Genomic DNA, 72,089 nt, shown 5'->3' with positions numbered 1-72,089 from the left:
ATTATCTCTGAGAACTTGTGAGGGATGGTGAGGTCCCAGAAGACTGGAGAATGGCAAACATAGTACCTATCTTTAAGAAGGGAAAAAAAGAGGACCCAGGGAATTATAGACCAGTCAACTTACCTTTGATACCTGGAAAATTACTGGAACAAATTATTAAGCAATCAATTTGTAAGCACCTAGAGGATAACAGGGTTATAAGCAATAGCCAACATAGATTTGTAAAGAAGAAATTGTGCGAAAGCAACCTAATTTCCTTCTTTGACATGTTTACTGGCCTAGTGGATGGGGACGGGGGTTGTTTACATCAGTGGTTCTCAAATCCGGTCCACTGCTTGTTCAGGGTAAGCCCCCGGCGGGCCGGGCCAGTTTGTTTACCTACTACGTCTGCAGGTTCAGCCAATTGCAGTTCCCATTGGCCGCGGTTCGCTGCTCCAGGCCAATGCGGGCTACAGGAAGCAGCGCGGGCCAAGGGATATGCTGGCCGCTGCTTCCCACCACCCCCATTGACCTGGAGCAGCGAACTGCAGCCAGTGGGAGCTGCGATTGGCCGAACCTGTGAACGCAGCAGGTAAACACACCGGCCTGGCCTGCCAGGGGCTTTCCCTGAACAAGCAGCGGACCGGCTTTGAGAACCACTGGTCTACATGATATATCTTGATTTTAGCAAGGCTTTTGACACAGTACCACATGATATTTTCATAAGCAAACTAGAGAAATGTGGTCTAGATGAAATTATTATAAAGTAGATGCAAAACTGATCCATGCTGAAAGGGTAGTTATAAATGGTTCACTGTCAAACTGCAGGAGGGATGTATCAACTGGTGTCAGGGTTCCCTCCCTACTCTGAACTCTGGGGTACAGATGTGGGGACACACATGAAAGATCCCCTAAGCTTATATTCCACCATCTTAGATTAAAAACTTCCCCAAGGCACAAATTCCTTTCCTTGTCCTTGGACGGTATTGCTGCCACCACCAAGTGATTTAAGCAAACATTCAGGGAGGGCCCACTTGGAGCCCTGTTCCCCCCCAAAATATATCCCCAAGCCCCTTCATCCCTAGCCTGTGCCCGGTCCCTAAATTTTACTAAAAATAACTGTGACAAAATGGGAAGGCACTGCCTGCCGCTCTGCTGCCCATGGTGGGCTGGGAGCTGTGAGGCTGGTGACTCTGAGCTGCAGGGGCTCTCCTGCCACCCACGCCGGCTGGGAGCTCTAAGGCCAGTGGCTTGGAGCTGCAGGGGCCCCACCCATGGGGGCTGGAAGCTGTGGGGGTTCCCTGCTCCGGCTCAGAGCTCCAGAGCCAGCAGCTGGGAGTTGTGGGGAACCCTGCTGCCTGCAGCGGCTTAGAGCTCTGGGACCCCCGCTGGCTGACAGCTCCAGCCCCACGGCCCCAGGGCTGAAGCAGAAAATGTCACAGTGGTCTCTGGAAATCACAGATTCCATGACTTCCATGACATAATCTTAGCCTTAATAATAAGCACTGTACTACATCCAGATAGTAACAAAACATTTATAAGCATTTGATCATGATACTTGCAAACAGGCTACACCCAGGGGTGCTTAGTCCCATATGGGTTGGTTACAACACGGTCAGGCAGATATTAACAATGAACACTTCAAGAGTTTACTTTTTTATACCCTCAACAAACAAGTGATGCCATTGCCAAGTACTGACTTCAGCTAAAAGCCAATTTGACACAGTTCACCCTTATTTCCAGTCTTATTCCAGATAAGGTTTACAGCCTCCTTTCTTCTTGAGCCCTTTCCTCCCATCCCTCTTGCTGTCCAACATTTATTCCATTGCACCTGTATTCACATAGGTATTAACACTGGTATGTGGGTTAAAATGAGCCAACATGGATCTTCCTAAAACAAATTCTCTTTCCGTTATTTAAAAAACATCTGAAATCATCCCTATAGGTCAGAGGCCTGCTTTTTAAAAACTTTCCCTTATCGCCTTAGTTATTCTTTGAACCAGACATCCTCCCTACTTCATTCCTTCTGGCCTTATAACTTATTACTTTCAAGGCCTTCCTTCTATTTGCTAATCAGGTCTTTTCTTTACAACACATATATGCCTCCTGAACCAAACTTAAGCTAACTCTAATTCTTTAATTCCATATTTATTCTATAGTAGAACAAGAAGTAATCAGATTGATCAGCAGCAAGAGAGATTTAGGGTTGAAGATATTAGGAAAACCTTTCTACCTATAAGGATAGTTAAGCACTGGAATAGGCTTTCAAGGGAGGTTGTGGAATCACCATCATTGGATGTGCTTATGAACAGGTTGGACAAACACCTGTCAGAGATCATCTAGGTTTACTTGGTCCTGCCTCAGCACAGGGGGCTGGACTAGATGACCTCTCTTGGTCCCTTCCAGCCCTAAATTTCTATGATTCTATTACAACAGTTGACAGGAAAGAGCTTGCCATTGCACTAGGACAGCTGTACAACTCTCAGACAAGGCTCAATGGAGTCTCCTACTGTCATTTTCAAAAGCTTGACCGATGTACTGTATGGCAATCTGATCAGGCAGAGTAAATCAGTAATTCCATTCTGCAGCAAGGTTAGGGCCAAATGCCTGAGGCATTTTATATTCACTGAAGGAGAGCAGTTTCATATAGAAACTCCAATGTGTCTGAAGAACACAAGAAGCTCATCCAAGGGTCAGTAGCCACAGGGGCTATTGGGTTGAAATGAGCCATCCAATTTCACAGCCAACTTAGAAAATAGTGATGACACTGGGTACCACTATAATGAATTAGGACGAAACAGTGTAAAAGCTGCAAATTCTTATTGTTCTCACAAGAAGACATTGGCCTCTGGAAGACAAACTGCAGCAACATATCAGAGAAGCAATTTTTTAGTTACAAATGTGAAAGCAAATTTCTTGCCAGATTTACCTTGGGTCATTAGCTGAATTATAATACTTCTGCTCTTCACAACTGATTCCCACTTTAATTTGATTTTGAGCACCTGATTAAATTTATCTTCTATGCAGAAACAGACATTTAATTTAGCTCCAGTTCTGTATTGTGCTCACACTGCAATGCCATTTTCATAGAAGTAGCTATAGTTAAAGAGTAATTCTCTCTCCAGCAACAATGTATAGGTTGGCTTGGAAGGATAAGATTTTTATTGGTAAATGTCAGTAAACATCGATTTCATCATACACATACAAACCGACAAAAAATATTTCCATCAATAAATGAAATTTACAGAAAGACTAAGTAAGAAAAATACTGCTTGAGAACTTTTTACAGTTTGATTTAAGGATATTTATTTTGTATATTTTGACATGTGATGTTGACAATTTGTATTTTAATGGTTCTAAGCCTTAACTTTTTGAATCTCAATGTCTACTGTCATTAAATAATTAGTTTCTGACCCCTCTCTTATCTGCCTCTCCATAATTTCCCTCAAACTGTGAAAATTTAAATTAATAAAAATTAAAAAACACCATTAAAAATAAACATCGATATTATCTGTCAAAAATGTAAGAAAAATTAAAAAAAAATCCTGCCACGCTTATATATGTTTGTTATTATAGCCATCTGCTGTTTTGCTCAAGCTCAGAGATTTGTTAAGAGCTGGAGAATAAATAAAGGTACAGTATTAAACATGTAGCAATAAACCATTAAAAATCTCCTGTAGCATTATAAACCAAATGTCCCCAAATAACCAGTGTGAGGGAGTGCTTAGCCCAACTTACCTTCACTGGTTTACACTTTCCACTATGTCTAAACCCACTACAGAATGTTATTCAGCTTCCCCGGCACGCTCTTTGTTCTTGATGTCACAATCCTACTGAGGTTGGATCCAACATCTGAGGGTAAGATACCCCATGTTTTGCTATAATATTGCACCAGGTTTTTTTCCATTTATTTAGGACAGTCTGGGTTGCTGGATCAATTTGTCATTTTGGAAAGCGCATTGCCACCTCTGGGACTCCCATAGGACAATCAGAGCCACTCAGTCTACTGAGGGTATTTCTACACAGGGATAAAAGACACGTAGTACTGCTGTGGCTGGCCCAGGTCAGCTGACCCAGGCTTGTGGGAGTCAGGCTGTGGGGCTAAAAACTGTTGGGTAGACATCCAGGGATCCTCCACCCTTGCAGCCTGAGCCCAAATGTCTACACAGTGATTTTTCAGAGCCTGAGCCTCACAAGCCCAAGTCAGCTGACCTGTGCCCGCTGAATGTATTTTATCCCTATGTAGACATACCCTAAAAATGTCTGGGGTCTTTTGCATCTTCCTCCCTGCTGCAAGTCTCCCAAATTGATCCTTCCATCTCTGTTTTCAGCCACTAGCTGAACAAATTAGATGATAGGTCTTCCTTTTAAATGGATAATGAAAAAGTAATTTGGTTCATCCACTGACTGACACAGATTTTGAACTTAATGACCCATAGTGGTGCTGCCCTTTTAAGATTCTGAGATCAACTCCTAGATTAGGGGTAGCCAAACTTTTTTAGAATCTGGGTATAGAAATTGTGTGGCAGGCCATGAATGCTCACCAAATTAGGGTTGGGGGTTGGGGTGTAGGAGGATGCTCCGGGCTGGGACTGAGGGGGTTGGAGGATGGGAGGGGGATCAGGGCCAGGGCAGGGGGTTGGGGCACCGGTGGGGGGGGTCGTTCAGGGGTGCAGGCTCAGGGCAGCGCTTACCTCAAGCAGCTCCAAGTAGCAACAGCATGTCTCTTCTCCAGCTCCTAGGTGGAGGCGTGGCCAGGTGGCTCTGCTGTGTGATGCCCCCTCCATAGGTGCCACCTCTGCAGCTCCCATTGGCCATGGTTCCCAGCCAATGGGAGCTGCGGGGGCGGCACTTGGGGTGGGGGCAGCATGCGGGGCAGAGTCCCCTGGCTGTCCCTACATGTAGGAGCCAGAGGGGGGACATGCCACTGCTTCCAGAAGCCACGCAGATCAGCCCCCCCCCCCACCCTGCAAGCCCCAGAACTCGCTCCCCAGTGAGAGCTCAAGGGCTCGATTAAAATGGCTTACAGGCCAGATGTGGCCTGTAGGCTGTAGTTTGCCCACTCCTGTCCTAGATACTATGGTGATTGACACTCTATAAATACTTGAGACAGAAGCTGCCTATTATGTTGAACTCTACTATTGCTAAAATTTTCTTTAAATAACTTCAGTGTGATGTACCATCTGGTACTAAGTTACTCTCCGTAAAATTAATTTTGCAAACGTAAGGTCTACCACTTGTCAATTTAACTTACCATTCTGTTAACTGACTCATTCTTTTTAGCCTCAGATTTCTCATTAAATATCTTCCAAAGTCTTAGGGATGCTTAGCTTAAGCGACTTGCTGCCTCAGCTTCTCAGTATAAAATGAAATTCTTAGATGTGTAAAGGCAAAACAAAGAGCCACTAGTAGCTTAAGTAGCACTTTACATATATAAAATCCTATCAGTAAAAGAATTCAATTAGAGAGCTAATTAGAAAACACTCACACTGCCCCAAAACTACCATGCGTAGACAGATCTAGCAGCTGCAGCATAGTATGCACAGAGTTTCACAATACACTATAGACAAAGGGTTGCTTTCCAGGAGCCATCGAACAGTAAGAGAGGGTGTGGGAGTTAATGAGAAAAAAAAGTTCCCAAGTGAGAAACTGAGAAAGAGCCCATATTCTGAGGCCCAGGAGGTCTGTCATTAAAATTTAAGATCCAAGTCCAGCAGTGAGCTCTGTGTATCCATGCACCCATGGAAAGCTCACTGCAGGTTCTGGGCCTAAAAATTTTCTTTCTGTGAATACAGATCATGTGTATTATGTCAATATGAGTTCAACATTCTTTATAAAAGAGCCACAAAGTCCCACTATGGAAAGGGAACAATATTACTTCTCACTTTGTTCACTAAAAAAAATTAACAGTAGAAAGACAAGATCAATTTTTTAAAAAAAACAAAAACTCAAATGCAAAACCACCAATCAGATGCTGTTTTCCATCCTAGCTACATAGCACTTCAAGATTTCATTTCAAATTCAAAGCTTTGGGCCAGATCCTCAGCTAGAGTAAATTCGTGTAAATCGATTGACTTCACTGGAGCTAGGATGAATTCTCAGTTAATTATTTTATCCTTATTTCAAAATTTTACCACATCAACATTTCCTGTCTGTATGTAACACGTCTTGAGCAAACAACGCATACAAGGAGTTGATATTTCACTGCACTCTGGACCAGTGTCAATACTTAGTATTCAGAAAAGAAAAAAAAATCAAATCAATGCTTGGAATGCAATTCCAGCCACATTAGGACAAATACTTACAGGGAGTATAGCGTAGAAGAGTAGTTTTCAGGTAATTAAACACTGATAAACAAGGTAAAGTTTCCAGCTCAGGAGCTCACTAGGCTTCATTATAGCTTTTGTTTTTCACTGTGTTTCATTGCATACCATATTTTAGCAACAGCTGACACCATTCATATTCTGAGACCTGGTATCTGTTCATTTATTTGTCTTTTTCCCCCCTCCATTTTCTTTTTCTTGGCATTTTGATTTAACTTTTCATAGTCCATTGTTACTATAATAATCCCAGTCCTGTATTGAGCCTCTTGAGACATCTGACCAGAAAAGAAACATATGCTAGGTGGAATGGGAAGAATCATTGGTGACTCTTCCTGGTTGTGTTCTGTATATAGCTATGATTCTGTGAAAATGACTGTGGAGCGTGAACGACAACACCAGGGATGATGGGGGCTGGAGGGAGCAGCCTGGGGAATCTGAGAAGGGGCCCTGAAGGAACAAAAGGCAGTCAAAGAAACCCCACGAAGGAGAGTGAGGGGAGCAGAAGGGAGAGGCCGAGCAGTGGGAGCCCAGTGATGCGGGCCCCCCAGTACTGTCCTGAGCCTAGCTGTGCACTGGCTGGCAGACCCCCAGCAGCCCCTGCATCCAGGGAGAAAGCGGCAAGTCCTGCAGCTGGTTCTGCAGAAGCTTTTCCAGTCCAGTCCTGAGGCAAAGACCTCTATGAGCTGGGCACAGCTCAGGTAATGGCAGCCCCACCTCGCAACAGGCAGGGGAGTCCAGAGCTCAGAAGAGGACAGGGGTTTTTTGTGGTCTCTTTTTTTCTCCTTTTCAGTCAACTGTTGAGGGGGAGGGAGGAGTGGGACCATTCCCCCAGTAAGGACTCAGCCAGTGTATTCGCCTGCTTGGGAGCTTGATCTTCTCCATTCACTAAAACCAGCTGGGGAACATCTAATGACCTTTCAAACCACCATCTCCCTTGTAGAGGAAGATTTGGGGGTTGCACAAAAAAAAAGAAAAGGGGGGCAGGTGTGAACACTGCTGTGATAATTTGTGTGGAACTCCGAGTGAAGCTATAACTTGATGGGCGGGGCATTATTCTCCTCACACAGCCCTTCTGGGGCTGTCAAACCAAAGAGACGAGTTTCACCACTCCACAAAAGGGACTATTACCGTTTATAGTGGAGTGGCGGGGGGCTTGTATGTATACATATAGAGTAAATAGCTCAGTTTGCCTTTTCATTTGGGTGTAGGAAGTAGTGTTAGGATTCGTTTAGTCTATTTTAAAACCTTTCAGCTGCTTAGTATATTTTGAAACCTGCTAACAGGTTTTCTCCTGTTTCTGAGAAAGATAAATCTGTTTTACTTGATTTGGTGGTTTGTGTGTGTGCGCCCTTTTTAAGTTTAATTCAAGACAAAGCAAATACGCTGGTAAGGGTATGTTACTTATTTGGAATTTAGTAACTAGGTGGGAGCCCTTCACCTCACAGATGGATCTGACACAGGTCAGAGGAACAAGCATGGAGGAAGTACCATGATGAGAGAGGGCAGTGCAATTTGGAATCTTCCTCACCATATTCTCCAGTGTTCAGGCTCAGCCCTGGGAACTCACAAGCAGCTGTGATGTCCCTCAAGTAGGGTTGCCAGCCCTCCAGGATTGGCCGGGAGTCTCCAGGAATTAAAGATTAATCTTTAATTTAAGATTATGTCATGTGATTAAATCTCCAGGACGACATCCAACCAAAATTGGCAACTCTACCCTCAAGAGGGAAGGTAATTGGCTTGCAGCCTTAAACCCAATCCCAGAGTATTTTGGGGACCCAGTAGGAAAGACCCTGCTGGAGTAGCGTCGGTGTGTCGCTAGACAGATCAGGGGAAAGGAAGTCCTCTGGAGTTACTAATGTCCCACCCCTTCCCATAGGTGGGGAACCATGGCCAGCCTGTTTCTCTGGGTAATGCCTGGGGCAGTGAGAGACGGGTAGCTTCTCGTCCCACTGAGATAACTTAGGGTGAGGTAGGGTGCCATTTTACCATACTCCTCCCCCTAATCCTGTTACATCTCATATGGAGACTTCTGTTGATTTTTGAGGGGGCAGGACGGGAGCCGGGGACTATTTTCCTTAATCTGAAATAAAAGTCATCTAGACAGATGTCTATGCAATGGATTCTCCTGGTGGGGGAAACAAGTGTGTACAGTGCTAGTAGTGACAGAGTTACAGCTACTTCTCTTCCTCGCCTCCTCCCAACAATGAAGACTCAACTGGTCTCATTACAAGGTGCATCCCAACCTACCTCATTCTTAAAGCAATCAATTTCCAGGAGCTCACTGTAATCATATCATCAGCAAAGCCCTCATTGGGGATCAGCGTAGGAGCACTGAGATCAGAATTTGAATGTGTTGAAGAATGCTTGACTGTAATGAGCCACCACTTTAATAAATAATTTGCTAAATATAAACATTCATGTGGTGAGCTGTTCAAATATGTGTACCAAAGTAACAAGTCAGATGGGAACAGTGGGTAATTTGCGATGTACACTATTTCTATTGGCAGGGGAATAAAACCCAATAACTTGAGGTACAGTCAAGCCTGCTTAATGTCAATATCAATTTGCTACATAAATTTGAGATTTTACCTAAGGTTTTCCAATAAGTGAACTGATCTTCCAGATGTTGAAAATGAAATCACTGAAGCAGAGGCATTTTTTAAATAATTTTTAAGCTCAAAAGTGAAATAATTATTCTAGTCTGCTTAGAATGTTGCTGCATATACAAACCACACACCGAAACTGAAAACATGGCATGCCTTTGTCAAGTGGTAGCAGACGAAGAGCACCCTGCATGTGGGTTTACTACTGTGTCAGAAGAGTGATGCAGAGTGAGGGCTTTTTCTTAGTGTAACTTCTTTTACACTGAACAGAGATGGTCAAACACTACACAGGCAATCTCCTCTTTCAGGAATCTCAGCCAAAACACCAATGCCCTATTCCCAGGAAGTAACTCTGCCCCAGGAATTGACTCTAGTTACAGAGGCTAAGGCAGAAAGCAAATTCTTCCACTGTTTGCAATGGGTCCCCCCCAAAAGGAAAAATACCACAAAACTAACACTGCATTTCTCAAAGACTGGACAGCACTCGCAACACTGAGACCAGGTCTACATTAAAGTTAATTTGACGCAGCTATATTGCTCAGGAGTGTGAAAAATCTACCTGTTCAGAGGAAAAAGAAGAAGAGTGCCTTTTGAATTGAGAGAAAGGGCATATGAGAGAGCGTGGATGGGTTGGTTCAAACTGTAATGCTCCTCTATAGCCCAGAAGAAACCTTAGATGGACTATCTGATTCTCCAGGGACTGTGACATTAACCTTGCAATGCTGGTGGAATGGGAGTTGATATGATGTTTATTCAGTATAGATTTTGCAATTGGAAAAATGCACTCTCAAGGCAAACGTTTAATCAAACATGAAAATTGCTTAGTCCACTGATTTGACTGCATGAAGGAAAAGAGAAGCTACAGGTAATGTTTTGTTATTTCTACATTTTTGTGACAATCATGTTCCAGACACCCCAAGAGGGCATCAGGGTCTGGAAACCACAGAATATGCAATTGAATCAACTGGTTGTATACAATATTATTGTGTATAAATATATGTCAGATAAGGTCTCTTATGAAAACTTGGCATGATCTGAACCTGGTGGTCTTTATGAGATAGTGGTGGTAGTCATCACCACCTGTCCTCTCCTTGCATAATTTGTTTCACTATCAGATTTCCTCCAAGCGAGGCTGCACTGAGTTCTAATGCCATAACCAGGTTTTATTATTAAACCAAGCATTCTCTTTTCCCTTTTTACTGAATGTTAGGTTTAGTACCTTTACAAAATAGTAAAATAAAAAAATTAAGCAGGCTGGTGTAGTAAAGTTTAACACTTGCATTAAAAAAATTTAACTTCTTACTTTTTTTAAAAATTACTTACTTATTTTTCATAGTGACACAGTTTTAGCAGATTTCTTTTAGTGGATTTGCTTTTTGCTTTTTATGCACTTATTTTTAGCTACAATTGTTTTTTTTTGGTTGCCCATGGGTTTTATTTTAAAATCGTAATGACATTTAACGTGCTTTCTATTCGCTACCAAGCATTCTTGTACACAAGTATTTAAAATACCTTTTAAATTTTCTTTTAAAATACCTCGTCAGACTGCATGGCAAGTACCTTATATCTCTCTTTGGTTTTTTTAGGCACCCCAATTTTATTTATTTATTTATTTATTTTTAGAGAGAAAAAAATTACTTTTGTTAAACAGGGCTCCTAATGTTCAGGATTAGTTTTTGCAACAAGTTTTTTGCTTCTTTGTTTTGCATTTTTTATTTAGCACTTTTGTTGGAGTTCCTTTTGCACCCAGCCCCAGTCTTTTCTTAATACTTCCCTGAGGAGTCCATAGTGACCTCCTTTAGATCTAGTCACTCCCCAGTGCTCTGGAAACCTTCTCAAGTTTACATTTAGACATTGCTAAACTGCTGTGTTGCGATCCTTGACAGCAAAGCTACACATATAAGAAACTATACATTACCTGCTCCAGATGAATGGACTCTGATCACTACGTTGGGGTTTCCCCAACACCTTTTCCACTTGGTTCCCCAAGAACTCAGTTCGACTCCAGTCTTGTTACTCAAACTCCTTTATTTGGCATACACTAAAGCTACACAGCGTTGATTAGACTCAGATGTACAGGGTTGGTAGAGAGTATACCACACATCCAAAGTTACACTGAATCTCCCTTTCTTTATATACCTTTACACATTACATTACTTTACTTTCACTATATATTGCATTACAGGTTTGAGATTGGCTTGGTTACTTTGTAGGAACCAACCCCTGTACAGCATGCTCTGTCCCTGCACGATCTGTTCATGACTCTCTCTTTACCTCATCTTACGTTCCAGGTTTTATTATCCATTGTTATTTCATCCATTGTAAATGGTTTCCTGGTTCTTAACTTAGTTAGTACAGACATTCTGTTTCCAGCTTGCTGATTCTTTTATCTTCCTAATCTTCCTGTCTCTCCATTCTGCTCCTGAGGGGCTGCCTTACCAACCAGACAATGAGGCTAACTCCAAGTACTTAGCATTGTACAACCCAAGAAAGGACAATTATGGACCATTACAGTTAAAGGGAAAACACTGAAACAACTTGAAACTGAAAAGATGACCCTTGTCATGGAAAACTAAGAATGAAGGAAATTTTCCCAAACCTGAAAAATCAGAAGTCACCATGCCAAGAGGGTTAAAAAACAGGCTTGTCAGCACTTATGAATATTAAATCCTTTCTCTTAAGGAAAACTCCAAAATTTGATGTGGTAGATCCAGCATATCAAAAATTTACTAATTTTGTTATTTCTTTTTGTTCATTTGCTCAATAGCATTAATGGATTATTAATTTGATTATGATATTTACTTTATCATAACTTCCTTTTCCAGGTGCCACAATTGCTGTTTTGGTGTCATCCTTTCAAATTGAAATAAACAGATACTATTTAAAAACTGTGGCAAAAATTATCCAGTTTGCTATGATAAATGAGTTGCCCCTGAGAGAAGATCAAGATATCATAAACTTCAAGGACTTAGACCTTATTCTGAACAATTCATCAGGAAGTTTCATCAACCTACTTAAATTTATTGCAGAACAAGATCCAAAATTCATGGCTGTGCTGAAAACCATTCCAAAAAATGCAAAGTACATTTCTGCTGAAATTCAGAATGAAATAATTGATATTAAGATGGTTATAGAAGATATCGTTGAAGATATTCAGGAAAATGGTGATGTCAAGTGCTTCTGCCTGAGGGTTTGGCTACACTTGCAGCTGTACAGCGCTGAGAGTTAAAGCTGTCTTCGTACACCTGTGTAGGGAAAGCGCTGCAGTGTGGCCACACTGACAGCTACCAGCGCTGCAGTGTGGCCACATTTGCAGCATTTGCAGTGGTGTTGGGAGTGGTGCATTATGGGCAGCTATCCCAGTGTTCAAGTGGCTGCAATGTGCTTTTCAAAAGAGGGAGGTGGGGTGGAGTGTGACAGGGAGCGTGGGGGAGAGAGAGAGAGAGAGAGAGAGAGTGGATTTTTGGAGCCGACACTGTGTCAGCAGCTGCCTTGCAAATTCTGACCACTTCCCCAACCTCTCATTCACTCTTAAATGCAAATAGCCTGCAGACCAGATAAGCAGCTGCTCCGATGGACTCCCTTCCCTGCCTTCCCCCCCGGCTGCCGTGCTGTTTCTCTCCTCAAGCAAACACTAGCTGTGGACATTCATCCCCCTGCCTGCCTCATTCACAGCAAACTTGTTTTTTAGATAAGCAGCTCCGGGAGCCCCAAGTTCACAACAAAACAAATATCAGAGGGGTAGCCATGTTAGTCTGGATCTGTAAAAGCAGCAAAGAATCCTGTGGCACCTTATAGACTAACAGAAGTTTTGCAGCATGAGCTTTCGTGGGTGAATACCCACTTCGTTGGATGCAAGTCATGCAATACCGACGATGTGGGTATTCACCCACGAAAGCTCATGCTGCAAAACGTCTGTTAGTCTATAAGGTGCCACAGGATTCTTTGCAACAAAACAAAGAGAGGCATCATAACAAAACAAAGAGAGTTCTTTAGTTAAAAGCATTATGGAAAATTCTGGAGGTCAGTTACAGCGTAGTAAGATTAATCACTGTTTACACTGGCAGTCCAGCGCTGCAGTCGTTATTCCCCAGGCAGAGGTGGAGTACAGCCAGTGCTGTAGCCAGGGAGATACAGCACTGTATGTGCCTTGCAAGTGTGGACGGTGAGTGAGTTGCAGCGCTGTAAAGCCACCACCAGCGCTGCAACTCTCCAGTGTAGCCAAGCCCTGAGATGTGATACAAGGGATGCTGTCAATGTAGGAAATTTGTCCATTGTTTTACGCTACACTAATAGCAAAAGCCACGGAGAGACTTATTGGAGTAGCCCAATTTCATGGCCTCACAACAAATTTTGAAAGACCTTCATGAACTGGGTCTCCATGAACTCGACTTTACTTTAGGTTCTTACCTTGAGGGAACCAACGTTATGTCAGGGTGCAAAAGAGGTTTACAAATGCATTTACACCAGAATTTACACAAGCAAATACCTTACAAGCAGTGCTTGAATCACCAGTTCCATCTGGTGGTTATTCATGTGTGAGAAGAACTCAGCAATGGCAGATGTTTTCTCAGTTATAAGTCTCTATACAAATTTTTTCGCAGGCATGAAGTGAGTGTGCTGTACAAAGGCCAGCATCTGCAAACACTCAGAGAAACAAGATAAACTGGTCACCTGAAAACCTAGGAAATAATCCTCAATAATTTGGAAGAGATTCAGAGTTATCTGCCAAACTTTGTGACTGGATATGGCAATCTGTTCAATGAATCAAGAGGGCTGTTGGAAGTTGCAAAATCATCTGAATTCTTGTTCTTAGCTGAGGTTATGAGAATTATTTTGAATGTTTTGCTCTTGTGAACAACTATCTTCAAAAGGAAATAATGCACCTTGCTAAAGGAGTTGAATTGATTGCTATGGCCTCTGAAGAACATCAACAAAAGATAGACTTTTGAAGGTTTTTTCTCAGAGATTTTGTCCAGGCACCCTGTTTTGAGAGATGCATGTAATGAAGCATCAACATTAAATTGTTCCACCAAAAGAGCCAAGGTATTTCCCCAAAAGTTTCAAGATTCTAGGTTTCAACTTTCAAGAGTCACAGAGCACTTAGCAGGAATCCAAAGTGCAAATGAGCATAAGCAGTCCCAGATTTATCATGAACAGATTGATGAAACCAGTGGTGAATTGCAAAGGAGATTTTCTGAGAATAACTCCAAGTTATATAAAAGCTTGTCAGCAATCTATTCTAACAGCTCTTCAGACTTCTTGAAACTGGAATCACTGCATGCTTTGATTGACTTGCTTGGATTAGATATGATGAAGGTGAAAGTTGAAACGGCTGAATTTAAGCCACTGATAGATAAGAGACATTGCAAAGAATTTGAAGATGTTCTAAATGCTGCCAAGGAATTAAAGGAGGCTTTCCCGTATATTTTTCCCATATAGTGGTCTTATTATTCAGAGCATCAACTACAGGTGGTAAGAATTCCTTTTCTTGTTTGAAAAGAATATTATCACACTTAAGGATGAGCATGATCCATACAAATAGAGAGAAAGAGAGAGAGAGAAACCTCTAACTCCTGTCATATGAAAGTGATTTGACCTTAAAACAGAAACTGGATGTCTTTGAGGAAGAATTCAGACACTATTATCAGACTTCAGCTTTAGTTGCATGAACAGTCTATACTTTACACAGAACTTTTATGTGAAGAGCTCTACTTTTATATTTCTGAATCTTTGAACGTTTTGAATGCTTGAATATTTGTTATACTGAACAATCACATAAATAGGAATCTTATTTTTTCTTATTTCACAAGAACAAAGTTTTTAAAAAGGCTTCTGACTGAGACTGCGTGTTTCACTCAGTCTATGAACTTCTGAAGGCAACTGCCCCTCTCATCACGCAGGCTGCTCCCCGTGTTGATGTCCTGGCTATGGAACTGGATTTAGCTCTATGCATTCAGGCAGGCCACAATACCACACATAATAGTCTTAAAAATAATATACACTTTTCCCAGTTTATCACAACATGTACATAACGCTGGCTCAAGCTTTATTGGGGGCTGTCGCGTCATGAAAAATATGACCTCCTAATTCACGGTATCCTAAATATAAACAGAACTGTATAAAGGGGGATTCAAAACAGTTCCAGTGAAACCAAGCCTTGGCCTATCAGGGGCCCTTAAAGGATAAGGGCTTTGGGAGGGGGGTGATTGTTTGTTTGGGGAGGTATACTTCTCATTTTTTAGTTCTGTCACAAGGCCCTAGCCTTCTCTATTTAGTGCATCCTGAATGGTGTGTTCAGGGTCCTGTTTAGTGCTTTGTAGATTTCATTGGCATCCACACCAAAACAGGGAAGGGTATTATGGAGGTTGTTTTAGAGAAGTGAAAAAAGATGGCTGATTGCAGAGGACAATGCTATGAGAACAGAACTAACATGGCTGCAGCATGCAGTGATGTTCAAAATTGAATTCAGCAGGTAAATCAGTATGCACCCTTCATCCCAGATGCTATCCACTCACTGAATCTTGTTGGAGAAGCTGCTACAATGGCTGTTCTACTTTTTAAAATTGTTTTAACACTGTATACCCTGTTTTCTGTTTCTACTAGTGTTTGGGATGTGTTGAAAAAACATATTAGCATGACATTAAAATGCTGAAGCACGACAAGATGGTCAGCAAGGGTAGAGGCAATTCATCCACTACAAAATCAGACTGAAGGCATTCTTGATGCTTTAGATGAGATCAAGGTTTCACATTATTTTATGCCAGAAATTAAGTCAAAAGCCAATAGCTTACAAACAAACATTTCAGTTTTCATTTCTTGTTTTGGCCAAGGTGTGGTATATTTTCTTATAAAAAAATTAACACTGTAAACAAAAAATTGCAGAGTTCAGATCCTGACATTCAAATGGCTCATGGTTTAATTGGTGGCCTTCAAGACACTTTGTCAGAATTAGTCTGCAAGGTTCATTGCACATAAGAAGGCTGCTTCTTCACAGGCTGAAATGTTAGGAATATCCACACCATTCAAAGAGAAATGAGTTTGAAGGAGGGAAGTCATGCCAGGCAAACTAATGAAAGGTCATCAGTCCTGAAGAGTTCTTGAATGTGAGTTTTTCAGCCTCATCTTAGGCTCAGTATTAACACAACTGGATAATAGGCTGCATAAGTACAATGGAGTCAGAGAAAGGATTGGTTTTTTGATGGGCAAGAAACTGAAGTCTCATCAGTGAAGGCATGCTCAAAACCTAGGAAGCAGCTACCCTGAGGATTTAAACTCAGAGTTTTGAGAGTAAGACCAAGCTCTTCGCAAGTTTTTACGAGAAAATCTTTAAAGGTGACTTGAACTCAAAGGTGCCTATTGACCTCCTTAACTACATTCACAAAATGTCGTTGGGTGTGAATTTCCCTAACACAGAAACAGCACTGCGTATTTTTTGCTGTCTTGCTGTAATCGTGGCTGTTAATGAGAGACAGCAAACTAAAATTACCTACAAGTGTCTACAGTGAGCTCAGAATCAAGGCAGATAGACTGTGATGAGCTAATTACTTAGTGGTGATTGTCAGGTTTTTTGCAGCACACAAGCAGGGAGGAGGGCAGATTTCAGTCATCAAACTGGGACCAGAACATCCTTGGCATGGGGCTGAATATAAAAAAATAAAATGGGTATTCAAGCAAGCCATGCTGGTTGTGAAAGTCCAGAATTATTCAAACTACAGTGAATTGACTGCATCATTTTCACTGCTGGAGAAAGAGATCTGTACCTCACACTCCCCACTAACAGAGTCCTATGATCCAATGAAAACAGCCCTCCATCTTCAAGACCCTGGGTCATCATAACTCCTACCCCTCTTGCCTAAAGGGCTGGTTAGCACTTAACAGCATGACTCCACAGAGCTATTGTTGAATAACACAAGGCAGTCCCTCCCTCTCTTGAGGGATATAACATTCATTTTCAATTTAAAACCTAGTTTCTGTTGCTCCATTCAAGAACGGATTTTCTTCCCAGTACTTTACAATTCTGATGTCACTAGGAGATTGGTTTCCATGCCAGCTTCCAAAGCACTTAAAAAAAAAAAAAGAGACCATGTTGATTAGTTTGATTTGCATAGTAATATGATTAATGAAATATTGAGACACCTCATGGCATATGACAGCAGCAAAGAGAATACAGAGAGAGTGTCCTTTCCTTCCGACAATGAACTTTATTGGAATTAAGATTATAGCATTATCTCTAAAGCTAAGCAGCGTGCCCCTGCTCCCTTAAAGAGCTTCTGCTTAGAACCTTTGCCAGCCCCTCCAACCTGGCTACCTACTAGAAATTTTTTTAAAAGTATATATATCTTCATATGTGAAAAGGTGCTTCTATCCAAAATAATACCTGCACAATAAGGATAGACCAGGGATCGGCAACCTTTGGCCTGCGGCCCACCAGGGTAAGCCCCCAGCAGGCCAGGCCAGTTTGTTTACCTGCTGCGTCCCCAGGTTTGGCTGATCGCAGCTCCCACTGGCCACAGTTCGCCGCTCCAGGCCAATGGGGGCGGCGGGAAGCAGCAGCCAGCACATCCCTCGCAGGGGCGGCTCTAGACATTTCGCCGCCCCAAGCAGGGCGGCACGCCGCAGGAGGCGCTCTGCCAGTCGCCGCTCCCGCAGCTCCGGTGGACCTCCCGTGACTCCACCGAAGCCGCGCGGGACCAGCGGACCCTCCGCAGGCACGCCTGCGGGAGGTCTACCGGAGCCGCCTGCCGCCCTCCCGGCGACCGGCAGAGCGCCCCCCGCGGCATGCTGCCCCAAGCACGCACTTGGCGTGCTGGGGCCTGGAGCCGCCTCTGATCCCTTGGCCTGCGCTGCTTCCCGCAGCTCCCATTGGCCTGGAATGGCGAACCGTGTCCAGTGGAAGCTGCAATCGGCCAAACCTGCAGACGCGGCAGGTAAACAAACCGGCCCGGCCCACCGGGGGGCTTACCCTGGCGGGCAGCGTGCCAAAGGTTGCCGATCCTGGGATAGACTCACTGCCTTTTAAATAATATTTAGATGAAAATGATAATTTATCCAAGAGTTTGTTCTAGAGGCCCCTGGCATCTAGAGGCTCCAAGGATCAGGGCCCCATGGAGCCAGGCACTATGCACACACAGTCTAAAAATAGCTCAATCTGTTTCATGTAAAATTATAATTGCACACTCTATAATGTAAAGATCCTTAATTCTACAGCATGTACAAAATTGTAGTGTGTGAAGAACATGAGAGATATCTGTAATATTTGTATGATTATTATGTGACGTTCTGTTTGTTTGCAGATTACGGTGTTGCTGGCTAAAGGATATAAAGCAGGAAACAGTCGACAAAGAATTTGGAAACTGTTAAAAGACAGCCCTGATGAAGAGGGGGGGAAAGGCAAGGGTCTGCAAGAAGCTGACAGAAGCCTGGGTCTCCAGGAGATAGGGTACCTGGAATAAGTTGGGCCTGTCTAAGTCCTGAGGAAAATGCTAAGCTGTAGGTAAGTCAATACACATGTACGCCTCTTGCTGTTTTAACTCTTTTCCCTCTGATTGCTATGTTCCCATGGAAAAATAAACTAGTTCTGGTGTCACTGCATTTTCCTGCTGATCACAGCTTCTACAAGGAAGTGTCTGGCAGGCATCAAACCCAGCTGGGCCTGATAAGGAAACACAGGTGGTGAACAGGGCCGGGGTGCTGTAGCCTGGAGCCCCAGTCTAAAGGTGGGATGAATCACAGGATTGCAGTCTGAAAGAAGTGCAGGCGCTGGGCATGTCAAAAAGGGATGCCCATGGAAAGACTGAGGGAGGGGCCAAAAATACAGCAAACCCTGAACCACGACACAGTGTCAAATGAAAACCCTTCTTACACAGTAGAATAAAATCATGTATTTGTCAAAATCTGCTTGAGAGCTGATGTAAGTGGTAGAGGAAGTTGGGGGCAAGATCGAATTGACCAGTACACACATTTTCCTTTGTTGTTGAAGCATTACTCAGAGTGGAGAAAAGGGGAGGAAGGATTTTTGGGACCCCAAAGACTTGAGGAATATGGGCAGACTGACCATTTAGACCCTTGCACAATGGAAGCTCCCATTATAGTTTTACGTGAGACAGATAAGAACCAAGAAAATATGTTCTAGTCTGCACACACATTGCCTAGCCCTATGAGGCCCTAAATGCTACTGTAATACAAATAATTAATAATAAATAATAATTGTAACAAAGTACTGTTTTTCAGACACCTGATACAGATCAGAGACTGAAAATATAAGACCAAACCACTCTTAATCCCTACCTATGTGTCTGAGTGAATTAAAAATACTTTCTCATAGTACCTATTGCCAGCATTTAGCTTTAACACCCAGTTGGACTGAAATTTAATTCACCTAATGCTGATTATTTTTTTAATAAAGAAAGCTTAAGTTTTAATAGTGATAACTAAAAATCTGCCTTTAATCTAAAGATTTCTCAGTGTCACAGCTCTGGAGCCAACAGCCAAATAGTCATGGAAAAATAGTACTAAAAAAACTAGAAGCAAGCTTTTTTTCCCCCCAGTTTATTGTTGCAGATTGGGTATCCAGTATTTTTTCATCTAAGACATTTCTTCTTCCTGTGATACAGCACAGATCCTATGTAATTGGTTCATTTAATAAAGTTAGTTGCAGGGCTGGCTTACCCAACACTTACTTTTCTTACCTGCTGTCTTAAAATCTTTGAAGTTAAACAGTGCTTTTCTTCTATTAAACCAATATAAAAGCAGGATAGATCTAACGCTGGCTCTCACCCAGTACTTATCACAAATTATATACATTTTGGTAAAATGGCAGCAGCCATGAAAAGACTCTGAACTATCAATTTCAATATTAGGATTATAGTATCGCTTAAACTCAGAGAATGCCTTGCAGCATTAATGAGAGTTGTGTGCATACAGCAAGGAAAGAATATACAGATAAAATTTTATTTTCAAATCAATTGCACAGTTGGTACCAGCCAATAAATGTTTTTTACTACATGAACTTTTAGACGGCTGTGCTGAAGAAAATAGCCATAGCATTTTTTTTAAAGGGCTAATGTGATGTATTTAATTTTATTATATACATTAAAGAACAGAGCAGCAGTTGTAGGGAAGTCAGCTCCACTCCATTCCAATAAATATTTGAAAAATGTAAACTACTACTTCTTTATTTTTTTCATTCCTTACAGATAGATAAAATTATAGGATAAGAATGTGAACCCCTTAAATTGTAACTAGGGCAGGACGGCACAGTTTAAGCGTAACATGTTGTATCTTGAAACTGTTATGCTTTTGTTTTGTGTGCTACACCTTTACCTTTTTAAAGAAGTCTACCAGTCTGTAGAGATAGCAACCATTGCTGTTCTTACAACTGCTCTAACACCTTGTTATAGAGGAGATGTGCACAAAGCTCTCAAAGACTTTATTGCTGCTGATTTACTTGAACCTGAAATAAGTCTCTCATATAGGAAGGGTGTGTTTTGTTCTTTATGGAGAGAAATATAAACTGGCCTCTTTTTCAAACGTAGATGAGGGGAAGTAATGATGGATTCCTTTTTGCCTCCCAGAGTAACGTTAGTGGTTGGCTATCGAGTGCTTGGCAATTTCTGTAAGCATGGGATTTAATTCACAAGCTTTTAGGTGATCCTAAGGGATCTCTGGAATCTGTTAGTATGACAATCAAAAAGATTAGTATCTGAACAAAGCACTGAATGTTGAGTTTCCAGTGTAAAAATTTCAGCTTTGAACCATGCAGAGGTTATCTCAGCACTGATAAGGGATAATAAGCAGTTGACCAATAAAAAGAACAGGAGTACTTGTGGCACCTTAAAGACTAACAAATTTATTAGTTATTTTAGCATGAGCTTTCGTGAGCTACAGCTCACTTCTTCGGATGCATAGAATGGAACATACAGACAGGAGATATTTATACATACTGAGAACATGAAAAGGTGGAAGTATGCATAACAACAGGAAAAGTCTAATCAATTGAGATGAGCTATCATTAGCAGGAGGAAAATATCCTGCTAATGATAGCTCATCTCAATTGATTAGATTTTTCCTGTTGTTATGCATACTTCCACCTTTTCATGTTCTCTGTATGTATAAATATCTCCTGTCTGTATGTTCCATTCTATGCATCCGAAGAAGTGAGCTGTAGCTCACGAAAGCTCATGCTAAAATAAATTTGTTAGTCTTTAAGGTGCCACAAGTACTCCTGTTCTTTTTGCGGATACAGACTAACACGGCTGCTACTCTGAAAGTTGACCAATAGACACTTAAGGATAAATGAACCCGCTAGGGTCTGAGTCAAGAGATGTGCCTATGTTTCTTGGGCAATGGTGCCAGATTGATTTGGTTTACAATATCTGGGCTAATCCCCCTGGCCAACAATACTTGCAAAAATTACCACAAGAAGAAAGTTCTAAAACTGTAGCAACAGCACAGGTTGAACTTGAAATCTGTGGCTCTCTAAAATTTTATAGCAACGTATAGAGACATCTGGAGAAGATGAGGATATTAACATTCCACAATGACAAGATCAGCAATTACTCATATTGGAACACACACCCTACTTTTTAAATACAGCACAGTGATTTCTACAACAGTAAAAAAAAGCTATTTTAAGACATAAGAATGAAGGCCATTGTGCGATACACAACCAAGCTATTTCCAGACTAGAGTTGATGGCCTTTTGTTTAAGTCCCCAGAAGAATGGATTAAATTTTGCATTGTTAAAGCAGAAATTAGAAGCCAATATTAATTTCAATTCTCCAGATGGATCATTTTAAGAGGTATCTTTTGTTGTAAATTTCCTTCTCCTTCACCCAGAATTGTATAGCTATCTCCATTTTATTACATCCTTCTTATTGAGGGAATATTTGTGCTATTAAAATAGTCTGCTCAGTCAGAAACATAATGGAGAAGACTTGTTAATGAAAGATTTTATGGGGTTGATTTCATTTACTGTTAGGGAGAATTCTGAGGAATCAGAATAGTCCGTGTTAATGAGTATTTAGTATAGCTGCTTTTCTTCCAGCATATATCTTAGAAAAAATACTTTCTGATATTAAATAATCACTTTTTTTACACCTGATTGTAGGACATTCTCTCATCTGCCATTTTAAAGTGTAAAAATAACAGGATGCTGCCATCTAGTGAGCAATGCAAACAAGAGCTGCACTGAGGAGTCTACATAGTTTTGACCAAAACCGTTTCATCTATTCACACATGTCCAAAACACAGACACATTTAGATAAAGAATAATTCAGTTGTATAATGCTGTATGTAGAAAAATGGTCATATCAGAAAAGGCTTAGCCATTCCAATGGGATTCTAATATGTATCTTTGACTCAGATGTTTTTAATCTGAGTTGACAAATTACAGCCTCTCATGAGGTACAATAATTGCTTGCCAATGCCAGGATACTAGCATTAACATTTGCAGAGGATGTTGTTAGACAATTGTTATTGTTGCCTCTTGGCCCAAGTAGTTATAAATTAGCCAATATTTAGGGCCTTGCTGGGTTACTTCCATGAGGAAGAGAAATTGATTATATGAGACAGGTGTTTCTTTGGTGCAATCCTTTTTATTTAGAAAGAATGTACACAAAGTTCTTTTTCCATTAACACAGGGGGAACAAACAACAGGAGACAGTGTCCTTGCTCACAGTTCCAAACCTGCCTTTCCAGACAGAAATGTGCCCAAAAAAAGCTCGCTCTCTCCTGGCATCCTTCCAGGGCAATGTTCACACTGCTTCCATGGCTTTCTGGTTCCTTTTACACACACTCAGACAGACAGCTGTAACCAAATTCATATCCCAGAACCTCCCATTTGTAACCAGTTTCCTCCCCCCTGCAAGCCCCCCCCCCCCAAAAATGAACAACCCAGGCCACACATCTCAGCTTCTGCTCAGAACTTGCCATGTGGGTCTGTTCTTTGGGTAGTAGCTTCTTTTCAGTTATCATGAAAGAAAGAGGCATTTAATTGCTTCCTCATCTGAATGAAAGGTGGCTAGCACATCCATCAGCTTCAAGTCAGAGCTGTGATTGTTCACAGATCAAAAATAAACTTGCTGACAGCCATTAACACCCTCCAGTACAACACTGTTCTAGCCTGAGGGTATGGCTACACTTACAAATCTGCAGCGCTGGTAGTTGCAGCGCTGGTCATCCAGCTGTGCAGGGCCAGCGCTGGTGTGTGGCCACACTCACAGCTACCAGCGCTGCAGTGTGGCCACATTTGTAGCATTTGCAGCGCTGTTGGGAGTGATGAATTATGGGCAGCTATCCCAGCATTCAAGTGGCAGCAACGTGCTTTTCAAAAGAGGGGGGTGTGGGGCAGTGTGACAGGGACCGGGGGGGAGAGAGAGAGAGTGGATTTTTGGAACCGACACTGTGCAAAATCAGAAAATTTTCCCACCCCCTTACTGTTAACTGCAAACAACCTGCATCCAACATACTCCCCTCTGCCCCCTCCCCCCCGTTTCTCTCAAGCAAAGCAAACACTCAACCCCTGCAGGGGTTATCTCATTTCATTGTTGACAGTAGTTACAGATTAATGACAGCAAACAGGAGCTATAAGCAGCTCCCGGTACGGTGCACGGAGCCCGGAGCTCCGAATTGACAACAAAACAAAGAGAGGCTGCATAACAAAACAAAGGGAATCATTTAGTTAAAAGCATTCTGGGATACTCCTTATACCCTGGAGGCCAATAACAGCGCTGGTGAGTGTCCACACTTGATGACCAGCGCTGCAGAACCAGCGCTGCAACCCTTATACCCCAAGCAGACCTGGGTGTACGGCCAGCGCTGCAGCCAGGGAGTTGCAGCGCTGGTTGTGCCCTGCAAGTGTGGACAGGGTGTAATTGCAGCGCTGGAAAGCCTCTACCAGCGCTGCAACATGTAAGTGTAGCCAAGCCCTGAGAGATTACAGGTGTGGGTTTCTATAGGACTCCATTTATATTCTGTGTCTATGAGGCTACTAGGGGAAGATCATGAGATATTTCATCTGGGATGTCATTGGCAGCTGGATGAAATACATCTCTTGTTTCTGATTGAAGCCAGTTGACGTAGTATCACTATTTTCCCATTAACTGGCTCAGATAGGGACTTGGATAAGTTGGTTGAAGTTCAAGCCAGATAAGGCAGAAGTGATGTTGGGTAGTTGAGGGAAGTGTCAAAGGTAGGCTTGGGTACCACTCATGATACTGACAATGATCTTGAAAGCTCTATATGTCTCCTGTTCTGACTATGTGAGAGATCATCTATTTCCCCATAGGGTACCTCAGCAGTTGAGGTTATTGAAAGTGCTTGTGCTAACAAGTCTCTAGATTTGAGCAGCTCAGAGCTAGAGTCAGTGTGTTGTCGGAGGAGAGACCAAGTTGCTAGCATTCTATTTCCCCTGCCCACTAACCCAATGGAGCCATGGTCTGTTGACCTTCAGGGCATGATGTAATATAATCCATCACTTCACTCAGGCTTTTGTTGCAGCGGAGAGTGTTTATGGGAGTATTTTCAGAGTCTATCAGGCCTTCTCGGACTTCTGTTGAATGCGTCAGTACTCTGACACACCCAGCTGAAGGAAAACCCTTTCAGGCAAGCTACCAATAAGACGGGCTCGGCTTAAAGTGCTGCAACCAAGCAGTTGCCTTCAATGTTTGTTCGTTAGTTTAAAGGTGCAGACAGCCAAATTCTGGGTGTGATATTGTTTAACTGTTTAAAGACTGATCCTAACCTTACAATATTGGCTGCCTTGCTCCAGACCTATAAACTAAGGCTGGGAGTACCTGCAATGCTACATTTGACCAGAAGGGGCATGACAAGGAGAGGGAGTTTTTTTTCGTGTCAGTATGATTAAGGGTTCTCAAAAATTGTTCATATGCCCAGAGAAACCTGAGTTCTTTAATGTAGGTTTTGTTTGTTGTTTGTTTTTGTTTTAATGCCATGTAACTTAGGATACAAAATAAATACACTTTTACCCCTCAGCTAAAATTCAAGTGATGGTTGACACTAGAACAACCGAATTTATTGGGGCAAGCAGATGACATTTATATATCTTGCAGGTCTCCCTTATGCAAGCAGAGAGCTCTCAGAAGTGGAATGTCAAATGTAGAGGGAAGCTTTCACTGTCATGTGAGTGTTGGAAAGCACTTTATGAGTTAACCTAGGACTCTCAAGAGCTAGAAGTATTGATTACTCTTCTGTGTGTGCCAAGTCAACGTAATAAAACACTTATCTCTGTAACAACCACATGGGCCTCTCTGTGCTTCCGATGAACTACAACACATGAGGTCAGAGCTGGCTAAGTCCCACTTGCATACAGAAGAAAGAACAAGAGGAAAAGGAAGAAAGATTAAATGGAACTTCTCTTCAAAAAGAGGAGGTCTGTTTTATTTACTTCCAAGCACTGGAGCAGTCCCCACAACAGGGGGTATTTTAAACTAGGGAATAAGAACAAACATTCTTGTTACACTTCTATACTACCAAAGATGACAGATTTAAGAACAATCCTGTTATATTTAATCAGCCAGTTTACATTGTTTTAGCTTATTATCAGCATTAGCGGTGGTAAAGAGTCAGGGTGAATTTACTGTCAAAACAAAGATCCTGCCTAGTAATAAGAACAGGAGTACTTGTGGCACCTTAGCGACTAACAAATTTATTTGAGCATAAGCTTTCGTGGGCTACAGCTCACTTCATCGGATGCATAGAATGGAACATACAGTACGGAGTTAGATATACACATACAGGGAAGATGAAAAGGTAGGAATTGCCCTACCAACTCTAAGAGGCTAATTAATTAAGATGAGCAATTAGCAGGAGAAAAAAAACTTTTGTAGTGATAATCTAGATGGCCCATTTCAGACAGTTTGACAAGAAGGTGTGAGGATACACTAACATGGGGAAATAGATTCAATGTGTGTAATGGCTCAGCCATTCCCAGTCTCTGTTCAAGCCTAAATTGATGGCATTTAGTTTGCATATTAATTCTAGTTCAGCAGTTTCTCATTGGAGTCTGTTTTTGAAGCTTTTCTGTTGCAAGATTGCCATCTTTAAGTCTGTTATTGAGTGTCCAGGGAGACTGAAGTGTTCTCCTACTAGTTTTTGAATGTTATGATTCCTGATGTCAGATGTGTCCATTTATTCTTTTGCATGGAGACTGTCCAGTTTGGCCAATGTACATGGCAGAGGGGCATTGCTGGTACATGATGGCATATATCACATCCAGTAGGAGAACACTTAACCTCTCTGGTCACTCAGGAACAGACTTAAAGGTGGCAATCTTGCAGCCGAAAAGCTTTAAAAACAGACTACAACGAGAAACTGCTGAACTTGACTACCATCAATTTAGACTCATAGACTTTAAGGTCAGAAGGGACCATTATGATCAACTAGTCTGACCTCCTGCACAGTGCAGGCCACACAATCTCACCCATCCACTTCTATAACAAACCCCTAACCTATGTCTGAGTTATGAAAGTCCTCAAATTGTGGTTTGAAGACCTCAAGCTGCAGACAATCCTCCAGCAAGTGACCCGTGCCCCATGCTGCAGAGGAAGGCGAAAAACCTCCAAGGCCTTTGCCAATCTGCCCCGGAGGAAAATTCCTTCCCGACCCCAAATATGGCAATCAGTTAAATCCTGAGCATGTGGGCAAGACTCACCAGCCAGCACCCAGGAAAGAATTCTCTGTAGTAACTCAGATCCCATCCCATCTAACATCCCATCACAGACCACTGGGCATACTTACCTGCTGATAATCAAAGATCAGTTGCCAAATTAATTGCCAAAATTAGCCTATCCCATCATACCATCCCCTCCATAAACTTATCAAGCTTAGTCTTAAAGCCAGATATGTCTTTTGCCCCCACTACTCCCCTTGGAAGGCTGTACCAGAACTTCACTCCTCTAATGGTTAGAAACCTTCATCTAATTTCAAGTCTAAACTTCCTAGTGTCCAGTTTATATCCATTTGTTCTTGTGTCCACATTGGTACTAAGCTTAAATAATTCCTCTCCCTCCCTAATATTAATCCCTCTGATATATTTATAAAGAGCAATCATATCCCTCCTCAACCTTCTTTTGGTTAGGCTTGAACAGAGACTGGAAATGGCTGAGCCATTACACACATTGAATCTATTTCCCCATGTTAAGTATCCTCACACCTTCTTGTCAAACTATCTGAAATGGGCCACCTTGATTATCACTACAAATGTTTTTTTTTCTCCTGCTGACAATAGCTCATCTTAATTAATTAGCCTCTTAGAGTTGGTAGGGCAACTCCTACCTTTTCATGTTCCCTGCATGTGTATATATATCTCCTCACTATATGTTCCATTCTATGCAGCCGATGAAGTGGGCTGTAGCCCACAAAAGCTTAGGCTCAGATAAATTTGTTAGTCTCTAAGGTGCCACAAGTACTCCTGTTCTTTTTGCGGATACAGACTAACACGGCTGCTACTCTGAAACCTGCCTAGTAATACTTACCTTTACGTATTTTTTCCTGTCTCTATCTGCCCCCCTTCAGAAGCACTTTGCAGTCAGCACACACACGACTGTTCCCATCAGTCTAGCCTTATTAAGAGCCAAAAAGGATATCACCCTTCTAATTGGTAATTTTAATTATAGTCATTCTATTCAGTCCAATAACACTTATGAAACAGCTGTTTTCTATCATCCTCTCTCCAGCAAAGGTTTTCTATCATCCTCTCTCCAGCAAAGGTTTTCTCTCATGCATGACAAGCAATGTCAGATATTTGTTAAAATGCCCTTGTAGACTTATTTACAAGGACAAAACCAGCTGCCGGTTGCAACAAAGTATTATTGAATACCAGGGATCTGTTCCAAGAAATGGTGACAAGCACCTTGCAACAATACACTATGCTAATTTTGTTTACAATATTTTCACATTAGGTAAACTAAAATTAAAAAGGTACTTTACTAGTACATGAAAGTGGCCATAAATTCTATAACCATATTCAAACCACTATAATATCCTACATCTCTGTCTGTTTCAAGGACACCAACCTGGAACTGAGAAAGCAAGGGAAAGTCAAATTTGAATGGCTGAGATATGGTGTTACAAAAGCAAATACTTTCTTAGAACAGATAAGTATATTGGGACAAATATTGCTCTCCTTCCATTACATTCAGCCAACCCTGCTAACATCAGTACAAGAGTAACCAAGGTGAATTTAGTCCATTGTTTCTACCATTACATTTTCCCACCATAAGTTAATTAGAATAGTTTAAAATTCAGTCTGTAATTCAAGGACTTCATCCCCTAGGGAAAGATGGTGTATATGCCCTTTTGTTCATTGGGGAATGAGGGGGAAATCACACATCAAGATCTTGGATTTTATTTACAAAATGGTTAACATTTATTTATCACTTTTAGAAAGAAAATTTTAATAGCTCTACAGTAGCCTAACCAGCTAGTAGCTTTGTCTCAATACCCTTTCCCACATCTCCATTATCTATATATATATACATATACACACACACACACACACACACACACACTACATTACATAGAAGCACATGAACCTTAAAGGAATGCTGTGTAATTTACACAAAATTCTGTAGGCATGAACAGCTTTCGCCCATTGACCTTCAGCTCTCTCGCTACCTACAAGAGGCCTGATTCTCCTCTTTCTACACCAGTTTTACAGCAATTTAACACCACTGATCTAAGTGAAAGGAGAAAAGCTCAATGGACTCCATATCACCAATGTGTTTATGTTCCAAAATTCATCTTTTAGTTGCTGATGTCAATATTGTGCAAAGTACATACATCATAATCCCATCCATTTTTTCTACTTAGAATAGCACAAGTCCATGGCCCTTCAAAACATCAGGAGAAGGGGAGGAAAGCAGCGATGATTTATATACTAGACATCTTGCTAAATGCTACTTCATGGGGGTGAAGAACGGAAAGAGAGAGCACAGCTCTGATGTTCCCTGCAAGCAGAGAGAGATTTCTACACTAACACTTTTGTCGATAAAACTTTGGTTGGTCAGGGGTGGGAAAAACTCACCCCACACCGACAAAAGTACCAGTGTGGACAGCGCTATGTCGGGGGGAGAGCATCTCCCGCTGACATAGCTACTGCAACTCGTTGGGGGTGGTTTAATTATGCTGGCAGGAGAACTCTCCCATCAGCATAGAGAGGCTAAATAGGAAACCTTACAGCGACACAGCTGCAGCCACATGCTGTGCCGCTGTAAGGTCCATAGTGTAGACATAGATTGGGGAAGGGGAGGGGAGTCCTAGTGGTCAATTTCACTATAGGGCTCAGTCTTGCAAGGTACTCAACACTCTGGGTCCCATTCTAGCAAAGTACTTTAGCACATGCTTAACTTTAAAGAGCTCAGTAGTCCATTTGATGTCAATGAGACTCTGCACACCAGAGTGCTTGACACCTTGCAGGATCAAGCCCATCATGGCTAGCTGCAACTTAAACCACCTGTCCTTGAGAAATGAGGGCACTCAAGCTTAAGTAGCAAGACTAAGAAGATCAGCTTCTCCCTACTTGCTAACAAAGGGCTTTTTAAAAGGGATTTATTTAGAGATTTGGCCATTGTCAGCCCACTGTGCAGACCCCTGATATTGGCATACATGGTCTGTTTGGGATACATTATGATTATGATTATGCTAGTGTTAGTGTGAATGACGCTATACAGGCAGAAAAGACCTGTCCCTGTCCTGAAGAGCTCACGTGGAACTTAAAACAAAAATGGCAAGAGGAGGGAATAAAACTTTGTGTTGTGAGAAGTGTAAGGGAATGCAAAGTAGGGGACAACAACAACATCATATAGTAGATTAGATGAGTAATATGCTTGTCCTGAGGGGCTTGTGATTCCTTCCCCCCCCCACCCCTGGGGAATTTTTTTAAACCCCGTCTTTTTTTAAAAGTCTGTGTGCAGGACAATTCTGAAGTAGAAGGGGTAAGAAAGTAGTAGGAATTTGACCAAGTCATGGTGCATAATGATGGGTGCATTTGTATGCTACCCTTCTTCCTCTACCACCCTGTGCAATTTCTTTGGGTCTATTTAGTTTTTACAGATACTTTTGTTCTTTATAATTTAGTACAAGAGGTAAATAGTACAGGTAGAACATATTTCCTTCATTTAAACCATGAATAATTCATTTCATGTTTTCAGACAGCCACTGTGAGCATCTGTGACCTTGTGATGGAAAAAGCAACCCTTATGGCTGTCTAAGTACTTCTTTATGAGCTAAATTCATTTGCCCAGTCAATCTTTATTTTTCTTTAGTTTATATATCTAAGCTAGAAGAGTGTATTTAGATAAGAAAGGCTTTCTTCTTTTTTTATGGATTTTTAGCAAAGGAAAGTGTTAACGAGCCACTCCATCTTGAATGGCCCCTTGAAATATGTGTTAACTACTTATGCTAACCAATCTGTTCCACCTTGTATTTAGCAGTGTTGCTGAGGCTACATCTATATACTACAGCACTTGCAGCAGCATAGCTGCACCGATGCAGCTTCACTGCTGTAGGGCTTGTGGCGGAGATGCTCTAAGCCAACAGGAAAGCTCTCCCGTCAGTTTAATTACTCCACCTCCCACGTTTGGTGGTAGCTACTGTATGTCAGCAGGAGAAGCTCTCCCGCCAACATAGTGCTGTCCACACTGGGGCTTAGGTCAGTATAACTTATGTCACTCAGGGAGTGTGAATTATTCACATCCCCTGAGCCACATAAGTAGACAAGGGGTATGGCTACACTTGCAGGTGTGCAGCGCTGGGAGTTACAGCTGTCTTCGTACAGCTGTGTAGGGAAAGCGCTGGTGTGTGGCCACACTCACAGCTACCAGCGCTGCAGTGTGGCCACATTTGCAGCATTTGCAGCACTGTTGGGAGTGATGCATTATGGGCAGCTATCCCAGCGTTCAAGTGGCAGCAACGTGCTTTTCAAAAGAGGGGGATGGAGTGGAGTGTGACAGGGAGCGGGGGAGAGAGAGAGTGGATTTTTGGAGCCGACACTGTGTATCAGCTCCCTGCCTTGCAAAATCTGAAAAATTCCCCGACCCCTCATTTACTCTTAACTGCAAACAGCCTGCAGACCAGATAAGCAGCTGCTCCAAGGGACTCCCTTTCTCTGCCCCGCCCCCGCTGTTTCTCTCCTCAAGCAAACACTCATCCCTCTGCCTGCCTCATTCACAGCAAGGTAGTGGGTTATCTCAATTGATTGTTCACAGTCAGTTACAGATTGATCACAGCAAACAGGAGCTGTGTTTGTTTTTTAGATAAGCAGCTCCCGGAGCCCCGAGTTCACAACAAAACAAAGAGAGGCATCATAAAACAAAGAGAGTAATTTAGTTAAAAGCATTCTGGGATATCTCCTAATACCCTGGAGGCCAATAACAGCGCTGGTGTGTGGCCACACCCGACGAGCAGCGCTGCAGCACCAGCGCTGCAATCGTTATACCCCAAGCAGACCCAGGTGTACAGCCAGCACTGCAGCCAGGGAGTTGCAGCGCTAGATGTGCCCTGCAGGTGTGGACAGTTACTAATTGCAGCACTGGAAAGCCTCCACCAGCGCTGCAACTCTCAAGTGTAGCCATACCCAAGGTCTGAGTTAGTTTCCCTGACCTGAAGAAGAGCTCTGTGTAAGCTCAAAGGCTTGTCTCTCCCCAACAGAATTTGGTCCAATAAAAGATATTATCCACCTTGTCTATCTAATAACAGCAGCTATAGCCAAGCGTTATGTAATAAGGCCCTATATGTTAGTGATCCTTATGCAATCAGCTGCCTCAAAATCTTTCCAGTAAATCATGACTTACAACATCCTTGCTTCTGCCTTTACTGGGTGGTCTGACAGCCATGATGAATTATGATATAGTTTTCTCATGATGGGAAAGTCTGCTCAGCATCAGACAAAATCATTTTCATGTGTGACTTAAGCCAAACTTGAACCAGGATATCCAGAATAAAAAGGTAACGTACCTGTTAGCCTCAATTCCGTTTAGCCACCTTTTTCTTTTTCTGCTGCCTGCACTGGGTGGAACTCCACTGTGGGCTGTCATATGCACAGCCAAGAGTTTGGATCCCCTAACCACATATCAAATACTGTTGTTTAATGTTTGTAATCTGTTAGCATCGAGAGGTGTCAATACAGGTCCCATTGTGGTAGCCACTGTACAAGCACATAGTAAGAGACAGCTGCAGACCTAAAGAATTTACAATCTCAAACAAAAGATAGATAAAGGGCCTGCCTTAAGCCATTTTTCTGTACACTTATACCCTTATGCACTGGCTATTTTTGGAGTAAAAGTACATCATTTGCCATTGCATATGAAGACTAAGACAGACAGTGCATGAGGTTAGAAATCCATTAGTTAGGGCTATGGTTCACTGCCTTCTGAATTTAGGGAGCTAATCCATTGTGTTACAGCTATCAGTGGTGCAAGACAGGGAGTCTTAGATGAGAAGGGTTGCTACTTGGTAAATGAACACTAGAGCTGCCAGCACATGGCTGGAAGTGGAGAGAGTGGCAGTTAGGACAGCGGTACAAGAGAAAAAACTGGAATGCAATTGAAGAGGGTTTGATAAAGAGAGAAGGAGCAAATATGCTAATCGTAGGGCTGTCAAGTGAGTAAAAAAATTAATCATGATTAATCACATTGTTAAACAATAATGGAATACCATTTATTTAAATATTTTTGGATTTTTTCTACATTTTTAAATATATTGATTTCAGTTATAACACAGAATACAAAGTGTACAGTGCTCAGTTTCTATTTATTTTTAATACAAATATTTGCACTGTAAGAAACAAAAGAAACAGTATTTTTCAATTCACCTAATACAAATACTGTAGTGCAATCTCTTTATCATGAAAGTTGAACTTACGAATGTCAAATTATGTACAAAAAATAACTGCATTCAAAAATAAAACAATGTAAAACTTTAGAGCCTACAAGTCCACTGAGTCCTACTTCAGCCAAAAGAACGAGGAGTACTTGTGGCACCTTAAAAGACTAAAACTCTGAAACCTACTTCAGCCAGTCGCTCAGACAAACAAGTTTGGTTATATTTGCAGGAGATAATGGTGCCTGCTTCTTGTTTACAATGTCACCTGAAAGTGAGAACAGGCGTTTGCGTGGCACTGTTGTAACTGGTAAAGATATTTACGTGCCTGATGTGCTAAAGATTCATAAGTCCCTTCATGCTTCAACCACCCTTCCAGAGGATATGCAACCATGCTGATGATGGGTTCTGCTCGATAACAATCCAAAGCAGAACGGACCAATGCATGTTCATTTTCATCATCTGAGTCAGATGCCACCAGCAGAAGGTTGCTTTTTTTTTTTGTTTGGTGGTTCAGGTTCTGTAATTTCCGCATCAGAGTCTTGCTCTTTTAAGACTTCTGAAAGCATGCGCCACACCTCGTCCCTCTCAAATTTTGGATGGCACTTCATATTCTTAAACCTTGGGTCGAGTGCTGTAGCTATTTTTAGAAATCTCACATTAGTACCTTCTTTGTGTTTTGTCAAATCTGCAGTGACCGTGTTCATAAATCAAACAAGATGTGCTGGGTCATCATCCGAGACTGCTATAACATGAAATATATGGCAGAATGCGTGTAAAATAGAGCAGGGAACATACAATTCTCCCCCAAGGAGTTCAGTCACAACTTTAATTAACAGACTATTTTTTTAACCAACATCATTAGTATGGAAGTATGTCCTCCAGAATGGTGGCTGAAGCATGAAGGGGCACACAAATGTTTAGAATATCTGGCATGTAAGTACCTTGCAACACCGTCTACAAACGTGCCATGGGAACGCCTGTTCTCACTTTCAGATGACATTGTAAATAAGAAGTATGCAGCAATATCTCTGGTAAACATAAACAAACTTGTTTGTCTTAGCGATTGGCTGAATGAGAAGAAGGACTGAGCTGACTTGTAGGAGCCAAAGTTTTACAATATTTTGTTTTTGAGTGCAGTTATGTAACAAAAAAAAACTACATTTGTAAATTACACTTTCATGATAGAGATTGCACTACAGTATTTGTATGAGTGAATTGAAAAATATGATTTCTTTTATCATTTTTACAGTGCAAATATTTGTAATAAAAAATAATATAAAGTGAGCACTGTACACTTTGTATTCTGTGTTGTAATAGAAATCAATATGTTTGAAAATGTAGAAAAACATCCAAAAAATTAATAAATTTCAATTGGTATTCTATTGTTTAACAATGCAATTAATCACGATTAATTTTTTTAATCACAGTTAATTTTTTTTAGTTAATCACGTGAGTTAACTGCGATTAAATCAACAGCCCTAGCTAATGGGAAGTAAAGAAGTATGGGGGAAAAGATAACGGCAGAAAAAAACAAATGGAAGTAATTATTTAAAGGGCCAGACTTTGGAAGCTAGGATCCAGAGGTAATTGTGAAATATTAATAACTGTGTGCACTTATATGAGCCTTCCATCAGAGGGTCTTAAGTGCTTCAAACGTTAATCCTCACCTCACTCCATGTGACTGGTAGGTAGGCGGGAGTGAGGGAAAGGGGAGAGAGAAAACTATGCAAGATTCCTCTGTACTGAAGAGTTTTATGGGTTTTTTTTTCTTATTTACAGTAGTCAATTGTACCGCTTTGACTACGTCAGTTTTAGTTAGATTGCTGAAGTCCCCTTGTGTGACACTCTTATTTTGGTTTCAGAATACCTTGCCTCAGTTTACCTTAACTGGTTTAACTAAATGAGTTTCTAAACTCATTTAATTACAGCACTACAATTTTCTCCCGTAGATACAGCCTCAGTCACGAGGAAAGCTTTGTCTCTGTGTAATGTATTGTGGGTGTGGATGTGAGTGAAACTGGATCAGCCACTAGAGCAGGGGTCCCAAACATGTGGCCAGGAGCCTGCCCTGGCCCCAATGAGCGCTGCTGCCACCCTGGAGCCGCTCTAGGTAAGCGGTGCCGGGCCGGAGCTCACACCCCGCACCCCTCCTGCACCCCAACTCCCTGCCCTGAGCCCCCTGCCACACCCCACACTTCTCCTGCACTCCCTGCCCTGAGCCACCTGCTGCACCCTCCACCCCGACCCCCTGCCGTACCTCTCATCCCTCTTGCACCCCACACACCAACTCCCTGCTCTGAGCCCCTGCCATACTCTGCACCCCTCCTGCACCCCCTGGTGACAGGGAAGGGGCAGCGTTGGGGTGGGGACTTTGGGGAAGGGGCTGGAAAGGGGCAGGGAAGGGGTGGGAACAGGCGGGGGAGGGGCAGAGTGGGGGCGGGGACAGTGAGGGTGGGGGTGTCAGTGATGCGGCCCTCGGGCCAATGCACTAGACCTCCTCAGGAGCGTAGCTAAGGGGGAGCAGGGGGAGCAGTCACTCCCCCACTGAGCACATTCCCCAAAAGTGGCGCCTTTTTAATTTTTACACTCACGCAGGGACGATGTTGCAGGGTGAGACCTTGGAAGCGCCTCTTTGCTCACCGCTGTCAGCTCGCGGCACAGAGGGCGCGCCTGTCCCTTTAAACCGGGCGGGAGGGGGCATTCCCATGGTGCCTAGCAGCGGACGGCTTGGATTTTAAATCCTAGCAAACAATGGGGAGCGTGCTGGGGGCTTGTAACGCTCTGGCTCGAGGTCTGAATGTCAGAGCGGCCGGCGGCGAGAGCGGGGCCTGGAGCCAGCAGGGAGCCATGCAGGGTAAGGTCAGCGCAGGGCCGGGCAGGAGCCGTGTGGGGAGCAGGGCCGGGTTCGGGAGCCACGGGCAGGGGCAGGATCATGAGTGCGGTGGCTGGGAAGGGGGACGAAGCCGCTGGGCGCGGCGGAGCCCGGGAAGGCGGCCGGGGCCAGGGCCGGGGCTGGGGTGGCAGCCAAGGAGACCCCGAAGGTGCTGGTGGATCCCCGCACCTGCCAGAGCTACATGTGCGGGCAGGGCCGGTGCAGCCACTTACGCAAACTAGGCGGCCGCCTAGGGCGCCTAGTGGTTGAGGGCGACTAAAAGCCGCTCAGGCGAGGAGGTGGAGTGGAGGTGAGCTGGGGCGGGAGCGGGGGTGCAGGGAGGGCCGCCCGCAGTAAAGGGGGGGCACACAGGGGAACTGCTCCCCACCCCAGATCACCTCCACTCTGCCTCCTCCGCTGAGCACACAGCCCCTGCTCTAAGTCTCCTCCAATCGGCGCCGCAAGCCTGGGAGGGGAGGAGAATTAGAGCAGTGCCGGCGTGCTCAGCGGAGGAGAGCTGGGGCGGGCTCCCTGGGTGGGGTTAGCTGCCGCGGGGGGGCTCCCCAGGCCGGGTTAGCTGCGATAGAGGGGAGGCTTGCACGGGGGGGTAGCTGCTGCGAGGGGGGGCTCCCCGGGTGGGGGTGGGTTAACTGCCACGGCAGGTGGGGTTAGCTGCAGCGGGGGGGGTCCTCGGGTGGGAGGGGCAGGTGGCCATGGTTAGCTGCCACGGGGGGGCAGTGGGTGGGGTTATCGGGGTGGGGGGGTGGGGCAAGGTGGAAGTTTCACCTAGGGCGCGAAACTTCCTTGCACCGGCCCTGTGTGTGGGCGAGTGAGAGGCTGAACCCCGACTCTGTGAGCGCTTGGCTGGGTCCATCCCACTCCTGCTCCCTGAGGGAGAGAGACAGTGGCTCTATGGGCCGCTGCAGGCTCAAACCTGCCCAGGGCGTTGCTGAGCCCCTGTACTGTGAAGGTTGGTGAATAGCCTTAGGGAACTTGGGGTTGTCTTTGTTCAGAAACAGTTGAATGTTTCTTGTTGTGAGGAGTTGTCTATTTTCTTTATTGAAAAAGAGTAATTGGAATCTGACCAGACTTATGATCTCTGTGGAGGCAAAGTCATGCCTGGTACAGACAAATGTGAATCTTGCCTGTTTGACCATAAGCCTCTGTTATTCATAGAGGAGCTAGAGGTGCTTGAGGAGCTCTGAGCTATGACCTGCAGACTTGATCTGTGTCCTGCCAGGCTGGTAAGATCAAGTAGGGAAGTACTGAGTCTGTTTTTTGAGGAGATTGTCAATCCCTTCCTTTGGTTGGCCCTTGCTGAAGAAACCTTGATTCTCATAATTCAGCCCATTATTTTCTGTCTCTAATCTCCCTTTTCTTGGGACTATAATTGGAAAGGTTATGTGGAAAGGACAACTCTGACAAACCCAGAGTCCAAAGATTTCCTTGGTCACTGTCAATCTGTTTTTAGGCTTGGATGTGACACACAGGCTACACTGGTGTGAATGTTTGATGTCCTTCTAAGAATGGCTTAAAATAATGGGCCAAATAATCAGTGTAGCTTCACTGAAGTCAATAGAGCTACACCAATTCACATCCTCTGAGGATCTGGCCTCAGATGCCCATTCTAATTCTTTTATCTATGTTACCAGCTTTAGACACCATTTGCTGACAGTTGAGGACCGGAGCAGGGACATAAGGAGTGTCTCTTGAGTAGCTCCATTCTAGCCTGTCAGAGACAGCTTTGGGGAAAACGTTCATCTACACTGAGGGAATTCTCATGCTGGGTACGAGGTGGTTCTATTCTCTCACCCCTCTAGTTCAGTGTATATATCACCATTAGTGGGCTGTTGAGCCTTCAGTATGCAGAGGATACACAGTTCTGCATCTCCATTTTATGTGACTTATACAGTACATGAGGAGAGCCTTCTCAGTCTCTAACAGAGATGGGTACTTAGATGTGATTTAGCTGTCTTACTCTTAATTTGAATAAGAAATAATAGTGGTAGTCTGGGGGAATCAGCCAGAAGAACATAAGAACATAAGAAAGGCCGTACCGGGTCAGACCAAAGGTCCATCTAGCCCAGTATCTGTCTACCGACAGTGGCCAATGCCAGGTGCCCCTGTGGGAGTGAACCTAACAGGTAATGATCAAGTGATCTCTCTCCTGCCATCCATCTCCATCCTCTGACGAACAGAGGCTAGGGACTCCATTCTTACCCATCCTGGCTAATAGCCATTTATGGACTTAGCCACCATGAATTTATCCAGTCCCCTTTTAAACATTGTTATAGTCCTAGCCTTCACAACCTCCTCAGGTAAGGAGTTCCACAAGTTGACTGTGCGCTGCGTGAAGAAGAACTTCCTTTTATTTGTTTTAAACCTGCTGCCTATTAATTTCATTTGGTGACCCCTAGTTCTTGTATTATGGGAATAAGTAAATAACTTTTCCTTATCCACTTTCTCAACATCACTCATGATTTTATATACCTCTATCATGTCCCCCCTTAGTCTTCTCTTTTCCAAACTGAAGAGTCCTAGCCTCTTTAATCTTTCCTCATATGGGACCCTCTCTAAACCCCTAATCATTTTAGTTGCTCTTTTCTGAACCTTTTCTAGTGCTAGAATATCTTTTTTGAGGTGAGGAGACCACATCTGTACACAGTATTCGAGATGTGGGCGTACCATGGATTTATATAAGGGCAATAATATATTCTCAGTCTTATTCTCTATCCCCTTTTTAATGATTCCTAACATCCTGTTTGCTTTTTTGACCGCCTCTGCACACTGCGTGGACATCTTCAGAGAACTATCCACGATAACTCCAAGATCTTTTTCCTGACTCGTTGTAGCTAAATTAGCCCCCATCATGTTGTATGTATAGTTGGGGTTATTTTTTCCAATGTGCATTACTTTACATTTATCCACATTAAATTTCATTTGCCATTTTGTTGCCCAATCACTTAGTTTTGTGAGATCTTTTTGAAGTTCTTCACAATCTGCTTTGGTCTTAACTATCTTGAGTAGTTTAGTATCATCTGCAAACTTTGCCACCTCACTGTTTACCCCTTTCTCCAGATCATTTATGAATAAATTGAATAAGATGGGTCCTAGGACTGACCCTTGGGGAACACCACTAGTTACCCCTCTCCATTCTGAGAATTTACCATTAATTCCTACCCTTTGTTCCCTGTCCATTAACCAGTTCTCAATCCATGAAAGGACCTTTCCTTTTATCCCATGACAGCTTAATTTACGTAAGAGCCTTTGGTGAGGGACCTTGTCAAAGGCTTTCTGGAAATCTAAGTACACTATGTCCACCGGATCCCCCTTGTCCACATGTTTGTTGACCCCTTCAAAGAACTCTAATAGATTAGTAAGACACGATTTCCCTTTACAGAAACCATGTTGACTATTGCTCAAGAGTTTATGTTTTTCTATGTGTCTGACAATTTTATTCTTTACTATTGTTTCAACTAATTTGCCCGGTACCGACGTTAAACTTACCGGTCTGTAATTGCCGGGATCACCCCTAGAGCCCTTTTTAAATATTGGCGTTACATTAGCTAACTTCCAGTCATTGGGTACCGAAGCCGATTTAAAGGACAGGTTACAAACCTTAGTTAATAGTTCCGCAACTTCACATTTGAGTTCTTTCAGAACTCTTGGGTGAATGCCATCTGGTCCCGGTGACTTGTTAATGTTGAGTTTATCAATTAATTCCAAAACCTCCTCTAGTGACACTTCAATCTGTGACAGTTCCTCAGATTTCTCACCTACAAAAGCCAGCTCAGGTTTGGGAATCTCCCTAACATCCTCAGCCGTGAAGACTGAAGCAAAGAATCCATTTAGTTTCTCCGCAATGACTTTATCATCTTTAAGCGCTCCTTTTGAATTTTGATCATCAAGGGGCCCCACTGGTTGTTTAGCAGGCTTCCTGCTTCTGATGTACTTAAAAAACATTTTGTTATTACCTTTGGAGTTTTTGGCTAGCCATTCTTCAAACTCCTCTTTGGCTTTTCTTATTACACTCTTGCACTTAAGTTGGCAGTGTTTGTGCTCCTTTCTATTTGCCTCACTAGGATTTGACTTCCACTTTTTAAAGGAAGTCTTTTTATCTCTCACTGCTTCTTTTACATGGTTGTTAAGCCACGGTGGCTCTTTTTTAGTTCTTTTACTGTTTTTCTTAAGAAGTGGCGAGATTTACAGCAAAAAGAACAGGAGTACTTGTGGCACCTTAAAGACTAACAAATTTATTTAAGTTCTTTTACCTGAAGGACTATGCCTATCTTTTGTTACTCATGTTTACAACCTGGGGATCTTGATCTGGATATTTAGATAGCAGCACTGGCCAAAAATAATGTTAATCTCTGTTTAGGAAGAAGGTTGTTAACTTTTTTGCCAGTTACATGTCTTGCCATGGTCCATGCCTGATGGGAGTCTTAGGATGCACTGTGGTGGCTCAGTCACAGGGAGAGACTGTGGCACATGATGGTAGACAAAGTGTAGCTAGAGAGTAAAGCACGTAAAGGAGAAAGGCAGCATGAGGGAACTGGAATTATAACTTCCTTGAGGTGCGATGGCTGCTCAGTTGGACACACAGATTAATGTTGACTGAAAATGAAATGTTTCATTTTGACTACACAAACCAAAATTAAATGTTTCTGTTCAATGAAAAGAGGCCCAAGCAAAATATTGGGATGTTTCTGAATAGAGATTTTTGGGGGAATTTATTTTTCAGTGAAGAATTTCACCTGGAGCTGGTGAAAATTCAGAATTTCCAGAAATTCTGACATTTTGAATTTTGTTTTCAAAATGACCTGGCTGCTGTGTGGACAGTTTTTTTAATTAATCACATCCGGGGCATTTTTATCCTTCCAAAATGGGTGGCACCTTTTTTTATGCTCCCCCTGATGTTAGAACGTGGCTAGTCCACTGCTGGCCCTTGTGGTCATTTGAGTTTGAGACCCCTGCACTAGAGAGAGTGGCATAGATATGAGAAGGGACCTATTAATACTGCCAGCTAAGGGACACCTTTTAAAATCTTTCAATTCTATGTCCAAGTTTATAAATGGCTGGTGTATGCCAACTTTGGCTACACAGAGTTCTGGACTGTAGAAGCTACCTTACAGAGATTATGCAGGGAGGAAAACACAGTTGGGTGATTCCTTCTTAAATTTGGTTGCTGCTGCTTTCTGCTATCGTGTGGCATCACTTTCTGTGAAAGATGGGTACCAGGAAACTTAACAAGGAGTCAGGTTTCAGAGTGGTAGCCGTGTTAGTCTGTATCAACAAAAACAACAAGGAGTTCTTGTGGCACCTTAGAGGCTAACAAATTTATTTGGGCATAAGCTTTCGCGGGCTAGAACCCACTTCATCAGATGCTTCTGATTAAATGCTTCTGTTTTAGCCCACGAAAGCTTATGCCCAAATAAATTTGTTAGTCCCTAAAGTGCCACAAAGACTCCTCATTGTTTTAACAAGGAGTGTTCCTGCTAGTCCTCACCACTGCTGTGCAGATTGCCTGAGAACTCTGATTTACACGCATGCGCACACACACACACATTGAAATCTGAACATCCATAGGCCCTGATCCTTTTAACTGTGATCATGTGTTAATACTGATGTAAAGTAAAAGATGTGTATTATATTAGTGAAGCTCTCTCTCTCTCTCTTTTTTGTTATATCCGTCCAATTTTGGCTTGCCAAATCAGGAGACAGAAAATTAAATTTTCTGAAAGCTAACAGTTTTCATAGTGGTGCTGTAGATTTTTTCCCCTCCTTCTGGCAAAATTCCATCATTTTAACTGGGATAAGTGTGTCTATCTTGGTTTTAAGTGGGTACTTTAACAAAACCTGGAGGAGAAGCTAGATGCTTCCTGGATAGGTGATCCTATAAAGAATTATTTTTCCCAGAATTTTTTATTTTTATTATTATTAAGGGGGTGGCAGGTCAAGGAATGAAATTATTTGAGTGAATAAAATGTTGCTTTTCCTGTGGCCCACGTAATTTATTATATATTATCTTTAATTATCAGATATTGAATTTGTGATATTTCTCTAACATAAATTATCTGACAATACACATATGCTTCACCACCTTCAATTCTGCTCCTTCTCAGTTAGTCTGTTAGAGTGTTAATACTAGCCAAAAACAAAACAAAAAACAAACAGAGGTTCAGCTGCTGAGAACTTGGAAAGTCAGACCTTGATGGGAAATCATCTACCAATCAACATCTGATAGCTGACTGAGGAGTTGTGGAAGCAGAGAAAAGGGGCATTTGTGGGAGCTAGAGGCAGTGTTTAACTTGTAATGAAAGAGGTGCCAGGGTTCAAGCAATGATTTAATTTTAAATGTTAAACTTGTTTTGACTTTGAATGTGCAGCAGTATTATTGTCATTACTCAAGTTAAGATTCTGTCACAGGTAGTTTTAGTAAAAGTCAGGGACAGGTCACGGGCAATAAACAAAAATTCAGGCAAGCCCACCACCTGTCCCTGACTTTTACTAAAAATACCCTGGGGAGGAGGGACAAACAGAGCACTGCTGGGGCTTACAGCTGTTCCAGGGGCTGCTGCTCCAGGGCTGGATACTGACTCCAGCAGCCCTGGGGCTGACCGCCAGTCATCTGTTCCATGGCTTGGAACTGGTCACTGATCAGCTGTTTTGGCAGCCACCGCTCCATCAGCCCCAGGGCTGACAGCTGCTTCTGCCCTGCCCCAGAAGAAATCCCGGAGGTCCCAGAAAGTCAAGGAACCTGTGACCACCGTGACAGAATCGTATCCTTAGTCATTACCAATTACCATAATACCGCTGCACATTCAGTCCTAACAAGTTTATTTAAAAAAAGAGTAGCCTATTGTACGTACCAGTTGTACGTACCTAATGTACGTACCAGTGATATTTACAACCACATATTCTACAGCATTTATATAGTAGTAGTTTGTGTAGAAAAATAATTTTAGAGCAACTGCAGCAAAAAAAATTAAAATACATGTCTGAATATATTCTCTAGCTACAGACCTATCCACCTTTGCTCTGGCTTTCTACCAAGTGTTATTACAGAATATTATTCTCACACCTCCCTCATTCCCGCCCTCTTGTAACACCCTTCCCCCAACACACACACATTCTCTACAACCATTCTTAGTTTCAGTCAAAATAACAATAACTGTGGTATTATATTGTACCAATACTTAGCAACCAGGTATGCCACATTGCAATAACAACTTTTAAATAAATCAACAAAAGTCATTAACTATGTCTACTTTGTCTTCTGTATTATTAAGGAACCCTGTTAATAGAAATCAACAAATTATATTTTAGTATGAAATGAACAAATGTACGGAAACTTTAAAGAAAAAGATTTTTCCTCTACCCTAATCCTGCAGTGATTGGGAGACATTGTACTGGATACAGTACTGTGGTTTACATCTCCAGAAAAGTCCATTAAATAGCCATATTTCACTGGCTATCCTCCTATTTTCTCTCCTTGATTCTTGTGTCATCGGCTCCTCTGCACCCTTTGTCATCCAGGCACCCAGCTCTGAAGGCAGTGCAGAAGGAATGGTGGCATGGTATGGCTCCAGGGCTGGAGCACCCATGGGGAAAAATTAGTGGGTGCTCTGAACCCACTGGCAGCCAAGCTCCCCTCACCCCCTGCCCCATGTCCTCCTCCCCCACTCCCGAGCGCACCACATCCCCACTCCTCCGCCTCCATGCGACAGGGCTTTGGCTTTCTGCCCTGGGCCCCAGTGAGTCTAATGCTAGTCCTGCTTGGTGGCCCCCCTGAAACCTGCTCATGGCTCCCCAGCGGGCCTCAGATCCTTGGTTGAGAATCATTGCTTTACAATACACCACATAGGTCTGTGCAGCAAGATTTGGATCTATCTCTGTGCCTTTTTATGTGTGTTTTAGCATCCCTTATGTTACATGGGGAGTCCCTGATCTGTGCACTGTGCACTCACTATAACTTTGTGAGGTGCCACCATATCAGGAATGCACACTGCTTACAAATGGATGTTGGAAGAAGAAACCCCAGCCAGTGTGTAGCCTGAGCATAGATGCACTGCCACTCTGACAAACGCTTGAGGGTTCGGGCTTAAAAAAAAAAAACATACACTTTCACAACACTTGTATAGCTTGTCATGCCAACAAAGTCTCATTGAAATGAATCATTGACTGTTGTCAATGGTGGCACAAGGATCTAGAAATAGCAGTTTTTCAGGATAGTTGGCCAGTACATTTGATGTTTGAGACTGGATAGGTGGAAAGGAAGAAGCTGGAGGCGAAGGAAGAGAGGGAGCAGCATGTGCCTGTGTGTATGGTGGGAGGGGAGAGGAGGGCAGTGCATGTGTGGTGGAGGGGAGAGGAGTGTGTAGGGGGGGAGTGGGAAGGGGCTGTGTGTGTGTGTGTGGCAGAAGAAGAGGGGCAATGTGGGGAAAGGAGTGGACAAAGGCAGTGTGTGTATGGGAGGGGAGAGGAGAGGAAGGCAAGGCAGGGGGAAGCAGTGGGAGGGGGCTGTTGTGTGTCTGTTGGGAGCTGAGGCTGATGGGGTGTGGAGGGCAGGGCAGTGGGGGCAGCAATGGCAAGGGGTACAGGATGTGTGAGGAGAGGAGGACAATGTGAAGGAAGCAGTGGGAAGGAGGCAGTGTCCATATGGGCTGGAAGGGGAAGGACGGGCAGGGCAGTGTGAGGGAAGCAGAGGGAAGAGGCTGTGTGTGTCTGGGCTGGAAGGGGAAGGGCGGGCTGGGCAGTGTGAGGGAAGCGGAGGGAAGGGGCTGTGTGTGTCTGGGCTGGAAGGGGAAGGGCGGGCAGGGCAGTGTGAGGGAAGCAGAGGGAAGGGGCTGTGTGTGTCTGGGCTGGAAGGGGAAGGGCGGGCTGGGCAGTGTGAGGGAAGCGGAGGGAAGGGGCTGTGTGTGTCTGGGCTGGAAGGGGAAGGGCGGGCAGGGCAGTGTGAGGGAAGCGGAGGGAAGGGGCTGTGTGTGTCTGGGCTGGAAGGAGAAGGGCGGGCAGGGCAGTGTGAGGGAAGCGGAGGGAAGGGGCTGTGTGTGTCTGGGCTGGAAGGGGAAGGGCGGGCTGGGCAGTGTGAGGGAAGCGGAGGGAAGGGGCTGTGTGTGTCTGGGCTGGAAGGGGAAGGGCGGGCAGGGCAGTGTGAGGGAAGCGGAGGGAAGAGGCTGTGTGTGTCTGGGCTGGAAGTCGGAGGGCGGGCTGGGCAGTGTGAGGGAAGCGGAGGGAAGGGGCTGTGTGTGTCTGGGCTGGAAGGGGAAGGGCGGGCTGGGCAGTGTGAGGGAAGCGGAGGGAAGGGGCTGTGTGTGTCTGGGCTGGAAGGGGAAGGGCGGGCTGGGCAGTGTGAGGGAAGCGGAGGGAAGGGGCTGTGTGTGTCTGGTCTGGAAGGGGAAGGGCGGGCAGGGCAGTGTGAGGGAAGCAGAGGGAAGGGGCTGTGTGTGTCTGGGCTGGAAGGGGAAGGGCGGGCAGGGCAGTGTGAGGGAAGCAGAGGGAAGGGGCTGTGTGTGTCTGGGCTGGAAGGGGAAGGGCGGGCAGGGCAGTGTGAGGGAAGCGGAGGGAAGGGGCTGTGTGTGTCTGGGCTGGAAGGGGAAGGGCGGGCTGGGCAGTGTGAGGGAAGTGGAGGGAAGGAGAAGGGCGGGCCGAGCAGCGTGAGGGAAGGGGGCCGTGTGTGTACGTGTAGCAGGGGAGGGGGTGTATGTGGAAGGGCGCAGGGCAGTGGGGGAACAATGTGAAGGGGCGGGGTGTGTGTGTGGGCAGAGCCCCGCCCCTTGTGGGCCCCGGCGCTGGCTGTTCCCGGGCGCGGGCCGGGGGACGTGCAGTTGCTCGGGCGGCCATGGAGGCGGCGCGGCGGTGGCTGGCGCTGTGCGGGGCGCTGGCGCTGGCGGGGCCCGCGGCGGCCCAGGAGCAGGCGCGCGCGGAGGAGAAGTGCCATTACTACGCGGGGGGCCAGGTCTACCCCGGGGAGGCGGCGCGCGTGCCCGTCTCCGACCACTCCCTGCACCTCAGCAAGGCCAAGAGTAGGTAGCGGCGCGGACGGGTTAGGGATGTTGCTGAACAATTTCCCGTCTCCCCACCGCAGCCCCGTCCCCTCCTGCTGCAGGGCTGCAATCAGTGGCGCTCAGTGCCCGCCCCTCCTGCCCTGTCCCCTCTTATTCCGCCGTTCTCCCGGGTGCAGGGTGACTGTGGCCACAGGCTGACACCGCCTCCCACCCCCCAGCAAAAGGGTCCAGAGAGTGGGGTTTCCGTGTGGGCCCGTCAGGAGCAGAGATCCCAGCTGTGGGGCCGGGTGTGTCTGCTGCTTCCCCCCGGCCTCAGTTTCCCCCCACTTGTGCAGTGGAGGCAGCGATCCCTCCATTGCAGGGCAGGCAGCGATCCCTCCATTGCAGGGCAGGCAGCATCCAGCTGCATGAACGCTTGTAAAGGGGGTTGTCTGCCCGCCCCCCAGCACAGGCCTTTGCGCAGCATCTCAGCAAAGCGGCCTTCCGGGGAGCCCTTTTTGCGATGAGGATAAAAGTGGCCCAGGCGGCCTAACCCACAGCTATTGCTTATAGTGCACCTTGTTTGGTTTAGTGGCAGCCTGTGTATGCAGAGGGGGAGGGGGGATTATTGCAGTCTTAAACTGTGGTCACTTCACTTTGCTCCCACTGTTTGCTGTTCTGAGCCAGATGCACAGTTCACTGCTGCTAGGGGAGAAGGCCACGTCAGACAAATCCTATTGGATTAAAGTGTGCAGAGAGCCCTAAGCAGCTCCCTCACTGCCAAGTTTAAATAATCTGAAAATCAGAATTTACCCTGCTTGAGGATTTTCACAGGATTGGGGGAGGTATTTAGTACCATGGCCCAAGTTTCTGCCTTTTCCCCTCGTTGTAAATAGATAACAGTCATAAGTTAAACTATAGTTTGGAAAAAAATGTTGTCAAAAGCAAAGGGAGCCTGTTTAGGGACTCAAAAACCATGCCAATGGACAGCTACTAGCAATGAGGAATATGCCATTCATTAACCCCCCCTCTATAGAACTAGATAGTGTACACCCCATTAAACTCTTTTTTTAAATAAAGGGAGATTCTCTAAATAGGAGTAAATTACAGTTTTAGTCCTAGATTCCAATATGTTGGAATCCTTTTGGATATTTTGGTTGCTTGTGATGCACATTAGACTATTGGAATTTGTGCCTACCCCCAGTTGTGTTATGGAAGTTCTAAACCTCTGCTTCTGTAGCTTGCTGTGTGCAGCCACACTCCTATAGTCACACACAGCCTAAATTAACTCACTGAAGCTCCACAGCAGCCACCCTATCCAAAGCCAGTGGCATAATTGGAGCGCAACTCTAGATCACTTTTCTGTTTATCACTGAATAAATAGAAAAGTATATTTACTCAGTTACTTATTTTGTTACAGACTCAGCTTTATTCAGAGGGGGTACTTCAGTTATCAAGCAATACGATGGATGGACATAGACAGATTTCTGCCTAATGGAGGGCCTCTGCAGAACAAAACTTAATAGGGTTTTAAACTGGGTCAGACACACTGTTTTTCAAGATTCAGTTTTGAACTTTGTATAGTTTTATTAGATAATTGTGAATATTAAATGAAGATCTTCATCTGTTCTTGCATTTCTCCCCCTCCTTCCCCAATGAAAGTCTCTTCAATTTGTGGTGACAATCATTTGTCATGGCTGGCATTTGTACTACCATGGAGAGCTTAGGAAGGGAATCAGTAGCAGAGTAACAGATGAACTCTTTAACAAAAGGTGCTGTTTTCATTGAAGGGGTAGTAGTAAAGAATGAGGGAAGAGAAGTAATGTAAATAATATACAGAATACTTTGGGGTTCTGATTAAGATTTAAAATATTTTATGAACTAAAAGGTCACACTGACTAGTGAGCTATATGTACTACTTTGGCTTCTGTAAGTGTTCTGTGTACAAAAGAATGGTAGGATAGGACCAAAAAGTTAACTGCAGCAAAAGTCTCCTGAAATTAGACTTAACAGTCTTGTTTGTGATTCTGGTTTTTTTTCCCTTTTTTGTTAGCTATGTTCAGAGAGCTCTCATGTGAATTGATTACATTGGCGATTCAGGGGCAGATAATTTTAATTGTTACAGTTAAGGGTTTTTCTGACCCTGTTTAAAATGGTCACCTGGTGAAATTTTCAACAGTTTTGTAGTCAAGTGAGATTCCCAGTTACAGTAATCTACAGTAGAACATTGGGCAGGAAAGGTTTTTCTGTTCCACAAAAGTTTGAGATTATCTTTTTATCCAGATTTAGCATGGAAAAAATGGCATTCACCAATAAGGAATCAAAAAATTTTTAATTTGATCAATCAAAACATTGTGTTTAGAGTTCAGCCTTTAACTTTTGGAATAAGTTAACAAAAAATTCAGTCATTTCAAACTGAAATTTCTTTTGAGAAGCATCAAAAATTTCCAAGTTTTCAGAAAAAAAAATGAATCAGGAGATTCATTGAAACCAACCCTTTCCCACAGACAGTTTTGCTTTCCACAAATCAGCATTTTGACAAAAAAATGTTTTGTCAGAAAATTCCCAACCAGCTCTAAATAGAAACGTAGAGCTTGCCCACACTTGGAAATAGATAGCGTCTTCCCTCTTATCTCCAGAGATTCAGTAGAAGAATATTACTGAGAAGTCTCAAGGTTTCATAGTGAAGAATTTTACAAAATACTGACAGCAAAGTGCTACCATAAATAAAATAAACTAGACTTGTCAAATGAAACATCTTGTAATGGTTGGTGTGTATGGGTAATTTATAAAAATTTGTACAGTATAAGTTACTAGAGAAAGACTTTGGTATGTATATCAGAATTTGTGGGCTGTGCTAATAAAAATTAAAAAAAGACTGCAAGTTTTTAATGCCATTATTCATGTTCTAATGTAGGTATCTTATAACTAGGCTAGTAAGGATTTGATCTTTAATTGGTAAATGTCGGTAAAAGTCAATTTCACCATACATACAAACTAACAAAAATTTCTGTCAATAATAATCAAAATTTACAGATAGGCAGAGTAAGAAAAATGCTGCTTGAGAACTTAAATCAAACTCTAAGGATATTAACTTAGTATATTTTGATGTGATGTTGACAAAAGCTTTAACTTTTTGAATTTCAACATCTGCTGTCAAATAGTTCTGTGATATCCTCACCCATAATTTCCTATAACTGTGAAAGTTTAAAATCAATTAAAAAAATCTAAAAATATGCTTAAGCAGATATCAAAATTATAAAAAATAAAAATCAAACTCTGCCAAGCCTACTTATTAGCAAAACAAGGTGGATGAGGTAATATCTTTTATTGGACCAACTTCTTTTGGTGAGGGAGACAAGCTTTTGAGCTTGCACAGAGCTCTTCAAGTCTGGGAAACTAACTCGGTATCACTGAGGACAAGGTGGAACAGATTGTTAACTACTTATGCTAAACACCTCTCCAATCAGAGGGAGGAAATGGAGACGGGGAGAAAGCAGCTAGGGGGGTTGTAAATGCTTATAGATTATTGTAATGAGCTATAAATCCAGTGTCTGTATTCAGTCCATGTCTAGCAAAGTTATGAATTTAAGGTGCCAGGCTCATCTTTTGAAAGTGTTGTGCAGGTTTCCTTTGTGGATGAGGACTGATAGGTCAGCGGTCACTCTATCAGTCTTCATCCTCAAAGGAAAACTGCACAACATTTCAAAAGACAAACCTGGGACCTTAAATTCATAACTTTGCCAGACAAGCCTGGTCTGCACTGCAGAGTTAGTTTGAGATAAGGCAGCTTACATCAACCTAATTACAACAGTGTCTACGCTACAGTCTTGCTCCCACCAATTTGCTCCCACCAGTATGTAAGTGCTCTACTACACTGACATAACTCCACTTCTATGAGAGGCATAGGGCTTATGTTGGTGTATTTAGGGTGATGCAGTGACCCTGTAGACATTGCGGGTTACTTACATTGGCTGCCATTCTTGTCAATTTCACGACTCCCTGCTCTCAGCCCCCCTCATTGGCCCTCTTAAGTCCCTGGAAGCACTCCTGGTGAGGACATGCACCACCAACAGAAGGAGGGTAGTGTGGACATTAACCACTGCAATAATTATTGCAGTGGTTGTAAGTCAGCCTATATTAGGTCAACTTAAGTTGTAGTGTAGACATGCCTAAAACTCATGGACTGAATATAGACACTGGGTTTATGGCTCATTACAACATTCTCTCCCTCCCCCCCTTTTCTTCGCTGTGATTGGAGGGGTGTTAACGGGCCACTTCATCTTGAGTGGACCCTTGTTTAGAATAAGTAGTCACCACACATTTCAATCTGTTCCACCTTGTATTTAGCAGTGACACGCGGAGGCTTGGTCTACACTACATACTTCGATATAACTACATCACTTGGGGTGTGAAAAATCCACACCCCTGAGAAATGTTGTTATACTGACCTTAACCCTACGTAGCAGTGGTGGGTAAACTGCGGCCTGTCAGGGTAATCCACTGGCGGGCCGCCAGACAGTTTGTTTACATTTGGGGCTGCCCGCAGCTCCCAGTGTCTGCAGTCCGACATTCCCAGCCAATGGGAGCTGTGGGAAGCAGCGCAAGCCACAGGGACATGCTGGCTGCCGCTTCCTGCAGCTCCCATTGGCCAGGAACAGCAAACTACAGCCACTGGGAGCTGCGGGCAGCCATGCAAATATAAACGAACTGGTGGCTCGCCAGTGGATTACCTTGATGGGCCGCAGGTTGCCCACCACTGCCATGTAGACAGCATTATGTCGGCAGGAGAGCTCTCTCCCATCCTCTTAGAGCAGGGGTTTCAAACTCAAATGACCATGAGGGCCACATGAGGACTAGTACATTGGCCTGAGGGCTGCATTACTGACATCTGCCCCCTGCTCCACCCCTTCCTCTCCCCCATTCCAACCCCTTCCCCGATATCCCCCACAACTCTGCCTCCCCCTCCCCCCAGGGGGTGCAGGAGGGGTGTGGCAGGGGGTTGGGTGCAGGGTGCGGCAGGCGGCTCAGGGAAGGGGGTTGGGGTGCAGGAGAGGTGCGGAGTGCAGCAGGGGACTCAGGGCAGGGGGTCAGGGTGCAGGGTATGGCAGAGGGTTAGGGTGCGCCAGGGGGCTCAGGGCAGTGGGTTGGGGTGTGTGAGGGGTGTGGCAGGGGGTCAGGGTGCGGCAAGGGGCTCAGGGCAGGGGGTTCAACTGCAGGAGGGGCTCGGGGGCGGGCTCCGGCCCGGCATGCACCGGGGGCAGGGCAGGCTCTCTGCCTGTCTGTCCTGCCCCCGCACCGCTTCCCGAGCGGCGCGGGGGCAGGGCATGCAGGCCGGGAGCCTGCCCTGCCCCCGGTGTGCGCCGGGCCGGAGCCGCTCTACGTAAACAATGGGAGAGGGCGGGGGGGGGGGGGCATGCGGCCTGCGTGTTTGAGACCCCTGTCTTAGAGCATCTTTCAGAGATGTGCACATTGGTGCAGCTACACTAATGTAAATTTGTAGTGTAGACCTGCCCTGAGTTAGTTTCCCAGACCTGAAGAAGATCTAAAGCTTGTCTTCCAACAGAAGTTTGTCCAGTAAAAGATATTACCTTACCCACTTTGTCTCTCTAATATCCTGGGACCACAACATGGCTACAACACTGCATATAAGCCTACTTATAACAGATACTGTGCTGTTGACAATAATTGTCTAATATTAATCAGCATGCTATCATTCTCCTTTAAATCAATTCCAAACATTGCTTTGAGCAGCATAGTAACTTACCCAGCAATATATGCTTGACATTTCAGTCATGTTTAAATCCCTTCAGTTTGATACTGGATCACCAACACACTGCCCTCAGGCATGGAATGCTCAGCGTTATGTGCTTTGATATTGAGAAATGCTACCTCACTGTACTTACCATTTGAAAACCTCCAGCATTCCGGATTAGTCTGTGGTAGAGTAGTAAGTGTTATATCTCCTGTAAGCATGTCCATAGTGCAATTTCACTAATGTTGTTTTAGGCCCTGTTTAGACTATCAAGTTTACATCAGCACAGCTGTACCAATGCAGCTGTGCTGCTGTAAGATCACTTGTGTAGCTGCTCTATGCTGATGGGAGAGAGTTCTCCCATCAACATAACTAAATCACCTCAAATGAGCGGTGGTAGCTATGCCATCAGGAGAGTCTCTCCCCCGACATAGCGCTGTCCACACTGGCATTTCTGTTGGTGTAACTTACGTCTCTCAGAGGGGTGTTTTTTCACACCCCTGAGCAACATAAGTTATACCGACAAAAGTGCTTCTGTAGACAGATCCTTAATCTTTTTCTGCTGCGTAGTCCGAATATTTTTGTGCATTAACCACTGAGTTAGTTTATAAATGGGTTGCAGTAACAGACAACCTACAGATTTTAAGCATTTGTGCCCTGAACACATCTTCTGTCATGTGTTCCTGCAGAATTAAATTTTAGAAAACCTTTTTTGCTAAGGAGTAAACATAATGTGTAATTGAACCACTCTTTACTCATGGCATGTAAATTATTTATAGCAAACTATAATTTGCTGAAATCTATAACTCAGTAGCCATACATCATTCAGTGCAAATCAGCATCCTAATTTATGAGCTGTCATCAGCCAGTAGTAATCTTGTAATGTGTTAAGGGGGTCCAGGTAAGTATGTGCAGCATTTTCTCTCATGCGGCCGTATCCTTGGCAATATTTCAAATGGTTCAGAAATTTGTGAACACAAATCTATTAAGTTATGTATGCATCTTGAAATGTACATTTTTTTAAACACAGCATGATCCCAATGTTTGGTGTCCTTTCCTCCTGTGAAAGGCTGAAATTAATAAAGTTTGATTGTGTAAGTCATGGGTCTTACAAAGTGTTTTTTACTGTAAGGAACCACAGACATCCATCCAGAGAGGAAAACTGTCCTTGGACATATGTTACCTGCTGAACAGCCTCGTTTATGTACACATGCTTCAGTTTGTATCTATATTTTATGTTTCTAGTTTCCAAGCCGGCACCTTATTGGGAAGGAACAGCAGTAATCAATGGAGAATTTAAAGAGCTGAAATTAACAGATTATCAAGGAAAATATCTTGTCTTCTTCTTCTATCCTCTTGACTTGTAAGTAAAACTGATGCAGACATATCAAAATATATCCTCCCCCCTCTCCACCTTCCGAATTTTGGAAGCGTGTTTAGAGTCAAGGAACGTTAAGATGTTGATTGCAACTGCACTTGACATTTTGTAATTCTGTAGCATCTTACTGGGGAATGTTTACATTCCTTGCTACCATACAACTCATTGCTGCAAATGGAAAATGCATACAGGAAAGAGTATCTCTTATCTCTTTACTTCATACGCTCTGGAAGACATTTTTAGGGAGACTGATTTCCTCTTACAGCATTTCAAGGATGTTATGGGATACATTTAACTTAAATTATTAACTGTCATTACACTATTGTAACTTTACTGCAGTAAATGGAGTTACTCCTGATATATACCAGTGTAATGAGAGGAGAATCAAGCCCCGTGTTTTCTTGAAATGAACAAAACATACAGTAAACTAGTAATATTAATAATACTCATGTAGCACTTTTCATCAGTCAACTCAAAGCACTTTACAAACAAAGGGTAAGTATTAGAGACAGCTGCTCTGATAGTGAAAATAACTGGAATCATGGCTTATTTTCCTCCTAGCCTCAAAGCTTGAACAATTGTGATCTAAAGTTTAATTTTGTGCCTAGAAGAAGCAAGAAGAGGTCAAATGCAAAATAGCTACAACTTGCATCACTATTTTCCAGGAAATCATGACATCTGTTTCTCTGCAATTACTGGATTAAAGTATTATACTTTAATCCAATAATTCCTGTACAGTTTTAAAATCAGTGAATAATTGTACATGTAGCTAAACTGTAAATTGTAATATTACTAAGTCAACACAGATTGCATTTTCAATCTTATTATTCACAAACCACTTGCAAAGGGTTTGACGATAGGTAATCCATCTGTGAATGTATTTATGAATGCTGTTAGGAACACAGTTACTTGTAAAATGTAAATTATTTTAAATTGTATATATTGGATTCCATCTAAATAAAAACCAATAGTTGTGCTAAGTAATTCACAATTTATCTATTTTATTTACTGCAAACAATATCTAGCTTCTCTGTAGAAACTAATTTAGCTATGTATTGAGCTGACTGAGAAATCACTCCTGGATATTCTGAGAATTCTGAATTTATTTTGTTTTCAAATTTTTAGCACATTTGTGTGTCCAACTGAAATTATCGCCTTCAGTGACAGAATTGAAGAATTCAGAGCAATAAACACGGAAGTGGTAGCATGTTCTGTTGACTCACAGTTCACTCACTTAGCATGGTATGTAGCCTACCCATGTGTCTTTTATAGGAAATTATTGGATACATATGAGATTATGGGTTGCTTCTCCAAATTCACATACTCCATCTGATGCACTAATATAGTCAATTAAATATTGAATGATAAGGTATGAGGTGTGTTGCTATGTTGCATAAAAATTGGTAAGTAATAAAACTAACGGTAAGATTCAAAAATTAAGTTTATTGTTGAAGGTGTCAAAGTAAAAGTGATGACTTTGGTGTTACCATTAGAATAAATTGTTCGTTACAAATTATTCATCAAACTTTCTATGGTGGATTAATATCAAAAAAATCTTCACTGGGGTTTTGTTGTTTTTAATTGTGGAGTTTGAAAGAAAGACAGTAGTTTGCAGGGTGGATAAAAATCAATGATAAAAAAAATTTAAATCAGATTTTTTTGATAAAATGCTTTGAGGAAAAAAAAACCTAAAGATAGTTTCAATTAAGATACATTATAGCTCAAAGATATCTCATCATGAAATAGCGATTATAAATTCTAATTCTATAGGATGAGACAACATATTCATGTAATGTTTAAGAAAAGTTTTGTAAATAAGTTCTAGTAGTTCATGGATTAGAGACCCAATTTTATGGGGTTCCACAGGCTTCTGTATAGATTATTTAGGTTAATCTTTCTTTCTACCCAATGGGACGCAGTGCTCAGTCTAGAAGATACCATCAGAGATGCTTAGTTTTGCTGTTCTCAAACTGTGGATGTGTGTCCCCAGAGGCAATGTGCTTGTTAACAGCAAAAATATTTTTAAAATAAATAAATAATATAGAGAGGTGAGAAATAACAGACCTCAACTCTATTGTCCCTCTGCAAATTTATGTACACAGAGTCAATCCCTTACCTCTCTCTAAAAGTGCAAAGTTTCAAAAAGTTCAATGAATAGAAGATTATTGGGGGCGGACTAGATCTGGACAAGGAGAAGTAGTTTGGAGATAAATGTGAGAAGCAAGGGACATATGCTTGTTCTGTTAAAATATTGTATGTTTGCTCTTGAAGAAAAAAATCCAGAATACATAACGTTGTTGTTTTAGTTAAATAAAACAATTAAAATGTCTGTCTCGTGGTGTTCTTCTAATACAGCATGGCAAGAAAATCCTCCAAATATTAATGATTAACCTGTTGAATTGGAGACAGTTCACCTCCCAATTACTTCATAAATATCTGCTTCAATTACCTTTGGTAAACGAAATAACCAAACAGTCATTCATTTTCTGATATAGCTGTAAAACTAATCTGAAAAGTTTTCAAAATTAATCACTATTTAAAAATGTATAGTGTGTACCTTCTAAAACTGAAACCTACATCTATCTCTGAGTTGTAAAGAATATGTATTAAGGTTATAACAACCAACAAGAAGGCACTTTTATGTAGAAAACCCATGATTAAACTGAGTCTTCCTGACTAGTGATTTATTTAAAGCAAATCCACCCTGGTAATTTGGCCACACAGAGAGAAGGGGGGTGTTTCAAGTGTAAATTAAGCATGGAAGGAGGCATGAAGAGGAGATTAAGGCAACTATAAATGGACACATTGAAAGAGTGTAGGAAGCCGATTGGAGCAAATGAGTAGGAAAAAGAAAAACAAATATAGATATTCCTTCTGCAAAAAAGCTGCATGCAAAAGTTAACTTGTACGTGGAATAAAAATCTCTCGGAAGAATAAACGTGCTTCTCTTTTGTTTGTCAAAGGATTAATACTCCACGAAAACAAGGAGGACTTGGACCAATGAAGATCCCACTTCTTTCAGATTTGACACACCAGATTTCAAAGGATTATGGAGTATATCTAGAGGACCAAGGGCACACACTTAGGTACTACAAACCATTATGGTGCATTCTATCTTGTTATAGCAGTGCATTCTACCAGTTCCATTTAAAGGGACACTCGGTATTGGCACTTTTCTCTTATACTATGTTCATCTCAGTAGTTAATATCGGAACATATACTGGGTCTATTTACGTGGATAAATACAGGCATTTTTTCCACCAACTGTTGATAACTTAGCTGAAATTGTATATTAAAGCTCTTAGTCCACAAGGAAATGTTTCTTAATTTAAAAAAAAAAAAATCAGAAATTAACTCACAGTGATCTATTGTACATGCAAAACTCAGAGGTTTAAAGGTGAACGGAAATGCTTTATCCTGCCAGAATCTGAATTCCCAGTTCTGGCCTTTTCCTTCATTACTTACAGTGTTTTATTAGGAGAAACTGAACCATGAACTCAAGATCTGGCAAAGAACTGTAAGATGTTTTGTATTGACCATATTGCTTCTAGGTGTAAATCTTGTCTAGTGGTAGTTGTGGCATTGTTTGATAGAGTAGTATTTCTTGCTCATTCATTTTCAGTGTTCTTTGTTAATACTATAGATACTCATGCTTGAAACAGATCTGTCTCCCTTACACTGCAGTTACCTGATCCTGTAGTGAAAACATGTTTTGTGACATTAGATCTCCTGTCTGGACAATGTTGCAAATTCAGAATTGCATCTTTGCTGCAGTAAAAAAGTAAAGAAGGTTGACTTGGAAGGAACAAGGTCCTACTTAAATATTTATATCTGATTAGCTAATGCGTAGAACATGGACGTGCTGGCTGCCGCTTCCCACAGCTCCCATTGGCTGGGAATGGCAAACCATGGCCACAGGGAGCTCTGGGGGGCGGTGCCTGTGGACGGACAAAGTACACAAAATGTCTTGTGGCCCGCCAATGGATTACCCTGACGGGCCACGTGCCAAAGGTTGCCGACCCCTGGCGTAGAAGAAAGTGAAACTTAAGCGGACTTATGTTCACATTTTGAAAGTCTAACTTTGAAGTGCTCTTACTATAGCTGCAGAAACTAGGATTAAATAGCCAGTTTTCATTATAGCAAACAGATTAGCTGTGCGGTTCTTTAAGGTTTTATATTTGGTCCACCATTTTTTAAATGCTCTGTAAAGGTAGCAGAATTTTCAAGTGATAGTTATTTAGGTTTGTCAGAATCAGAGAAGGCTGTGAGGAGATTGAGAGTCCTAACCAAGCTAGGTGAATGGCCAACACAATGGCAAGTGAAATTCAGTGTCAATAAATGCTAAGTAACTATTCATACACCTTACTAAGGCTCTAAATCAACTGTAACAACTCAGGAAAGAGCCCTGGGCATCATTGTGACCTCTGTTCACTTTACAACTGCATTCAAAAAAGTAAACAAGATATTAGGATTCATAAGGGATAGGAAGGAGAATAATATGCCATTATATAAATAAATGGTGCAGGCTCAGCTGGAGTACTGTGTACAGAACTGATCACCCCATCTCAAAGAGGAAATTGCTGAATTAGAGGGGCTTCAGCAAAGGGAGATAGGAATGAGAAACAGCACAGGAAACATCTGCTTTGAAGAGAGACTGAAAAGATTGGCATTATTTACTTCAGATAGGAGAAGAATAAGAGGGGATACATTCAAAGTATATAAAATAATTAATGGTAGAGAGAGGGTAGGTCAGGAACTTTCTCCTTGCCTCATAAAAAGACCAAGGGAACATTCAGTGAAATTAGAAGGTAGCAAATTCAAAAATTGACATAAGGCAATACTTTTTCACACCACACCTATCTGGAACTCTTTCCCAGAGGAAGTCATTTGCAACATTTAAAAAAGGGATTTGATACTTCTATGAATGTCAAGAATATCCAGCATTGTTATAGTTAGTACTAAAAAATTTGGAGGGATACTGTATCTCATGCTTCAGGGTTTAAAATCAGTCTTTAAATATTATAGGAATTAATGTAGGGGGCAAATTATCCCACATCTGCCTACTGTGAGACAAACCTCCCGCTGAAGCCTCTGCTTCTGACCATTGTCAGAGACAGGAAACTGGACTAGATGGGCCGAGACTGTACATTCCTATAATATCATGCTGTCAACCCTGAGCGGGCATTATCTCACCAGGTCTAGATATTTAAGTGTAACAAGTGCTTTTGGTTTATCATTGTAATTTTTTTTTTATTAAGGACTGTGTAAATAGCTCCTATCACATAGATTCTAAAAGCTCTTAGGTTCTCATTTACACAGTTGAGCGTTTTACAATATCAGTGATCTACTTATCAAGCAGTATAGTTAAGGGAAATAGTGTTCAAGACTTCCATATGAAGTCTAAAATCTCAAAGTGCATATAAAAAAATTCTTAAGCATCATCATATCACCAAAGAAAGATGCAACCTTATGTACTTGGACTTTCAGAAAGCCTTTGACAAGATCCCTCAAAGGCTCTTAAACAAAATAAGCAGCTATGGGATAAGAGGGAAGGAGGTCATCTCATGGTTAAAAAATAAAAAAACAAAGAGTAGGAATAAATGGTCAGTTTTCAGAAAGGAGAGAGAGGTAAATAGTGGGGTCCCCCAAGGATATATACTGGGACCAGTGCTGTTCAACATATTCATAAATGATCTGGAAAAAGAGGTAAATAGTGAGGTGGCAGAATTTGCAGACGATTCAAAATGACTCAAGATAGTTAAGCCCAAAAAACAGACTGCGAAGAGTTTCAGAGGGATCTGACAAAACAGGGCAACAAAATGGCAGATGAATTTCAGTGTTGGTAAATTCAAGGTAACGCACATTGGAAAGCATAATCCCAACTATACATACAAAATGACGGGGTCTAAATTAGCTGTTACCACTCAAGAAAGAGATCTTGGAGTTATTGTAGATAGTTCTCTGAAAACATCCACTCAATGTACAGCGGCAGTCAAAAATAGCCAACGGTGTTTGGAACCATTAAGAAAGGGATAGATAAGATGACAGAAAATATTATAATGCTACTATATAAATCCAAGGTACACCCACACCTTGAATACTGCATACAGTTCTAGTCACCCCATCTCAAAAGAGATATATTGGACCTGGAAAAGGTACAGAAAAGGGTAACCCAGATTATGAGGGGTATGGAACAGTTTCCACATGAAGAGATATTAAAAAGTCTGGGACTTTTCAGCTTGGAAAAGAGACAACTAAGAGGGGATATGATGCAGGTCTAAAATCGTGACTAGTTGGAGAAAGTGAATAAGGAAGTGTTATTTACTCCTTCTCATAATACAAGAACCAGGGGTCAATCAATTAAATTAATAGGCAGCTGGTTTAAAACAAACAAAAGGAAGTACTTCTTCATACAACGCACAGTCAACTTGTGGAACTCATTGCCGGTGGATGTTGTAAAGACCAAAACTATAACTGTGTTAAAAAACAAAAACAAACAAACAAACAAAAACTAGAAAAGTTCATGGAGATTAGCCAAAATGCTCAGGGATGCAATCCAGTGCTCTGATTGCCACAAGCTAGGAATGGACAACGGGATGGATCCGTCAATGAGTGCCTGTTCTGTTCATTCTTTCTGAAGCACTTGGCATTGGCTGCTGTCAGAAGACAGGCTACTGGGCTAGATGGACCCTTGGTCTGACTCAGTATGGCCATTGTTATGTTCTTACTGCTCTCTTAATTCTGACTTGACCTTGCCTAGATCACAGCAAGATCAGAGGGCACTTTCAGTGAGAGATGGAGTTCTTTGTGTCAATGAAAAGCACCTCCTCTAAATGAGGCTTATATTGAAGGACTCCAGAGGTGGGAGAGGTTAGATCCTTCAATTCTGGGTGCATTATGAATGAGAAAGTAATGTGAAGGGAGTTACAAAGGAAATTAAAAGTTAACACATAACCTGTACTTAACTTGATTGTGTAGTGCTTGGAGAGATCCAGCCACTGCTGATGTAGTGTAGGTATGCTGCAATATCTGGACACTACAATGTGCGTAATAGAGATCAATATTATTAGGTTTATATCTAAAAGAAAAATTCCACTTTTTTGCAGAGGCCTTTTCATTATTGATGATAAGAGGGTCCTTCGACAGATAACAATGAATGACCTTCCCGTCGGCAGATCAGTGGATGAAACACTTCGTCTAGTACAAGCATTCCAGTACACTGACAAACATGGAGAAGGTGCCTGTTTTCAATATTTTGGCAATGGGAATTATATTGAGGTCTTATTTAGTTTGGAAGGTGTATTTTTAGCTATTAGGAAGCAAGGCACACTGCAACATTTGATAGCTTCATGGTTGTTACTGAGCAAAGTTTTCTGTTCCCCTCATTCAAGATTCAGTGGACCTGATCCTCCCCTGCCTTGCTCTAGTGTAGTGTCCAAAGTGAATGCAAAGTGGTTATAACACTACCAAATCAAAACAGTAGCATTTACACACATTTTCCACTCATAAGAATAAATGACTGCGCAAGGTATGAGGCAGCGAAGAATCAGGCTCAGTATTTTAATAAATTTAGACAAGCTGCAGCTGATCCAAGAGGCACTACCAGTGTAATCTTAATGTTGGGGGGGTGGGGGGGAATAGAGCTGGTGTCCCAAGACAAAATAGATACAGTACTTTGAGTCGGTGAAAAGCATCTCCCAAAATGAGATTGGGTTCGGTGCCCAATGTTATTCCTATCTCTTCTCTTAAAGTAAATGATTCTTAGATGGTGTAAACTGGCATAGCTCCAGTGACTTGACTTCAGGGAGCTGTGCCAAGTTACACCAGTTTAGGATTTGGCCCAAGCTATTCAACTTTAATTATTAACACATGTATATGTTCAGCTGGCTGATCTTCCTGCTCTCAATTTAAAGTGTTGGTGTTTAAAAGCAAACCTATGGAAAGTGACACAGCTGCAATTCATTCTAAGGTTGTCTACACAGTGCAGTGATGCACACTATAGGGGTATGTTTTCTGAAGCACACTAATGGGTGGCACATCAACTGGTCTGCATAGATCCTGATGGTATGCGCACCAGGTTCCCTAGCATGCTTTAATGTAGTGCAGTTTGAAACATGTTAATGTGTAATGTAACATTATCTGTATAAACCGCTCTATTTTGTAATTCAAAATTGAAAAGAACAAATTTTGATACTTAAAGGCAATGAGCGTTTTGATTAAGGAGAGAAAGTCCTTTTTGTTCAGCTTCAAATAAAGCTGTGTCTCAGCTTACGCAGTACTGGATTCTCCCTGTGAGGCACGTGGAATCCTGTTGGGTTTTGCTGATTTTCTGTGGCAATGCATATCTATTTCATTGGACTCAGTGCAGAGGCTAGGAAGAAGAATCCTCCAAGGTTTTTACTATGTTCACCACATTTCAGCTGGCAGCACAGGGATAAAATGCCTGTGCTCCAGTTGTGTAATCCCAGCTGTGCAGGCAGATCCTTGAGCCTTTGCAAAGCCTCATCGAAGCCAATGAAACTCTGCCTGGGCACAAGGTCTGCCTACCCATATGCAGTTGCAGGATCAGCTCCTTGGTCTCACCTAGGTTGTACATGAACAACTGAGCAATTGCAAGAATGGTAAATATTTATTTTTATCATCCTAATCCTTTTACATCCTAAGCAGGATATCAAACAAAATAGTCACATTCTAGAGAGAGAGATTTAATTTTTCTTCATTGCTACTGGCATTAGTTTTAAAGAAAGTTATACCTGTCTCCATTTCCACCTGATGGAATTGCTGGCACCATATGTCCTCTTGGAATGGGGATTCATCTTCAGAACGGGCGGTACTATTACTTTGCCAGTAAGTTGACTAATAGACTGAAAACAGTGAAAATCAAAACCAACATATACTCAACCAAGCAAAGATTTCCCGTTTTTGGTGAATGGAATAATCCAACCTGCCCTACAAATAGTATCAATATTAATGTTTTAGGGATACTGTCTGATGAATAAGCATGTTACATATTTGCAGATGTTTACATGTGGCACCTTCTTGCTATAGTACTTAAAATTCAAAGATTAGTTTTTTATGAGAATGGTTAGAAAACCAAATAAATTAGAAAAATAATTTCTTTTCTATTAACTCAACTTCCATTTTTTCTCCTTTTTTTTTTTTTCCAGTTTGCCCTGCTGGTTGGAAACCTGGCAGTGAGACAGTAAGTCCATATTTATATTCAGCATACGTTCATTATTTTGCATGATTAAATAAAATTAGGGACCCAATCCTATCTCCATTGAAGGCAAAAGCAAAATTCTCATTAACTTGAATGGAAGCACAATATCAGGCCCTGTGCATTGTGATATTTTTATAAGTTCTTAATCTGTTATCATTGGAATTTTATTGACTGATTTATTACAGTATATCATGTTGGCAGTATTTCATGCAGGAAAAAAGTTAATCTCTTCACATCAGGAGTTTCCTTCTCCCTCAACTTTACAATGTGTGATCAAAACCTCAAGCACCAGAAAGTTAACTTGAGGGAGAATTTCCTTCCAACTCTCTTTTGACCTGCGTTGCAGGATGGGAAGTTCTCTGAGGAAGGGGCTATCTTCTCTTTCTTATCTGTACAGTGCCTAGCATAATAGAGACTTGATCCTTGATTGGGGTTCCTAAGCAGTTCCTCAGTATAAATCATCTCACTGCTCAGGCCATTGTATAATTGCCCACAATCTGGCAAAGCATACTACCACTGTTAGAACTGTAAAATGGAATACATTTTGCGGCACAGTATCTCTTCTTTTGTTTCTTCACACTAACATGATTATGAGCCAAAGAGGAAGGGCCCAGTTCAATGCCCACTGAAGCAACTGAATTCAGTGGGTGTTGAATCAGGCCCCAGTAGAACAACGAAAATATATTTTCTAAGGCTATGTCTACACACACATCTTATGTTGGCATAACACGCATCACTCAGGGGTGTGAATCAGCCAGCCCCTTGAGCGACATAAGCGCTTGTCTGCACAGCACTTAGTCGGCAGGAGAGGTTATGCCGTTCACGGGGTGGTTTTATTATTCCAATGGGAGAGCTCTTTCCCGTCGGCATAGTGCATCTTCATCAGATGTGCCGGTACAGCAGTGCTGCTACAACGGTGTACACTGGCATTTATTGGAAGCTGCTCTTTTTTCTTCTGCTGCTTGTTTCAGCTGTTGGCACAAACAGCATTATGTAAAAAAAATTAAAATGAAAATAAATAAAAGGTGCCTTGAAAGAAATTCTATAAGGTTTCAGTAGCAGCAAAAAATTGAAGTGGTCTCTGCACCTTTCCTTGAGTTGGTAATACATGACAGCATCAAATACCACATTTTGGCAGGGCCATGAAATGTGTTCGTTCATATAGACAATGGGCTTATCTATAAACAATAACATTTTCATAATCTCAATAGGATGCAAATGATATAAACCGATACAGCATTATTAATAAACTGTATTCTAGTAGCTTCTGGAGTTTCCAGCCAAGATCAAGGTCCCATTGTGCTAGTCACTATACTGACACACATTAAATGACGGTCCCTATATTGTATCTACATACAAGATCTCAAACAGTGCCTGCAAAGAGCCAGGGTGTCTGTATAGCCTCTAGTAAACGTTGCAACTGGCAACATTTAAGTGGCTAGCACAGACCTCTGCATTACAGTGTGAAACAAGCAGATGCTGGGAATTATATTCATGGGCTAGTTAAGATTTGTCCTAGTGGGGAAAACTGGCTCTTTAGATTTTATGGTGAAAGTGGGTTATAGGATGGCATATGTATGGCATTGGAAATCATGCATTCCACTACCTGGCCTAAACTGAATAATCTGTCCATTAGCAACTGACAAGCGAGCGATTTCCCATTCTTAGAAGGGTCAAGCCTATGAATACACTTAATAAAAGGGAGACCGGTTGATAGCAGTAATAGATTACTACTTTATAGCATCTGCTGTTTCTGTACACCTGTTGCTGACCACTGACTCATTGCTGAGAATATCAGGCTGCAATAAATGTATAGCACTGACGTAAATACAAGTAAGATGTTCTCTTTACTTTCTGTGCAAAAGCTGTAGTGCACTTAAACAACAGAATAGTTCTGCAAAACACTCTTCAGAACACATTAACATCTGTAGCCAGGCCTTCTAAATGTATTTGATTTAATTAGATCAAACCTGAAGATGCCATGAGAGCGTGGTGGCCAGGACAAGAGCTGTAAGTAAACTCTGAGGCACTTGAGTACAGACGTTAATTTATGGAAATAATTCCAAGTTCACTTATGGGGAAAATCAGACTGGAGAGTACATTCTGTCAACAAGGCAGATTCTGTTTCCTTCTTGAACTCCACTTCCTCCTCCATCACCCCTACTGCCCTCCACTGTTTAATGTTCATTAGAGATAAGCAGTAACCTTAGATCTGAACAGGTGAAAGGTAATTTCTAAATGTAGTGTGTGACCATTAATGCCAGAATATGAGGCAGATAATATTTGTTCCTTTTGTTTTTAGACCAACACTTTCACTTTCTTTCTCACACAGATAATCCCAGATCCAGCTGGAAAACTGAAGTATTTTGATAAACTAAACTGAAACTTGCTTCTACTGAGCTACACAAGTCACATGCAACTTCAAGTTGTCAATAAAATTCCAGTCATTTTGTTATTACCATGCATTTGGCTGATTTATAGTGGCTACCAACTGTAGTTGCTTTCTCAAAATACAGGTATTCACTGTGCAGAGACTACCACTAGCAGAAGGAGTTGACACAATTAATCTTCTAGGGCCTCCTGAAAGGAGGCTAAGAATTTGAGCTTGAGTTTATTCCATTCCATCTTGTCAAGAGTTCATATGTTGAGTGCATAATGCTCTGCTATCATACTGTGTAGGCAGGGAAATTGCACTTTAATCTTTAGTTACTTGCATCCTCTTAAAAATACATATATCTATATAGATAATGTATATCATTTCCTTAGCTATATGGACTTAGCTTTAAGAATCTCATTTTGGATAGATCACTTAATTTCCACAAAAGCTTAATCCATAAAATCCTTTATGCCTTTGCTTCTTTTTCAAAAAGATACCAGAATTTCCCTCCCAGTGGTTTTCTGTAAAGCCCTAACTCTCTATTTTGATGACACATTAGAAGCTGCAGCTGAAAAATTGCCACCTGCCAATTGTTCACTATGAGTCTGAGACCATATTCCACAAATTAATACAGTGATCTGTAATGAAGTCTGAAGCCAGGAATACAGTTTAAAGGAGTTAAACTAAAATTTCTCTTTGTCTGAAGTTGGAAAACATTTTAGTTTTTCTTCAGTCGAACATTAAGAAGTCAGCATAGTTCTACTGGAATAAATGGAGCTACACCACTTTGTATTAACAAAGGATCTAGTTTTATCTGTTTATCCTTTTTAACACTTAAAACTTCTGGGATACATGCTAATATAAAAGGAAGATTCTAGTGTATTTAAAATTCCCATAGTCTGGGGATGATCCTACTTTCATACTATGACCTGAAACTTTTTCCTATTCCTCTCCAACTGTTTTCATAGCTCTTAATTTAGAGCAGGGGAATTGTAGAGTCTTTGGGTTCATGTGCACACATTTCTTCCCACAAGAGACAAAAACATCACTTCTAAAACATGCTTGATCACCACCAGAACTTGAAATTCCTCCCAAATGCACATCCTATGCATGGGTGCTCTTCCCCCCACTTTGATCTCTTTAACATAAGGTCATGCATGAACCAAAAAAACCCCACACAGCATTGTGGGCAGTCAGCAAAAAGCGTCTATTATGAATAGCGTCCACCTCTCTTCCTGAAAATCGTAGTGTGATCCTTGAAAGAGTAAAAAGTGACTTTCTACATTGCCACTAAAATTTATTATTTTTATATAGTGTTATGTTAGAATTTGATTTTTTCATATATACAGAATGATGATGAGGCAGCATCCCAGGCCCTGGACATCTGGATGGAATTTAATTTCACCAAACTATACAATAGATTGCTCTCGCCAGTGAGAATTTCTTAGATTGGGTGAACTTTTCTGGGCAGTGAACAGGTATTCGTGCAACATCTAGTACAATAGGGACTCCATCCTGTGCAAGGCCTCTGGGTGCTGTTGCAATATAAATAAATACACACTGGCAGATAAAACAACCCCGCAGCAAACAAAACTTCTCCAATTCTCAACTCAGTTTCTCCCCAGATGTCTGGGAGAGAAGAGGAGCCTTGTGCCATGGCTAAAGGCTAACAGCGCTGGGATATGGCTTACAAGACGTGAGGGAATTCAAAAGCTGAGAATGTCTTGCTCATTTATAACAAGGGAGCTCCAGCACATTGCTGACATCAAATGCGGCTGAATTGCAGAGAGGGAGAAACTCGCACACACGATGTCTCAGATCTATTAGCCTTTGCCTATGGCACAAGGCTCATCTCCCAGATGTCTGGGGAGAAATTGGGTTGAGGACTGGTAAGGTTTTGTTTGCAGAGGATTTGTTTTATGTGCCAGTATCCATTATTTATTAGTTAGCCATTGCAAATGCTGAAGCACCATGTGATGTATTTCCAGTCTGAAGCCTCTCTTTATAAAGAGACCACAACATTTTGTATGTGTCTAACTTCCATATGCTGTGTGTGGGCAGTCCCTTGTAGAGTGCATTATAACAAAACAACCTAAACAACAAAGGCATGCCTGACACTGATAAGGGTTACATCAGAGGGAAAAGGTCACACTTTTCATCAGCCCAAAATGAAAAAATGGGCAGTTAACCATGGCAGCTCCTGGCATCCACCAGCAGCCCAGAATTCAAAATGGATCTAACTTGTGATCATGTATTACAAAATAGTGGCTTCCCTCCTTCACTCAGAAGATATATTTATACCAGTATAAGTTCTGCAACTCTCAACACTTGGTTACATCTAACTCAGACCACAGTCAGACCCCAAAGCTCTCCTGACACTGGGATACTTGTTCCACTGCCCCAGCCAAATGAATCACAACAGAGATGCAGAGTTGGTTGTCATCAACATACTGAAGGCATTTCAGCTTCCAGCCACTCACTAACCCAAGCAGCTTCAGACAAAGTCAATTGACAAACCCCTGTCATGCACCAGAAGGTCAGGGTGTAGAAGACACTGAAGAAATAATAAAATTATGGCAACATAAGAGGCCAGGCAGTGAAAACATTTCATGTCAGGAACAAGAAGGGAGACCAAAACAGAAAATACTCAAAGCTTAATTTGTGCTAGGGCTGAGACCCAGCACCTCTAGGTTTGGCAATTCATAGCCCCTGGGCTAACTGCATATGTTATCAATGTAAAACAAATTGGTTAAGCCCCAGCATCTCTTCCATTACAAATTAAGTACTTACTGGACAGAGGAGAAGTAGATACAGCAAGGAAAAGTCACTGAAAATGGCAGTTTTAGGCCTGGAGATGGTTGGCTCTGACAAATTTAAAGGGCCAGCCCCACAAAGGCATGTTTGAAAAATGGGACAGAAATGCTTATAGAAACACAATGCTACATGAAGAAATGATTCAGGGCTCAGACAGCTAGGCAGAGAGGGTAGCTAAAGATTGCTGCAAAGACTGGAAGAGGCTGAAACAAGCATTGGGTGCATCATTAGGGTTGAAAGAGCCTTGAAGCTATGGGGCTGCTCACAGGATTAGGGTTGAGGGAACGGAAAGTGATCTATGCACCAGCCCTTCCTCAGCTTTGCCAATTGTAGCTCGGCTGAACCAGCAAAAATTAGAATGACCTTAACCCAACCCACCTGATGCATCATTTACAGCCCACAGGCAATAGCTGGGCTTTATCAGTGAAACCACTCCTCTCATCACATAGCTGTTTTCAAAGCACCTTAGGGTGGTGTGCACTGGTGGCTAACTAATGGGGTGAGAAGTGGACTGGTAACACTTGGTACACTTTAATAGCCTTACAAGTGGGTGCAAACAATAAAGGGCAGTTTCCCTGCCTTCTCCTGGGAAGGATTGACTGGGGAATGGTGGAGACTAGGTTGAGCACACAAGAACAGAAACTGATAACTGAATGCAGAAAATAAGTGTGATACCCCAACCTGAGCTAATGCTTCTACCTCTGAAGTGTTGTCTTCCTGATCCATTAATACCTCAGCATCCCAGTAAAATACTGATTTGCAACTGAAATGTAGGGTGGCCAGGTATCTATGAAAGAAATCTTAGATTTGGTGGCAGTCAGAAGATGTTTGAGATAGTTGTGTCCTTCATGTGACACTGCATGGTGCTTAGCAATTTTATGAGCTCTTGCAGCAGAATTAATTAGTGGAATAATACAGAATTCCCTCATACAGAATCTAGCAGTAGTATTTGTCTTAGGCAGAATCACGCAGCAGACAAAAGCTGTTTAGAGAGTGTTTTGTGTTGGGCCGTGCCTATGTACTTTTGGTAAATACACAGTTGTAACCTCTTCCTTCTAGAACTGAGCAAATAATTGATTTTTTCTGGTTCACTGGCCTTTTTAAAATTTTGAAAATAAAATGTGGTACCAGTTGAACTAAATTTTAAAATGATCAAACGTTTTTGGCAAATCAAAAGAGTCAGTTTCAGGTTGAACAAAACATTTCATTTGACCTAAAACATTTTGTTGCCAAGTATTTTTAAAGATTCACAAAGTGGGAGGAGCAACCTCCTTTCAGACCTTTAGTGCAGTGCTTATGGGGTCTCACGAGCCAAGTGGGAGACCCAGTTTCACTCTCTATCTTTCCTACTGTGGAGGAGAGATTTGAACTTGGATCCCTCACAAGAAAGTACCCCAGCCACTGGCCTATTTGAATATAAGGCACTTTTAGCCTCACCTGTTGATGCTGTTTCATTGTGTATCCATAGTAAAATAGCCTTTGGCACAGGGATTTGAATCTCAGTCTCCTACCTCCCACAGGACTACCCTAACCCATAGACTACAGGAGAGGCTTGGGTAGGGCTGTCTCAGTCTCTCACTTTGAAGCTGTTCCACTTCATATAACTGACTAACTAGTCAGCAAAGCAAACAGAGAAAATGATGCTATAGGTGAGTTGTGAGGGTGTGCTCCTACCCTATGAGAAGACATGGTTCAAAACTCTCTCTCCCCACGCAGTGGGGGAATTGAACCAGAATGGCCCAAGTGTGTACTCTAAATGTTGCAAGGGCAGCCTCTCGCTTTTGTGAATAGTACCTCAGTCCCCAAAACTATTTTTTTAGATGAAATTGGCCACTTCATTTCACATTTTCAAATAACGTCAATGCCCCAAAATGCATTTTTCAGCATATTTACTATTAACATAGTCTCAGACTTCTTTAATGAGATATTAGCCAGAGGAAGCATCTCTTTCACTTCAAAAGCCCACAATCAATGGGATTCTCTGCCTTCTGTTCCACACTGTGGTAAGGTGACTAGTCTTAATTTTATCTTCACTTTCTACCTCTTCACATTCAAAGTTTATCAGATCTGGTATGCAAAAGCAGGATCAAGGCTCATGTTGCCCCTCCATATGGTGTGACCCATCTTTTTGTTGCAGTACTTCTCTATTCCACCCAGACTGCATCCAGTGGGATAGCCTATGCACTTCCCGATGTACTCAAACCGCTATGTCCTGCTTCAAGAAAAGAATTGTAGGTACTGAGGTAGTCTGGAGGCCAAAGCTGAAAAATGCATTAGCATAAATGGGTGTCATTTAAAATATGGTTTCAAAAAGAGCGAGAGAGAAAAAGAGTGTGTGTGCATGTTACAAATCCTAAGAAAGCAGATAATATTGCTAGTGGTCAGAGTATGGGACCTGAAGCAGGACAAGTAGATTCCTCACTATACCTCTGACTCTTGTTATGATCTGGGTCAAAGTACTTTTACCTCCTTTTACCTCAATTTTCCCCATCTGTAAAAGAAATTATACCTAACTTCATGAAGCAGCTACACCCTTAGATGAAAGTCAGGAGTTGGACACACACTAACTATGGGGGGGTGGAACACAACCAATGGGTCTTTTGAGTTTAAGTCTGATAAAGCTGAGTCCAGCACACCAGCAGATGGTGCTACTCATGCATATTATCTGTTCTGGACTGGTGGTCTCAGAAACAGTTCAGTCTTCAGCTCATTGCCAATCAGTTGTACTGGGACTTGATCTCCACTTTCCTAAGATTTTAAAATTAAATAGAACAAACTTAGTTTCTAGGCTGCTTGTTAGAACAAACCCACACTGGGTGGATTTAATATTTGAGATTACACACAGTGCAGTGCTGGAAGGGACCCAGTGCCCCTTTAGTCCTCTTTTGCCAATGTGTCATACCTCTGCTTCCAGTGCACCATGGGGGAGCTGGCTCTGTAGCGCAGTGGTTTTCAAACTTTTTTTCTAGCAACCCAGTTGAAGAAAATTGTTGATGCCCGCAGCCCAACAGCGCTGGGGATGAGGTGTTTGGGGTACAGGAGGGGGCTCTGGGTTTGGGGGGGGCTCAGAGCTGGAGCAGGAGGGTGCCCCCACCCACAGAGGGACATAGTAGCTCTACAGCAGTGGTTTTCAAACTGCAGGTTCACAACCCAGCGCTGGGTCACAGAATGGAAGGCACTGGGTCGCAGCAGCTCTGGTCAGCACCGCCGACCAGGCTGTTAAAAGTACTGTCAGCAGCGCTGTCCAGCTAAAGCAGGCTAGTGGCTACCTCTTCTGACACCGTGCTGTGCCCCGGAAGCGGCCAGCGCAGGTCCAGCTCCTAGGTGGGGGCACGCAAGCAGCTCCGCGCAGCTCTTGCCCACAGGCACCACCCCCACCCCAGCTTCCATTGGCCACGGTTCCCGGCCTGTGAGAGTGCAGAGCTGGTTCTCGGAGTGGGGGCAGTGCATGGAGGACTGTGGCACAGCAGGGACTACGGCTTGCGACTTGGAAGACCTGGCTTAATGTTCTCACCGCTGGCCGAGCCTTCATAGTTACTTTGAGGTAACATCTGATTGGAGTTCATCTCTAAGTCAAAAGCACCATAAATTTGACAGACACACACAGCACTTCCACTACTACACATTCCTCCAATGTGTACAAGTAGTTCAAATTGTTTCTCCCCAGAAGCATTACCTTGCCATCACTTGCATCCGACAAAGTGGGTATTCACCCACGAAAACTCATGCTCCAAAACGTCTGTCTATAAGGTGCCACAGGATTCTTTGCTGCATCTATAATTGTGTTGCCCATTTCCCTGGTGCTGGGTAAATATTAAGTTATTTGCTCGATTTTGAGCTAACTAATGCAAACGTGTTATCCACAAATTTTGCAACTTCATCGAATCATTAAATAGCTCCTCCTGGTGCAGAGCCTTAAGAAACCTCATTAGTAAACTCCTGTCATGAAAACTTAATATTTATTCTTAGTTTTGTTCTCTCAACTAATTTTTAATCCATGACAAATGCCACCTGTGATGGGTTACCCCACATACTGGGATGTCACTGAGCCCGCCTGGGCCTCTTTTACCCTGTCTTGCTGAGCCAGGCTCTTCAGCCTCCTCTGGCGCACACACAGGTAGGGCCACACCCAGTTGCAGAAAGACACAGACACTAAGATCAGCTCTAGGAAAACTCAGTTTAATGGACTTGTGCCAGCAGTCAGGTGCCCACCTCCCTTGGAGTGCAGACCCAAAGGTATATTGTCTTGCACTGTACAGAAAAATCTGCACCACGCAAGCTCATAAAAATTCACCCTCTCCCTCAATGTGAAGAGAGATATGGACAAATTCTTGCCCCACCCCATTAGAAATTGCACAAACTGGGTTTAATAATAAAACAAATTTATTAACTATAAAAGGCAGATTTTAAGTGAATATAAGGGATAGCAAACAGAACAAACAGATTACTGAGCAACTAAAACAAAACACTCATATGAAGTTTAAGATCTTAAAGAGACTGGTTTCAAGAAGTAATTTCTCACACTAAATGTTATTTTAGGCAAGTTGCAGAATTTCTGTAGCTTAGAGTTCCAGTTATTTCTTCTCACAGACTGGACCCATCTCAGTCTGGACTCACCCCTGCCTTTCCTCTCAGGTTAGTTCCTTTGTCTCTTCAGGTACTTTCAGCAGTCCTCCTTCTTAGGTAGGCAATGGAGAAGACTCAAGATTAACCCCCTCCCCAGCCTTAAAAAGGCTTTACTTAAGGCAGGAAACCTTTGTTTGATCCCCATCCCTCTACAGAGGAAAAGTACCAGCAGTGTCCAAGATGGTATTTTGTATCAGGTGATCTTATCACCTGACTTGGTAGTATCAGAGCTAGGTCTCAAGATGCCTCTCAGGAAGGAGAGAGATTAGTGTCTTCACAGTCTTATTGTTTCTTCCTAATGGCCTATCTGAT

General features: G+C 42.6%; 1 protein-coding gene across 3 annotated transcripts; it reads left to right on the top strand.

Moving 5' to 3' along the window:
* The first annotated feature begins 35,474 nt into the window (after positions 1-35,474).
* Positions 35,475-64,417, top strand: PRDX4 (peroxiredoxin 4). Of its 3 annotated transcripts, XM_045009269.1 has the most exons (8): positions 45,387-45,646; positions 52,608-52,725; positions 53,866-53,982; positions 55,704-55,826; positions 59,847-59,977; positions 61,908-61,942; positions 63,924-63,970; positions 64,293-64,417. In XM_045009269.1, exons 1-8 carry the CDS (start codon positions 45,463-45,465, stop codon positions 64,294-64,296), a joined length of 759 nt encoding a protein of 252 aa, XP_044865204.1. In that variant the 5' UTR covers positions 45,387-45,462; the 3' UTR covers positions 64,297-64,417. The 3 variants fall into 3 exon arrangements, with proteins under 3 accessions (XP_044865287.1, XP_044865204.1, XP_044865143.1); XM_045009352.1 differs by lacking the exons at positions 45,387-45,646; positions 63,924-63,970 and adding an exon at positions 35,475-35,603; XM_045009208.1 differs by lacking the exon at positions 63,924-63,970 and having other exon boundaries at positions 45,393-45,646.
* Positions 64,418-72,089: the final 7,672 nt, after the last annotated feature.

The sequence above is a fragment of the Mauremys mutica genome, chromosome 1 (genome assembly GCF_020497125.1).
Source record: "Mauremys mutica isolate MM-2020 ecotype Southern chromosome 1, ASM2049712v1, whole genome shotgun sequence".
In the NCBI taxonomy this organism is placed as follows: Eukaryota; Metazoa; Chordata; order Testudines; family Geoemydidae; genus Mauremys; species Mauremys mutica.
Note: the sequence above shows the minus strand (reverse complement) of the source record. Positions and strands in the feature narration are given on the sequence as shown.

What these genes read in the sequence shown, in the direction of transcription:
- PRDX4 (XM_045009269.1), top strand. Translation starts at nt 45,463, where the DNA reads ATGGAGGCGGCGCGGCGGTGGCTGGCGCTGTGCGGGGCGCTGGCGCTG. An exon ending in GCACCTCAGCAAGGCCAAGA is followed by an intron (nt 45,647 to 52,607) that starts GTAGGTAGCGGC and finishes TTATGTTTCTAG; the next exon opens with TTTCCAAGCCGGCACCTTAT. An exon ending in TTCTTCTATCCTCTTGACTT is followed by an intron (nt 52,726 to 53,865) that starts GTAAGTAAAACT and finishes TCAAATTTTTAG; the next exon opens with CACATTTGTGTGTCCAACTG.